The 62,561-nt window shown below is 33.7% G+C and overlaps 10 protein-coding genes across 10 annotated transcripts; 8 read left to right on the plus strand and 2 right to left on the minus strand.

The window, feature by feature from the left end:
• Window positions 1-1,654: 1,654 nt before the first annotated feature.
• BDCG_17864 (uncharacterized protein) lies at window positions 1,655-1,894 on the plus strand (the record flags this gene model as incomplete). Its single annotated transcript, XM_045426910.1, has 1 exon — window positions 1,655-1,894. The coding sequence occupies one exon, from the start codon at window positions 1,655-1,657 to the stop codon at window positions 1,892-1,894; it is 240 nt and encodes a 79-aa protein (XP_045282696.1).
• A 12,265-nt stretch (window positions 1,895-14,159) lies between these two features.
• Window positions 14,160-14,803, plus strand: BDCG_08833 (uncharacterized protein). The gene has a single exon (XM_045424614.1). The coding sequence runs from the start codon at window positions 14,189-14,191 to the stop codon at window positions 14,723-14,725; it is 537 nt and encodes a 178-aa protein (XP_045273290.1). The 5' UTR covers window positions 14,160-14,188; the 3' UTR covers window positions 14,726-14,803.
• A 66-nt stretch (window positions 14,804-14,869) lies between these two features.
• Window positions 14,870-15,749, plus strand: BDCG_08834 (uncharacterized protein). The gene has a single exon (XM_045424615.1). The coding sequence runs from the start codon at window positions 15,096-15,098 to the stop codon at window positions 15,291-15,293; it is 198 nt and encodes a 65-aa protein (XP_045273291.1). The 5' UTR covers window positions 14,870-15,095; the 3' UTR covers window positions 15,294-15,749.
• A 21,116-nt stretch (window positions 15,750-36,865) lies between these two features.
• Window positions 36,866-38,058, plus strand: BDCG_08836 (uncharacterized protein; the record flags this gene model as incomplete). Its single annotated transcript, XM_045424616.1, has 1 exon — window positions 36,866-38,058. The coding sequence occupies one exon, from the start codon at window positions 36,866-36,868 to the stop codon at window positions 37,253-37,255; it is 390 nt and encodes a 129-aa protein (XP_045273292.1). The 3' UTR covers window positions 37,256-38,058.
• Window positions 38,059-38,165: 107 nt separating this feature from the next.
• BDCG_08837 (uncharacterized protein) lies at window positions 38,166-41,182 on the minus strand. Its single transcript, XM_045424617.1, has 2 exons — window positions 38,744-41,182; window positions 38,166-38,648 (listed from the first exon to the last, which is right to left on the minus strand). The coding sequence occupies exons 1-2, from the start codon at window positions 38,886-38,888 to the stop codon at window positions 38,239-38,241; spliced, it is 555 nt and encodes a 184-aa protein (XP_045273293.1). The 5' UTR covers window positions 38,889-41,182; the 3' UTR covers window positions 38,166-38,238.
• BDCG_17865 (uncharacterized protein) lies at window positions 39,708-39,893 on the plus strand (the record flags this gene model as incomplete). The annotated part of the gene is made up of 1 exon (XM_045426911.1): window positions 39,708-39,893. The coding sequence occupies one exon, from the start codon at window positions 39,708-39,710 to the stop codon at window positions 39,891-39,893; it is 186 nt and encodes a 61-aa protein (XP_045282697.1).
• Window positions 39,968-40,150, plus strand: BDCG_17866 (uncharacterized protein; the record flags this gene model as incomplete). Its single annotated transcript, XM_045426912.1, has 1 exon — window positions 39,968-40,150. One exon carries the CDS (start codon window positions 39,968-39,970, stop codon window positions 40,148-40,150), a length of 183 nt encoding a protein of 60 aa, XP_045282698.1.
• BDCG_08839 (uncharacterized protein) lies at window positions 40,295-41,240 on the plus strand. Its single transcript, XM_045424618.1, has 2 exons — window positions 40,295-40,752; window positions 40,812-41,240. Exons 1-2 carry the CDS (start codon window positions 40,663-40,665, stop codon window positions 41,154-41,156), a joined length of 435 nt encoding a protein of 144 aa, XP_045273294.1. The 5' UTR covers window positions 40,295-40,662; the 3' UTR covers window positions 41,157-41,240.
• A 1,584-nt stretch (window positions 41,241-42,824) lies between these two features.
• On the minus strand, window positions 42,825-43,211 carry BDCG_08840 (uncharacterized protein; the record flags this gene model as incomplete). Its single annotated transcript, XM_045424619.1, has 2 exons — window positions 42,825-42,923; window positions 43,017-43,211. The coding sequence occupies 2 exons, from the start codon at window positions 43,209-43,211 to the stop codon at window positions 42,825-42,827; spliced, it is 294 nt and encodes a 97-aa protein (XP_045273295.1).
• A 425-nt stretch (window positions 43,212-43,636) lies between these two features.
• Window positions 43,637-45,158, plus strand: BDCG_08841 (zinc knuckle domain-containing protein; the record flags this gene model as incomplete). The annotated part of the gene is made up of 1 exon (XM_045424620.1): window positions 43,637-45,158. The coding sequence occupies exon 1, from the start codon at window positions 43,734-43,736 to the stop codon at window positions 45,156-45,158; it is 1,425 nt and encodes a 474-aa protein (XP_045273296.1). The 5' UTR covers window positions 43,637-43,733.
• Window positions 45,159-62,561: the final 17,403 nt, after the last annotated feature.

Consider the following 62,561-nt stretch of genomic DNA (forward strand, 5'->3'; position numbering starts at 1 on the left):
TTTAGAAAATATACACTTAAAAAGTGTGATCAGGATGAACTCTGCTGTCACTTGAATAATATTAAAAACAGAATACTGAAATTGATAATTCTTCTCATTGATTTCATGAACAAGATGAGTGAAGATAATCTTGAGAAATATAAGATTCTCTGACTTCTAATAAAAATGAATCTCATAGAGAGACTCTATTTTCATAATATCAGAGACTTAGTATTATTAAAAAGTGTTACTTTTATACAATATATATATACTTACTGTGACAATTCACTCTCTGTGCATGTAACTGAGAGTTGTGACTTTCTTACACTGCACAGCTCTCTCTGAGATGCTGATACTGATTTGTAACTTATATAGTCTCTCAGTTCAATATACACTGCATGTATACAGTTCTGTGTACTAAGACTGTGTTGATCATTATAATCTGACATGATACTCACTTTTTACAGACTATATTTTGTTTAAAGAGAGAGAGAAGAAAAGACATAACTGTAATTTTATTAAGAGAGAATGAATAATTAGTAATATTAAATATAATTTAATTCTTCTGTATTTAAAATTTGATTAGTCTATACTCTTCAATTTGAGAATTTCTAAGAGTGTTTTAATAGTTTTCATACTGGCTTGAACTTAGTGATGAATTGAAGAAGAAGAGAAAAGAGAGAAGAAAGAAATGAGAATAACTTATCTTTATAATATGAAAACAGAGAATTGCTGTAATCATTCTCTCTAATAATAAAGATCTGTTTTCTACATGTATCTCTGATATAGATTATATAATAACTGTATATAAAGAATATCAACACTGTATGTATTGAATGAAGATGATATTGCTATATAATACTGTAGCTGTTTTCATATATCTCTGAAAGCTGTTAATATTTTCTTTATCTCTTTATATTTGATAAGTCAGTAATATATTTCAATGTACTCTCTCTTTCATCATTATCATCATCATCATTATCATTATTATTATTATTATCATTACTATCATTATCATCATTAATATTATTACTATCATTACTATCATTATCATTATTATTATCATTATTATTATTACTATTATCATATCATTTCTGACTGTCTCTTCTGCCTTCATCTCTCTTCAACACTCACTGAAATATTATGTTATTCTTCTTCAAATATTCTACAGTTCTGCGGATCATCAAGGCGCGTGAGCACTGTCACAGATTAAAGAAAGAGAAGAAGAAGATGTTTAAGTAAGAGAAGACAGATTGTAAGACATATTATAATGCCTTGAAGAGACTCTGTAAGAGAGTAGAATGATAATGATTTTAAGTAACACTTCTGATAGATTTAGACTAAACTAAGTATAGAAATAATACAGATAATACTGTCTGTGAGAGATTGAAGAAGAAGATAGTGAAGAGTCTCATACAGTAGTGATAAAATCAGAAGAAGTTCTAAGAATAATTTAAGTTCAAGATGAAGAGAGAGAGAGAGAAGAAGAGTATTACTATAAATAAGTAACAGTAGAAGAAGATTAAAAGAGTATTGAAGTAAGAGATAAAGATGTTAAAACTGATAAGTTTTTTATTTATTAAGAGATAATAATTTTTAATAATACTTCTGTTCTCTAATTAATTAGCAGAAGCTGATAGAGAAGAAGAAGATTAAGATCTTATTCAGATCTTAAATGCACTTCATAATTCAGAACATTGAGAAGACAGCTCTACTCTCTGAGTATATCAATCTGCTTACTGCTGAGATGAAACCTGAGACAGCAGATCAGAAAATGCAGGATTTTGAGATACAGATTAATCTGACTGAGAGAAAGCAGCAGAAACCCTTCTCTGAGAAGATAGTGAAGAGAGATTTTGAGATGATTATCATCTCAGATAAGAAGAAGAAGAAGAAGAAGAAGAATAAGAAGTAAATTATAAAAAATGATAAGAAGAATGAGAAAGAGAAGAAGTAGATTTTTTTCTTTTTATATTAGTTAGTTATAAGTTTAAGTTTTTAATTATTAATAATTAAAATTGATTTTAAGTTTTCAAAAATTATTGTACAAGTTGTAATCAAGTCAGGAATGATATATATATATATATATATTTAACTATCATGATTCATAAATCACTATAATGTATAAGTATCAACATTTTTTCAACATTGATATTCACAATATTAATATATTTTTAATGATATTATCTGATAACATAATTTAATAACACTCTCTTTTACAATATTAATATATTTCAAGAAATATAACAGAGATTAATCAAGATTATTTATTTATTTTTATACATTAATGATATTCAATCTGAGTTAGTACTAAAATTATAACTAAGTTAAGAAATAAGATTATTTTCTCTTATATTAATTCTTCTTACACACATCAGTGATCAGTTATTGAAAATAAATTATTATCTTTCTTAAATTATTATTATATCTTCTGAATTCACTTCTTTCACTTCTTTTACTTCTATTGAAGATTCATAAACTCTTTAAGAAATCACTGTGAATCACAAAGTCTATATTATTTATAATTCAATACAGAATGCTCTCTTTCAATTATAATAAATAATCACTTCATTCTTCACATCTGATTTCAGGTCATGAAATTTATGAAAAACTCAATACAAACATTGAGATAAACTATAAAATAATTATTAACAGATTGTATTGCAGATTACTGAAGAGTTATCTCTCTACTATAATTACTACAACTTTATTCAAAAATATTCATTATAAACTGATTATAACTCTGAAGAAATTTTCTAACATCTGAAATCATCAGAATACAGATAATAAAAGAAAAATAATCAGAAAATTACTACTGAGCTGATAAGTTACTCTATCAGATAATAATTTTTGATAACACTAACTTTCTAATTTAAAGAAAATCATGTAAAAATAATCATATATCAGTACTCTGATTTTATAACTCTTATCTGATAACTTCTGTGAATAATTACTTTGTATATGTATATCTCTGAATCTTTCTCTTTAATTAATTGAAAATTCTGAATTCTGAATACTTCTTCAAATACTTAATTCAAATCTTCATATTTCACATCAATTCTGTCTTCAGTTCAATCTTGAGACACACTACAAAGTTAATATATAATATCTAGAATCAGAGTTGAAGAATCATCAAAAAGTATCTCTTACAGTGAATGCATGAACTAGTATAAATAATCTTACATTTATAAGAGTTACATGTTATTACATTGATGAGAACTGAACTTATTAAGAGACATTAATTGAATTTAAATCATTGATCAGTAGTCATACTAAGAATTATATAACAGAGATATTAATGACTGTGATTAAAAATAACTATTGAGATATTAGTCTCAGTCTTCTTATAATTACAACTGATAATGCTGTGAATAACTACACTATGATGAAGAGCTTGAAGCAAAAATTGACTTTGCATTTCTGAAATAATAAATAAGATTATATTTTCTACATTGCTCATGTGATTCAACTTGTGATACAAACACTAATAAAGAATCTTAACATTAAGATAAAGAATAATGAGATGACTGATTCTTGAGATGAGAATGAGATGAAAGTGATTACTTAAGTAACTTTTACATTTACTTTAAAAGATAATGTTTTTTGATAACACTTTTTAATATTACTTTTTGATAACACTTTTTAATAATACTACTGTTAATTTTGAATAGATTGACTAATAATTTAAATATCACAGATTTGAAACATTGTTAATGTGATTTGTATCTTCTCTAAACAATAATAACAATTTCATGATATTGTAAGAAATCCCGCTCCTCGCGGATTCTTTACCTCTATTCCTATCTCTCATGTAATCAATAGGGCTAGCGGCCCTTGGCTACACACAACTATATAGACTGAAGTTCATGAATACTATTTATAACTCAGCTTGAATGCTATTATACATTTAACTTCTACATTTTATCTTTCTATTGTGAATACTTCTAGTAGTTAACAGTACATATCACATCAAGCTGCAAACACCTGAATAATCACCTGTGAGTACTTATTCTTACATTTCAAGCTCAGTCAGTCAGCAATCACTTATTATGACTGAAAGAACTAGAAACTCATATACTTTCATTCCTGTGAACTCTACTGCAGATACTCAGAAGCAGCTATCTGAATCATGAATAATCTCTGTGAAAGAAGTCTCAGAGAACTTATCAATCACTCACAGAACATTATTCTCTACATCTCAGACAGAGAAACTCTCTGAACTCATAAACAAATCAATCTCAGTAAAGAACATTCTTGAGCATCTTCTGCAGAATCAAGCTATTTTTCTATAAGAAATACTTACTGTCTGTAAACACTCTTGAACTGAGTCTCAAGACATGATCTTCAGAGATATCTATGAACTGAAAAGAAACTTTCTTAAGCTGTGATCACTTAAGGTCATCTATTGAATCACAATCTATAAAAGCTTTTATAAGTTTGTATTTGAAATTGACTCACAAGCCCAGCTGTGTGATATGAAAGATGAAGAAGCTGTCATCTATATAATAACAGACCTCTATTACACTGAAGTCAAGAACTGGTTGAATTATCTAGAGAATAATTATGAGAGATTCTGCTGATCTGTTCTCAAGATCTATCTAGAGAATAAGTTGAAAGACTCTGTGAGCTGAACAGAGAACACCTGAGCCATAATTATTAATATTAGAAAAAGAGATGAGAAATCTGATGAAGACTACTCACAGCACTTTATAAAATTATGATGTGAATTGAGATCTGTGAAAACAGGGCTCTGAAATAAGATCTGAATGATAATATTCATGAAGAGACTGAATAAAGATATGTAGAACAAGCTCATTGAGCAAGACTCTAAGCTCTTGACTCTGAAGAAACTGATAACTCTTATTCATCACTTACAGATCACTGTTAGAGTTACAGATCTGTGAAGAGCAGATCATCAACTGACTCTGTGAGAGCTAGAATAATAGAGAACAGATTTGTCAGAAAAAGATGATAAGATACAGAGAGATTTATGTCTGACTGCTGAGTAAAGAGAGAGAGCTTTACAAGCTTCTGTAAACAGAGTATATAACAGAGAGATTAAGAAAAAGAGACTCTGCTTTATCTGTTCTAAATCAGAACATCTTCATATAAACTGTCTAAACAAATTAAAATAGAAATTTGAGAAGTCACAGACAGAGTCAGCAACAGCCTTCTTAAGAATCTTGAAGCTGATATCTGAATCTGTTACTTCTCTGATGAAAATACTTACTCATAGAGAGAGACTACACTGCAGTACTGCTGTCTTATAAGTATGAAAAGCATTGATAAACTCAGAATCTCAGGTCACTGTAATATCTCTAAAGCTCATGAAGTGAATAAGCTGAAAGATGAAAACTGAGAATCTGCTCTTGTAATAAGCAGAGTATGAGAACTCAGACCTGAGAGCTGAGAAACTTGTAAGAATTATCTTTGAATTACAAGATCTCTCTGAAATCTGAAGAAGATTTACAGAAACTGTGATTATTACAGACATTATAGATGATATATACTTAAGACTTATATGACTTTAAAGACATAATTCACACATAGCTGTCTGTGAGTCAGATTTATACTTTCAATCAGTGTTAACAGACTCACTCACAGAGATAGAATCAGTTGATGCTGCAGAGTTGATTAGAGAAGACAAGCTTATCTATGTAATGACTTTATAAGTGTCTGAGAACCTCATAGTCATGAAAACTGAGCTTCAGATATCAGAGAAATATCAAGATCTTGCAGAGATATTCAGCTCAGCTAAGGCAGCTGAGCTTTCTTCTCACTGTGAGAAGAATCTGATAATAGATTTGATAGCAGAATAGAAACTCTTCTGAGAATCAATCTATAAGCTCTCTCATTATGAGACAGAGGTCTTGCAGATCTATGTAAAGAAGAATCTGAAGAATAACTTTATTTAATCTTCATAGGCCTCTGTGAGAGCCTCTGTGATATTCATAAAGAAGAAGAATGAAGGTCTCAGATTGTGTGTAGATTATCATAATCTGAACTCTAAGATAATAAAGAGCTGCTATTCTCTGTCTCTGATTAAGAATGTGATCAATCATCTCACAGAAGCTGTCATATTTATATAACTGAATATAATCAATGCATATATATGACTGTGAATACAGTCTGAAGCTATAGAAGACCTGATACAAGAAGAAACAGAGTACAAGTCTTTATAAGATCTTCTATTCAGATTGTTTGAACTACAACTGAAGAATGAATATACTCAGTATATTCAGAAACTGCTCACAGCAGAGATCAATCCTGCAGAAACAAAGAATTGAAGAAACTTAAATAATCTCTTACAAAGAGAGAGCTGGATTTATGTGTCTGTAAATGAGTTTCTACATGTAGAACTCATTAAAAGATATCATGACTCTTCTCTAGCAGATCATTTTGCAGATACTAGAACTCATGAGTTACTTATAAGAAAATACTTCTGACTAAAGATGCAAGAACTTGTGAAGAAGATAGTGAATTCTTATACTGTTTATCAGAGTTCACAGATAGTATGATTCAGATTATATGAAGAACTTACTTCTCTACTTATCTTACAGAAATCTTGAGAATAGCTAGAAATGAATGCTCTTATGAGTCTCTCTGAAAGTAAGAACATATATGATGCCTGCTTTGACAGTGTACTGATGATAGTAAATTACTTTATTAAAATAGCACACTTTATACTCATCTGCAAGAACTTGAAGTCAAAGAATTTAACTCACATCTTTGTCTGTGATGTGATCTGATTGTATGAGTTGTCTGTGAACATTATCTCAGACAGAGAATTAATCTTTACAGAAGAGTTCTGATCTGACCTGATAACTATACTGAAGATCTCATGAGATCTAAGTATAGCTTTTTATCAACAGACAGATGATTAGATAGAACACTTGATAAGTATATTGAAACAGTATCTGCAGTGCTTTGTCAATTATAATTAGAATAACTGAGTGTATTGATTATCACTCACAGAGTTCATGTATAACAACTCAAAGTATGTCAGCACAGATAAAACTCTTTTTAAGATGCTCACTGAGACTCATCTGTGAATAATCTTGATAAATCTGTGAGAGTACACTATAGAGTGTGATGATGTCTGTGAACAGGCTGAGAGAATTCAGAAGATCTGAGAGAAAGCTTACAAATTCTTGAGAAAGATCTAAGAGTATCAGAAGAGATACTATGACTTTAAGTATATTATAAAGAGTTTCAAGAAAGATAATAGAGTCTGACTGAGTCTAGAAAATATCATTATATAAAGATCTAGTAAGAAGCTGAATCTCTTGTGAATAGAATCTTATAAGATTGTGAAGAAAGTTAGCTCACAGTTCTACAGATTAAAACTGTCATCTGAGTTATAGATATATAATATTTTTCATGTCTCTTTACTCTATGAATATAAGAAATTCTTAGAAGAGAATTCTGTGACTCATCACTCTATTCATGAAGCACTAGAGAGTGAAAGAGAATATCAGATCAAAGAAATTATTAACTCAGAGAAGTGAGACTGTGAGCTCTGATTCAAGATTCAGTGATAAGAATATTCTGACAAGATAAATGAGTTCACTTAAGAATTATTCAGGCAGATAAGATATCTGCAGAAGCTGAGACATGACTTTTATACTGTAAATTCTGATAAGTCAGAATAATATAATCTTCACTAAGAATCTGATTATAACAAAGATATTAACACTATTATTTATAAATTCTAGTCTATAAGATAATGAGTTTCTACTGATATGAACAGTCTGCAGTGTATATAAGAAAAGAAGAAATCATATTCTTATTAAAGCTAAAAAATAGAAAATAAACAGAGTCATGAACACAATTTAAAAACTAATAAAGAAAAAATAAAGAAAATTTATATCTGTATTCTCAATATTCACAACACTCAATTTCTTCATAACTATCAATTTCTCTCTTCAAAGAAGCAGAGAGTATCATACTCACAGTATAGATAATTGTTACATTTGACATGAAAATTATCAGAAATGCACAGACTTCAGAGAAGCTGAACATCAGAGTATATACAGTTATAACAGAGTCTTGAAGACTGACTGTCTGTGTATGTGATTAGATATTTCTTACAAAGCTGTGTTCACTCTCTCAGTTGTGCTGAAGTATTCAGTCTGAAAATAATTGAGATATAAAGAGAGAGCTCATCTGCTCAGATTAACTTCTGTTATAAATTCATAACATTCATATTATCTTGATTACTCAGATTTTGCAGATACTCAGAGACTTATCTTTTATTGACAATGAGATTGCAGAAATGCACTGTGACATGAGAATCATTGATAGAGAACCTAGACATATTTATATATATCTGGTCAGAGATTGTGCAGGCAGAAAGAGAATGATTATAGGCCTGCAGAGTCACAGAAGACACTGATAACACTGAGAGCTTTGTAAGAACTGTTAGCTAGAATCTATAAGAAATTACTTATGAGAAGACTTACAGCAAAGAGAAGAACTGCACTGCTTGAAGTCAGAGACTGGTCTGAGAAAGAGATGAAGTGAGCTGCTGATCTGAAGATCAGATGCAGTGACAGAGCTGAGAGAAGTGAAGATACAGTTGTGAGCAGCAGCATCCCTGCTTCATCAGCTGATAAAAAGTGATTAGAGAAGTCACAGAAACACTTATAAGAAGCTCAGCAGCAGTCAGACATTGTTTATAAAGATATTAAAATTGAAAAAATTTTTATTCTTGAGAAGTTCTTGAATCAATATATGAACATTGTCAGAAACACTCTCTCTCTGTTATCTGAGTGAAAACACTTTATGAATGAATAAGAATACTCACAGTTTATAAGAATGAGAGCTGTTATGAAAAAAGAGAAAAGAAGATGAGATTTTATAAACAGATCTGAGATATTTATACTACTCTAGAGAGGTTTACTTATACTATGAGTAATTTCACAGAACAGTCAGATCACTCTAGTAAATAAGAGTGATTATGAATCACAGATCTGAATCTTTCTATGTGACTATAAAGAGTGATTGCAGACTGTGAATATCTTGATTCTACAATTCTACAGAGTTGATGAAAGAATGAAAAATTCCTCACAATTCTACAGTATCAAAGAACAATGATTTATGAGAATGAGTGAAAGATTAACTCACAAATATTTCTCTTTAATAAGAATGATCTCATAAAGAGTGATTCATCTGTAAGATGAATCTGTGTAATAATCACACAAGAATCTCATGAAAATAATTAAGAGTCAACTGAAACTCTTCTATATAAAAGATGTGAGATGAATCTGTGTGATAGTCAGAGAAGAATCTGTAGATTATAAAGAATCTTGTGAAATAAGAAACTGAGTAATAGACTCTTTTCTCTTCACAGTGATAAGGGATTTTTCCTCACTGAGATTTTTTATAGATGTGAAGAGTTTTTAGTGAGTATCACTGCAGTGCTGAGCTGACTATGAAGTCACTCAGTGAAAGGCTTCACAGATGAAGTCTTAGAGAGAGAGAGATATGTAAGAAATCTCACTTCTCACAGATTCTTTATCTCTATTTCTATCTCTCATGTAATTAATAGAGCTAGCAGCTCTTGACTATATATAACTATATAGACTGGAGTTTGTGAATACTATTTATAACTCAGCTTGAATGCTATTATACATTTGATCTCTACATTTTATCTTTCTACTGTGAATACTTCTAGTAGTTAACAGTATATATCACGCCAAGCTGCAAACATCTGAATAATCGCCTGCGAGCACTTATTCTTACAGATATTCAATAAATAAATAAATCAGTCACATCACTGAATATAATACAGAATATTAGAACACAGTGAAGTTCAATATATAAGATAACTATTCAGACTCTTCAATTGTATTAGATGATTAATCATTGAGTGCAATACTCTGATCAGAAAAAGATTCAGATATTGAAACTTTTTAATATGAAGTGAACTCAGTTGAAATATATAATTAATTTACTGTTTCAGTTTTATAAGATAATAAAGACAGTCTCAATCACTCATATATTAATACTGCAGTCAGTCTGATGAGTGTATAACAGTTTATTTACTTATCTTAAGAAGCAGTTGAATCACTTAAAAAGAAATTCAGTCTGAGATGATGTTATAGTGCAGACTATTATTACTGTAAGAAATAAACTGATATATTATTACAGTAAAACTGAACAATCTTTTACAGAGTACTATACTATAGCAGCTCTACTAGATCTCTCTTATTAAGTTAATATCTACACTTCTCAAGATTGAACAGAGAAGAAATAAGACTCATATATTAAATTAGTCTGAGACTATTATAATATCAACTATCAGAGATTTGAACAAGCAGATATTTGAGATGTGAAGACAGTGAAATACAATTCTCTAGTAAGTAATGATCTTTGATAACACTTTATATCTTATAGAACTATAACACTAACTTTGAAACAGAACTTGCATATATTGATTGCAATCAAAAATCAGGCAAAACTACATGCTTATAAAACTGAATTTGACTGCTATCTTCAAGATGATTCAATAAATTTACATGCTAAATCAATTCTAGAGTTATGAAAAATTGTTGAAAGTATATATTCAACTGTTGCACTGATGATGTGTGATATTCTAGTAATTTCATTGACAGAGATGAGAATAAAGTGAAAGTTCAACTCAAGTTGAGATATTTATCACTATTATCAGAGACAATTACAAGAAGAAACAATCAAGAAACTCATGATTATAAAACATAGAATTATCAGACAGTTTAATACCTCTGATCACAGTATATCAGAGAAGTATAGTTTTCATGAGAAAGTGAAGAATAAACTTACACAAGAATGTATTTAGTTATTTCATGAGTATTATCAATAATTGTTACCAAATTCTGATTATATAAGTAATCACTGAATGAATCAAATGAGACTGATTTTGATCTTCAGTCTCAGTCTCATTCTGATTTTAAAAGAATGATCATCTTTCACAGTTTATTCTGAGAAATTACTCTCATTTCACTGTTCTTGAATTAAATCTGGTCATTTTTCACATTATTTCTCTCAGAAATGGTTCATTTTCAGATTTTTTTAAGGCTTGATTCTGATGGGACTCACGTCAAGAAATGTATGAGACCAGACTAAATGAGATTAAATGTGAAATTCATGGTCCCGCCGGCCAGTCTAAGTAACAGCAGCTGAAAGAGCTGTAGAGATCTCAGTGAAGATTTTATTAAGTTACTATACTCTTTTTACTGTGTATTAAGCAGGCATTCAGATCAGATTATTGTCTTTTATATATCATACAGCTGTGAGCTGCTGAGCTGCTGTTATTTTACTGATTGAATTACTACTTAATATTTCAGTAGATACTGCTATCTCTGCTACTCTCTTCCTGTTTCTGATTATCTGACATTGATGTCTTTCTATGAGAATAGCTTTATATGCTTTATTTACAGCTGTAATTTGACTTGACAGAAAGCTATGAAGCTGATCTTTAAATTCATCTTGATAGCTTCAAATCTGAAGAAGATTGACAGTATTATATAATTCATTTCAATTAAATTCAAAGATAGATATCTTCTGATGAAAAAGAGCAGCTATCTGTTACTAATATTAAGTAGACATAAATTATAAAGCTGACACTGAAAAGTCTTAATCATGATAATACTGTTTCTTTATATATTTAATACATCAGTTCTTAAGTTCTGACAGTAGAATGACACTGTGACTATTATCTTAAGATATCTTGATAATGTTTGTAGTGAGTGACTATTTAAATACAGATATATAGCTTGAATTATATCTGCTACAGTATTTCTTCACAGAAGTATTCATTCTATTCATATCAAATAAAAGTTGATTCTTCTTAAAATAGATCAGAAGAGCTTTTCAGTGATATAAATTATTAATAATTTTCTTTCAGTCAGTGAAGAGATTGACTTATTTTTATATTTCATTCTCTATTCATGTCTTCACAGTAATTATTCTATATTGACTTTAACTCTGACTTATTATATTTAATGTAATACTTTCAGTATCAGATATATTCTTTAAGTTTATAAACTGTAATAACTGACTAATCTGATATTGAGTTCTTTACTGAGATCTTTGTTTTACTGATAGTTAAGAAGATTGAATAGCTTTCTTTTTATAATCTTCAGAGTCAAATACTTAGTAGAGAAGAAGAATTAAGATATAGTTTTTTTAATCTGATCTATAATCTTCTCACTTATATTATTATTAAATATTCACAATATCATCTCTCTTAATAGAAAATTCTTATACAATAGTACACTTAATATCTGAAATATTTATACTTATACTCAGTGAGATTATTATTATCATGATTTATATTTTCAATATTGATTTTATAAACTTCTCAAAGTGAATATTCTGATTCATCTCAGATACTTGAGATATAAAATACTGAATAATGTTATTAATAAAAGAGATATGAGTATTATTAATATTCTGTCTGTTATTTTAACAGATCTGAAGAAGTATTAATTAGAAATATTACACTACTTATTAAATCTTGATATAACTATTAATAAAGATAATAATCTTTAAAATATATTAAAATATAATCTTTTTATCTGTATCAATGATCTTGTTTAATAAAAAATATAATATATTATAGAATATAAGTTTACTACATGAAATTGAATATATACTGATAAAGATATTAGAATAATTAATACAAGTTTGAATAATCTGAATCTGCTGTGAATTTATATTAATAGAATAAAATTCAGTCTTTTAAAGAATGATATTCTCAGCTTTACTACTGAGAATTGTAGAACAGTTAAATCAGATAATATTCTTATAAAGAAGCAATCTCAGATACTTCAGTTTAATAAACTGATTATAGAATTAACTTCACTGTGTAATAAGATAATACTTATTAATAGCTATAAGCTCAATCTTTTCTTACAAAGTAGAGTCTTAAAGAATATACTGAAATTACTTATAAAGAGCTTACTCTGAACTGAGTAGTATATATATATACTTACTCTGTTAAATATATTTGAGTAAGTCTTCTTATCTCTGAAGATTATCAGTATTGATTAGATAAGAATTAATACTGAGAAATTATACTATATCTCTTATTTACTGATTATTAAGCTTGTTTAGAGAAATCAGTTAAATGATTATCTTTTCTATCAGAATTATATAGAATTAAAGAATAAGACTCTTTTCATAGCTAGTTCTAATAATAAATAAAGTATTACTATATTTATATATTATATACTAAAGTATACAGACTTATTCTATATATAACTGAAGAGTACACTCAGAATCTGAATATAAGTCTTGAAGTATTTATTAAAGATAATACTAAATAATATTCTATTATTTATTAATATTATCTGATTTAGTATAGCTTATAATAAGTTATAGTATATCTTTAATATTTATTGAAAGTATTTACTTTAATAATAACTTTTAAAGTTATTATTATAGCTAACTTATATATTTTCTTTAATCTCTCTTAATTATATTTAATACAGTTGATAAGATATTATTTAACTCAGCTGTTAAAAAGTGACTCAGCTGTTAAAAAGAAGTATTATATAATTGATTCAGAAGTTATTAAATAATCTCAGAAATTATCAGAAGTTATTATAAATTAATATATTATATAAGATTATTAAGAGATCAGAAGTTATCAGAAGTTGTTAAAAGTCACTGAAAAATATACTTAATACTTTAACTATAGTTTCTAATAACTGAATAGATGTTTTAATAGCAAGATCAAGATATTGAATGACTAGATATAATCATGATTGAAAAATTAGTAAATTATTCTTATATTTAAAATCATAGTAGTAGTTTTCAATGTAATACTTCATACTCAGAATATATATATTTTTAGATAAAAATTATATCAATTAACAGAAAATTGAAAAATTAATTCTTTAAGATAATAGAGAAATAATCTATAAGTGATATTATATAGTAATTCTATTTTAAATATTATAATTAAAGCAAATTATTTCTGTGTTACTAATAAATAGAAATCATTTTTTCTCAGATACTCTGTGAAGAGTTTACTGAGAATGTCTCATTTAGGTTTAGTATAAGCTCTGTGACAGTTGATTAACTCAGATATTAGCAGAACTTGACAGAAAGTAGCAGTAGTTCAGATTGAGTTAGCTCGGAGTGGAGTGGCTGAGTTTACTGAGATAAGTTTTAGTCGTAATATGACCATATTAGCCCACGTGACCCGAATATTGAGCAGCCGATGCCTTTCAGAAATTACCCCCAAAGTACGTCGCAAGGAAAATCTACAGCCAACGAACCGTATCAAAATGTATACATTCAATCAGGCAATACAGTTACGCGAAGTATATTGCCTCGAAGCATCGTATTTCAGCCAGTGAATTCGGCGCCGGTAGCACGACCGAACATTACTGGAAGCGAGCAGGGGTGTCAGCGGCAGCTTGGAGAGCGCAGGAATCCGTTACCCCCGACATCCCCGCCCTCTCCAAATCCTATGTCTGATGGCTTCGGTTCGAATAACGCTAGACAAGAATTTGTACCTCAGGCTGCCCCTGACAATTTAGACTGCTTTGATAGTGCAATGGAAGCCTTCGCCTGTCGGGCCGTCCCCCAAGGTTCGGACTTCAACGACCTTGGCAATGTAAACGACGAAATGCAGCTGTTCGCATCTCAGGACGCAGTCGCTCTCGGCTTTGAAAATTTTGGCAGTGCAAACTATGAAATGCAGCAGTTCGCATCTCAAGGCGCCAATCTCTATGCTTCGGAGAGTACAGCGTAATCCAAAGTTTATATTTGGTTTAATAATAAAAAATTTATAACTTAATACAATGCCTACAATGATCCACTGCGGAAGTCTGGCCAACTCAACGCGTTCTTGCGTCTCAGTTTTATGCTTTGTAACGGAATGTTATAGAACGATCGACAAGCACAGAGCTGTTAACGGATTACGAAGTTTCCTATTTATTTATTTTTGGTTTCTTGGTTGCATGACCAGGCCATGGCTTCTCTAAAGAATAGGGGATATAGTGGGCATGGACAGGCCATGGCTACTCTGAAGAATAGGGGAATTTTTTCCCCTGGGGACGACATTGGGCATGACCAGGCCATGGCTTCTCTAAAGAATAGGGGATAGTGGGCATGAACAGGCCATGGCTACTCTAAAGAATAGGGGAATTTTTTCCCCTGGGGACGACATTGGGCATGGCCAGGCCATGGCTTCTCCAAAGAATAGGGGATATAGTGGGCATGGACAGGCCATGGCTACTCTGAAGAATAGGGGAATTTTTTCCCCTGGGGACGACATTGGGCATGACCAGGCCATGGCTTCTCTAAAGAATAGGGGATAGTGGGCATATACTGGGCATGAACAGGCCATGGCTACTCTGAAGAATAGGGGAATATTTTCACCTGGGGACGACATTGGGCATGACCAGGCCATGAATATTCTATTATGCCTTCCGGTTTAAACCAGTTCATTTCGGTTGGTTACCAGTACTCTGCTGAGCCTTACTAGAACCCCACAAGAGAGACGGGTATTATGGGTCATGTAAATAATTCCATCTAATTGAACAATAGCCAATGGTGCATCTCCCGAGTTCCCATAGTGCGGGTCAATTTGTTCAAATGGTTCTCCCTGAAAGGGACTGTAGCCATCACCCTTCGGGAAAACATTGAAGCATGGGGGATGAAAGTATACGGCGACTAGAGATGGATTACTAAAGGTAGGTGCAGAGTCTTAACTAGTTCCAAGGTCAACGGCGAAAGTGATTAAAACTAAATCAAAATAGACCACAAAATGGTTAACCTCAATGGGCTTGCCGTCTGGCGGTTTCCCCCCCCCTTTGCAGAAGAGTGACCAGTTAGACACCATTATCTAAACCCTTAAAGCTATTGGTGTTTAGCAAAGAAAACGAAACAACAAATAAAGATCAGAAAATTGCAAGTTTATATAAAATTTAATTGATGCCCTGAGACATACAAATATTGGTATCTATAATCATAATTTTAACATATAGATATAAAACAAGCATTTGCTTCTAAAATATATTCAGAAGCGATAGTATTAAACAACCGAAAACATGACACTTAAATTTCTCCCCAAAGTACTGGCATTTACAACTAAATCTTTCACTGGGGCATTTTCTTTCCGTGCTCCACAGCAATAAATTTACGTATCCCCAGGGTTTTTCGCCTTCTTACGGCATTCTTCTTCTGCTGACTGTGTTCGATTGGCCACGACTTTGGTGTAGCTCTCAGGGACATATGATTTCCCAGGGATTGAGCTGCCACAAGCTCAGAAATCAGTGTTCTTGCGGCATGACAGAATTTCAAGGTATCTTTAGTTCTCAGAATGCCCCTTAAGCTTGAGGGAGACCACACTTTAAATCAGATATCATGGTTTTTGAGACGTTCTATAATCTCAAGGCATTTTTAGTTCTCAGAATACTACTCTTTGAACCTGAGAGAGATCACATTCTCAGAACGCTCTTCAATTCTGAGGAGAACCACACTTTAAATCTGTAATGTCATGATTCTGAAAGCTACTTGAGGCCCAACACTGGGCATTAAGCCTCAAGCTATCTGCGGAATCATGACATTATAGGTTTAACGCGTGGTTCTCCTTAGGGTTGAGAAGTGTAATAGGAATAAGCCCTCTCTTAGGTTTAAAAAACATTTCAGGAATCAAAAATGCCCATAAAATGTTCAAGAATTGGTGACATGCTTGGCCTTTGCCAGAAGGCAAAAGTATTTACCGACCGCAATTGCGAATTATTCCATTATTACTGAATTGTTACTCAATTATTACTAGTTATCCAACATTCTAGAAGATGATGTTGAGTTATCAATGATAACACATGGTATCAAGAGCTTCTTTGAGCTCATTCTCAGATTTTATCATTTTCTCCACCGGATACTCCGCAAGTGGCTTAATAAGATCTGGCCTTTAGAAGTTGCAACTGTAGGGCGACCGATAGCTGGTCTTCCAGCGGATTCCAGCACGTGACGGCTCTTGGTTTTTCTTAGCTTTACCTTATCTCAGCGGGCTCAGACCTCTGGCTCGGTTTGAACGGGTTGCAGCATTATTATTAACTAGTTAATCCAGCATGACACTAACCTACTTTTGATACAAGTCATGTGCTCAGAGCAATCCTCACCAGAGAATCTGAGAAGAAATAGTTTCATCTTCAATGAAGATTTCTGAGATTTACAAGGATTTTTCAGATTCTTTAACTTTGACTTTCTATTACTATATATTCACATATCTTGGAGATTTGAAAATCACCTTAGCTTATAGCTAAAGAGAAGAAGAATAGAAATATTTCTTTAATATTTTAAAAAAATCTATATTTAAGATAGATATATACTCTTGAAAATGATCATATTTTTTAATCTCAGAATTTCTAAGAGCTTTTTTTTGTATGAGAAATTGAATCAAAATTCCTGTGTTCAAAAACACACTGATCAACTTTGAGATAATACTTCTATTCTAAGAACTTGAGATATGAATATAAAAATCAGATACATCACAAGAACATTATTATTCTAAGGTTTTAAGATAATATAGAAATGATGAATCTATGAAGTTGAGTTGAAATTCTCTTTCATACTCAGAGTACTGAGTAAATTCTTTTCATGTTACTAATAATCAGAAATCATTTCTTCTCAGATGCTTTGTAAGATATTATCACTTATATAATCTGATTTTACTATTTAAATTAGCTTATTGCTTATTTAAGATTAGCTCATGACATAATCATCAATTCAGTGTTAAAACAGTAATGATATCTGAAGAAGTATCTGAGCTTGCTGAGATAAGCTTTACTGACATTTATCTCAGCAAGCTCAGATGCTTCTTCAGATATCTATTCATTGCTGTTTTAACACTGAATTAATGATTATGTCATGAGCTAATCTCAAATAAGCAATAAGCTAACTCAAATAGTAAAATCAGATTATATAAGTGATGATATCTTGTAAAGCATCTGAGAAGAAACAGTTTCTGATTGTTAGTAACACTAGACTGATCACTGAGATTATGAATTTCACATTTGATCTCATTTGATCTGATCTCATACATTTCTTAGTGTGAATTCTGCTGAGACTGACTATCAAAAAAACATGTAAAGTGACTATATATCAGATCTTAAAATGAGACTATGACTTGAAAAAAATAAGAAAGTAATCTTATTTAATCTCATTTAGTCTCATTCTTAGTATAAAGTTACTATTTTTAGATATTTTAAGATTTTTTTTAGACTATTTTTAATTTTTTAAAAAGTAATGCTTTTTGATAATACTTAAATGAGATTTAAAGTCATTTAAAGTAATAAAAATAATTTAAATTAAGAAGTGAAAATTATAATCTTATTTGAAAAATATAATAAGAGTAGACTGATCATATAACTGTGTCTGAGATCAGAATCAAACTTTATAGTTATTATATTATCTAAAAGTATTACTTCTGATCATGATTTATATTCATTATATTGATTTCAAATCATGTTATTTTAAATATTAAAGATCTCAGATTTACTTTTCAAATAAAAATCTAGTTCTAAATAAAGAATATATTTAAATTCTTAGTCATATTTTCATTCTGATCTCATTATTGAGAATAGCACTAAATGAGATTATAAAATCACTTCTCACTTACATAATATTATAACATAGTGCTTATTTGTTGAAAATTCAATAGAGAGTATTATTAAATATCATTACTTTTCTAAACACAGATTATAATTTATATAATTTTAATTATGAAAAAAATATAAAATATATAAAAAAAACAAAAAACAAAAAATAAAATAAAAACAAGAAAAAATCAGAATGAATAAAAAAAAAAAAAGAAAAAGAAAAAAAAAAGAAAAGAAAAATAAAAAAATAAAAAATAAAAATAAAAAAAATCAAGATTGCAGAGTTACAGTACTTTTAAAATACTCACTTCTCAGAGTCTTCACAATATTTATTATTAATTATATATCTCTCATAGTAAGAATAACACAGTCATGATAAGTTATTATCTTAATATCATCTAATAAATAATCAGTATATATCTGTATAAATGTGAATATTTAGAAAATATATACTTAAAAAGTGTGATCAGAGTGAACTCTGCTATCACTTGAATAATATCAAGAACAGAACACTGAAATTGATAATTTCTCTTATTAATTTCACAGATAAGATAGATAAAGATAATCTTAAAAAATATAAGATTCTCTGACTTCTGATAAAAACAGATCTCACAGAGAGACTCTATTTTTATAATATCAGAGACTGAGTATTATTAAAAAGCATTACTTTCATATAATATATATATACTTACTGTAACAATTCACTCTCTATATATATAATCAAGAGTTGCAGCTTTCTCACACTGTACAGCTCTTTCTGAGATACTGACACTGATTTATAACTCACACAGTCTCTCAGTTCAGTATACACTGTGTGTATACAGCTCTACATGCTGAGACTGTGTTAATTATTATAATCTGATATGATACTCACTTTTCACAGATCATGTTTCATTTAAGAGAGAGAGAAAGAAAAGACATAACTGTGATTTTATTAAGAGAGAATGAATAATTAATAATATTGAATATAATTTAATTCTTCTATATTTAAAATTTAATTAGTCTATACTCTTCAATTTGAGAGTTTCTAAGAGTGTTTTAATAGTTTTCATACTAGCTTGAACTTAGTAATGAATTGAAGAAGAAGAGAAAAGAGAGAAGAAAGAAATAAGAATAACTTATCTTTATAATATAAAAACAGAGAATTACTACAATCATTCTCTCTAGTAATAAAGATCTGTTTTCTACATATATCATTATTTATTATTATTATTCTTTCATTATACTCATATGCAAGCGGAGCTTATGATGAGTCCTTGCGTGATGTTAAATACAGGTCAAGTGTTGGTTATACAGGAGGAAATACAGGTGTTGAGACCACGCCAAGATAACAAGAACATAGAAAATACAAAGAAGTGACAATTAGATACATGCGATAATAACTTCCCAGCCCAGGAACATAGAGCGATTTATTGGAGCGATTTGTACACCTCTGTATTTATTAGAAATCTGAGGTGCTTGAGTTCTGGATTTAATGTATCCCCTGCGGGTTTCGAACCCACGCGCCTTGGTTTCCCACGCCAAGGCGCTACCAGGTGGCCGCATTAACTATTCAGCCACCGGGGCTCTTCATATATCTCTGATATAGATTATATAATAACTGTATACAAAGAATATCAATACTGTATACATTGAATGAAGATGATATTACTATGCAACACTGTAGCTGTTTTCATATATCTCTGAAAGCTGTTAATATTTTCTTTATCTCTTTATATTTGATAAGTTAGTAATATATTTCAATGCACTTCTTCTTTCATTATTATTATCATCATCATTATTATTATCATCATCACTATTATCATTATTACTATTATTATTATCATTATTATTATCATTATTATTATATCATTTCTGACTGCCTCTTCTTCCTTCACTTCTCTTCAAAACTTACTGAAACATCATGTCATCTCTCTTCAAATATTCTGCGGTTCTGTGAATCATCAAGGCGCGTGAGCGCTGTCACAGATTGAAGAAAGAGAAGAAGAAGATGTTCAAGTAAGAGAAGACAGATTGTAAGACATATTATAATATCTTGAAGAGACTTTATAAGAGAGTAGAATGATAACAATTTTAAGTAATACTTCTGATAGATTTAGACTGAACTAAGTATAGAAATAATACAGATAGTATTACTTATAAGAGATTAAAGAAGAAGACAGTAAAGAGTCTTATACAGTAGTAGTGAGATCAGAAGAAGTTCTGAGAATAATTTGAGTTTAAGATAAAGAGAGAGAGAGAAAAGAAGAGTATTACTATAAATAAATAGCAGTAGAAGAAGATTGAGAGAGTATTAAAGTAGAAGATAAAGAAGTCAAAACTGATAAGTTTTTTATTTATTAAAAGATAATAATTTTTGATAACACTTCTATTCTCTAATTGATTAGCAGAAGCTGATAGAGAAGAAGAGAATTGAGATCTTATTCAGATCTTAAATGCACTTCATAATTCATAATATTAAGAAGACAGCTCTGCTCTCTGAGTATATCAATCTGCTTACTACTGAGATGAAATCTGAGACAGCAGATCAGAAAATGCAGGATTTTGAGACATAGATTAATCTAACTGAGAGAAAGCAGCAGAAACTCTTCTCTGAGAAGACAGTAAAGAGAGATTTTAAGATGATTATTATCTCAGATAAGAAGAAGAAGAAGAAGAAGAAGAATGAGAAGTAAATTATAAAAAATAATAAGAAGAATGAGAAAGAGAAGAAGTAGATTTTTTTCTTTTTATATTAGTTAGTTATAAGTTTAAGTTTTTAATTATTAATAATTAAAATTGATTTTGAGTTTTTAAAAATTATTGTACAAGTTGTAATCAAGTCAGGAATAATATATATATATATCTATATTTAACTATCATGATTCACAAATCACTATAATGTATAAGTATCAACATTTTTTCAATATTGATATTCATAATATTAATATATTTTTAATGATATTCTCTGATAATGTAATTTAATAACACTCTCTTTTACAATATTAATATATTTCAAGAAATATGATAGAGATTAATCAAGATTGTTTATTTACTTTTATATATCAATGATATTCAATCTGAGTTAGTTCTAAAATTATAACTAAGCTAAGAAACAAGATTATTTTCTCTTATATTAATTCTTCTTACACACATTAGTGATCAGTTATTGAAAATAAATTATTATCTTTCTTAAATTATTATCATATCTTCTGAATTCACTTCTTTCACTTCTTTTACTTCTATTGAAGATTCATAAACTCTTTAAGAAATCACTATAAATCATAAAGTCTACATTATTTATAATTCAACACAGAATACTCTCTTTCAATCATGATAAATGATCACTTCATTCTTCACATCTGATTTCAGATTACAAAATTTATGAAAAACTCAACATAAATATTAAGATGAACTATGAAATAATTATCAACAGATTGTATTATAGATTACTGAAGAGTTATCTCTCTACTACAATCACTATAACTTTATTCAGAAATATTCATTATAAACTGATTATAACTCTGAAGAAATTTTCTGACATCTGAAGTCATCAGAATACAGATAATAAAAGAAAAATAATCAGAAAATTACTACTAAGCTGATAAGTTACTCTATCAGATAATAATTTTTAATAACACTAACTTTCTAATTTGAAGAAAATCATGTGAAAATGACTATATATCAGTACTCTGATTTCATAACTCTTATTTAATAACTTTTATAAGTAATTACTTTACATGTGTATATCTCTGAATCTTTCTCTTCAATTAATTGAAAACTCTGAATTCTGAACACTTCTTCAAATACTTAATTCAAATTTTCATATTTCACATCAATTCTGTCTTCAGTTCAATCTTGAGACACACTATAAAGTTGTGATTCAAAGGTTGCTTAAGCCAGCGTACGATTACAGGCGTACGCCGGCTTCTTATATTGTAATCTCATACACTAAATTAATTAGTGTATGCTATGGCCTCTTTACATGCATACACTAGTAGTTCAGAAGCAGCTGTATTATTATTCAACAGTTGTACATTCTTTCAAATCACATCCTCCCTCATCAGATTCAGTCACACTCATGTGATCATGTTGTACACTCTAGCTTCATGTGAATTAGCTTGTCACTAGTGTTTCATGATTATGTGGCCTATCTCTGATTCAGCTAGCATCCTGCGTACATTCTCACAAAGAAACTTTCACTATATTATATCACTCATTCACTAACTTTTTCCATTCTTTAATCATCATCTTCATCATTGTCATCATTGAATGCTATCATCTCATTCAAGATTTCTACTTCTTCTTCTGTTCAACTCTTTTTATCTGTCCATCTATCACATTGTACGTGTTTCTGGCAATGGCTCTCATCCCACAGCAGTGTCATTGTAGTGCTCATATCAGGCAGTTCATTAGCAGTAAGTGTAATGTGTTGTGAAATGTGATCAGGACTTGTTTATCTTCTAATGATCATCAGAATAACATATTATCATGAATAATAACACATCTTCTTTATCTTCTCATACACTCTTGACTGTTTCTTCTTCTCAGTGGGTTTCTGATTGTGTTTTCTGACACAATTTTGCATGAACATAGATGCTGATATGTTTGTTTTTATTCACATAGAATCTTCACACTTTGACAGATCTGTGTCTGCTGATGATAGTGAATCTGATATTACATTCTTGATTGAGAACTTGAAGAATGTGATAATGAAGGAATTGTCTGTGTTATGTGTGACTGAGTCTTCTATATCTCTTCTTGCCTCTTCTGCTGCTTCTTTCTCTGCTGCTCTCTTCTCTGTTCCTTTCTCTGCTACTTCTCAATCTTCTACACTTGCTTCTGTGTCTGGTTCTCTCACTTCTGCTACCTCTGTTTCTGTGATCCCTGGTTTTGCTGCCTCTGCTTTCATTACTAGCTCTCCCTGTTTCAAGGAGATGTTGTGTAGACTTAATGAATCATGTCTCTCAGTGTGTACACTCCCGCCCTTCTTATCAACTCTCAGAACAATTTATTGTATGAAGACTGTGTATAATATGACTATCTGAAGCTCAGTCATAGACACTGATTATTATATTCATTTTAAATATTCATGATGAGATAATTGTCTATTCATCTCAGAGAATCACTTCTCTTCTCAACAGTATTGAAATTATAAGTCTTTTTCTTTTTCATCTTTTCTTTCTAACACTGATTTTCCTGTTCTTAGAAGAAATCATTATGGATTTTACTGTATATAAAGTTATGATATTCACAGATATCAAGAAACTTTTTACAACTGTAAAGTTCAATATTATGAGAACATTCACTCTGATGAATTTCTTTGAGATGATTGATCTGTATCAGCCTATTCTCTGGCATCTGTCATCTGACTTTATGATGCAGATGAAAGATATTTATGTTTTCAGAAACAGGAATGTGAATGTTGTACTCTTTTACACCCGCAGGCGTGAGGCTCATACACCTTGTCTGAAATATTGTTGTGAGAATGAGCTGTTTGCATACTATGTTCTGCTTCCTGCATTCTCTTATGTCTCTCTCTCTCTTTCTGAGGAGCCTCATGCATGTTGTAATTGTGTGTACAATTCTAAGATCAGTGAGTGTTTATTTAGTAATTGTTATCTCTGTTTTTGCAGTTTCATACACTAATAATAGTTCTTAGTTGCTTCAGTGCCAGAGGTCATTTTAATTGAAGATGACAACATCACTGAGACTACTCTCTTCTGCTTCTAAGCTTCTTCTATCACTTTCTCTTCCTTTCCCTTCTCTGCAGAGAAGGTTGTGTGCACACCAGATTATAAGTGTTCAGCTTCAGATGACTTTCACTGTTGTTCATTCAGTTCTGCACCTTCTTCTTCTATTTCTTCTGTCTTCATTCTCTCTGTCCTGGCTTCTGATTCTGCAGGTCTCATACTCTTCTTCAATTTCTCTACACATACACATATGCATTTCTATATTGGCATTCCAGTCAATCTTGTGATAAATGACATTAATGTTGTATACAGAGCAGTAGAGGAATCAGAGATGTGTACAGTGTTGTTGCAAGAGTGACTTACAGCTCTCAAATCTCTTACAGATCTCAAGTTTTGAGATTTCCTTTGTTTTTGACATTTTTCAGATGGCGTGGTGTTGGAAATAGATTAAATGTATGATATATAAAAATGAATGAGATATGTATGATAACATTTGTCTTTTACAGCTGACTCTTACAGTTGATGATCAATTCATCATCTCTTTTCTTACACTTTTCCTCTATCTGCTAGCTACTACTCTTACACAACCTCTATATAGTACAGCATTCAGTGACTAGGTTTAGCAGCTTTCAACTTTTTGTGATTCTGTCTCACATATTATACTGTCTCTCTTCACTCACTCAGATCACTACAGTGAACAGTTCATTGAAACTAATCTCACTCAATCTCTGAGTGTTCTCAGAGGTTGAGATGGCTTAGTCTCATGTGTTCACAGATGTTTCAGATAGTTTATTCTCTGTGATCTCTGCAATTGAACTGATGTAAACAGTTGAATTCAACTCTGAATTCCTTTTTCTTCTGTAATCTGACTCATGTGTAAGTCTGTCACTTTGAGACTGTTCTTTACTATGTTGTGTCTGCTGTCTGCAGTGTGTTATCATATGATCAGCTACAGTCTCATCACTTATTAAAGTGTGATGTTCACCTGATTTCTTCATTTCTTCTCATTCTTTTCTTATAATCATGAAAAGGTTGGAATAAGTGAGATTATCTGATTTGTAAGCATCTATGATTTCTCTTACTTCATGAGGCTTTTCAATTATAAGTCTCTTCTTTTTCAATGCTGATGATAGTGCTGTAGATAATTATAATCTACTCAGGTCTTGCATCTTTGCTTTCATAAGTCATGAATCATTGATTAAGTTGTGTAAGATTCATTCCTCTGATTCTTTCAATGTGTACATTCTCAGAGAATGTGATTTGAGTATCTTATATGACTCAAACCATCTAGGTTGGAACTTCTCAGAACTCTCATTGTGTATGAGAACTCACATTCTTATCTTGAGACTCAATTTCTTAACAAGTGAGTCTCATATTCTTTTCAATTGAATTGCTCAGTTCAGGAGTAACTCATTAGCTTTTGTGTGTGCATGACTGATCTCTTTCAATCTTGATTCTGCATCTGTGACTGTTGCATCTGCAACTGCTACTGTTACATTCATAACTGCTCTCTTCTTCACCTTTTCCAAAGCATTCTCCGGGATGCGCGGGTGCAATTCATACAACAGGTAGAATGATGAATGCTTGAAGACTGCATGCTGTTAAATCTGCATGGCTAATAGTGCCTGCCTGAGATATTCATCTCATAGTCTCATAGGCTTACTCACTAGATATTTCATCAGCATGTTGCTCAAGATTTTATTCAAGCATTTCATCTTCCTGTTCATCTGTGAATGATATGATGTTGTTCTACAATGTCTTGTCTGTAACTGGCTCACAAAATGCCTCACTGCTCCTTCTATGAGGTTTGCACTGTTATCAGTTAGAATCTCACATAGCATTCCATAGTTGACATAGATCTCATTATATAGGAACTTCATCATCACCTTCTCTATCACCTCTGGAACTGCTTTTGCAACTGATCAGTCAGTAGTGTAATCAATAGCAGTGATTATTCATTGATTTTCATTTGATATTCACAGCAATATGTCTATAAGGTTCATCTCTCATTATTTGAACAGTTGTATTATACACTTCATCTGATATTGTGCTTCTTTATATTCTAACTCTTTCTTAGATTCTTTTGCAACCTGATAATTCAGGCACTCATAAGCATATGTCTGAATGTCCTCAGCCATGCTTGGTCAGTACACTCTTGGTTTGAGTACACTCATGAGTTCAGAGCTTTCTAAGTAATCAAATTCCTTGTGTATATGAGTCATCAAGTCGCGTCTAAATGAAGATTCTAGATAGGAAGCTTCTGCATATTCTAGATCACAGTAAAGCATAACATTGTTTTTCAATTTCCTCAGCTTGAAGTTCAGAAGCATCTCTTCTACTACTTTCATAAGATGCTTATCATTTGATATCTTGTCATTCTTCAAGTGAGAGATTATAGCATTCACTCATTCTGATTCCTTGCATTCTCTCAGTGTGTTTAACATGAACATTTCTTATACCTGGTTTGCAGAATCCTCATTCATGAAATCAGGTCTGTGACTGATTACATCAGACATCACTGCATCTGATCTCTTTCAGTATTTGATATGAAGATTATATGCTTGAAACTCTGAGATTCAACATGCTAAGTGTTTGAAAGGTTTTATTATTAATTATAGATAGACAAGGCTTTTATGATTCATAATCACTGTTGTTGTATGCCTGTTATTAATATATCTATCTCACAATGCCAGTGTGTGCTTGATTGCTAGCAATTCCTTTTCATGCACTGAGTAATTAAGCTCAGTGTCTGATAGTTTTCTACTATTATATGTCACTGAGTGCAGCTTGCTGTTCTTACTCATCTGTAGAAGAGTATCTCTGATAGCTTATTCAGATACATCTGTCTTGATGTAGAAAGATTTATCATGATCTGATTGAATAAGCACTGAGAATGTTATTATACATTCTCTCAGTGTGAGAAAAGCCTCTTCACATGCAGTATTTCAGATGATTGAACAAAACTTCTTCTTTCACAGATTTGCATTCATTTCTCTTAAGAGATCTGAGAGTGATGCAGATATTCATGCAAAATCCTTGATGAACCTGTGATAGTATGAGATCAACTCAAGAAACTGTTGTATGTGGTGTATATTTCTCAGCTGCGGCCAATTCACTATGACATTCAATTTCTTCAGAATGAGGTGTATACAGTCATCACTTACTACATGTTCTATGAACTTCAACTCTTTCATTTCAAACACACACTTGATTGATTTGATGTAGAGCTTATGCTCTGCCAGTGTTGTAAGCACTTTATCAAGATACTTCAGATGTTTGTTGTATGAGTTTGAAAAGACTAGAATGTTATTGAGATATATAAGACATGAGATTTCATTTTGTTTATGAAGAATTGTATTCATCATTGTTTGAAAGATGACAGACACATTTGTCAGACTGAATGACATTGCCAGGAATTTGAACTTTCTTCATTGTATATTAAATGTGGTTCATGAGACTGACAGTTCATCTACACAGATCTGCCAGTATTCTGAGAGAAGATTGATCTTTGATAGATATTGAGTGTTTCTGACTGTATTCAACTGTTGTTGAATCTGTGGCAGTGAATATTCATTCTTAATTGTTAGCTTGTTAAGTGCTCAATAATTGATACACATCTGTCACTCTTCACCCACCTTTTTCATGAATAGAACTGAAAAGCCTCATACACTTGATGAGAATTGTATGAGATCACATTCTAGAAGATCTGTGATCTGATGCTTCTGTTCTTCAAGGTGCATTTGTGACAGAGAGTACACATTCTGGTTGACTGGTTTTGCATTCTCTGTGTCAATCTCATGTACAAATCCTTGTTTCAGCAGTAATTCTGATGAAAGATCTATTCAGAAGATCTTCTCATGCTTCTTCAGAAGCTTCTTCATACACTTATTCTTCTGCATATCTTTTATCTTGGTTTTCTCTGCTTCTGGGTCCTGTATAACATACAGAATGCTTTTGAATGAGGTCTTGTGAATCATTCTCTTTGCTTATTGATGTGTAAGCAGATTTAATTCTTTTATATCAGAGATGTGAAATGTTCTTCTCATATCAGTTAGTAGAATTATATGAATCATTTTCTTCCTATCAGTCAACTGCATATGATATGTACATCATTGAATCTGCAGATTGAACCTTTGAAATCAATCAAGTCTGAGAATAAGGTTATATTTCATGTTCTGCAGCTCTCACACTCAAATATAGCAAGATCATTCTTCAAAGTGTAAGAAAACTCTTACTTTTGCAGGTAATATTAAATATCAGTTATCAGATAATCTTATATATCAGAGATTCTTCACTTAACAGACCTCTTTCAATCTTTAAATTATATAATCACTAATATATTGCATCAAAGCTCCTGTATCTGCTAACACTTTTGCAGCCATCTCTCAATTCTTACTCAAGTGCTTCTTATACATTAACATTTCAGGTCTCAAGGCATTGAGATGAGTATTCACTTCATCATTCTTATCTGCATCTCATTCAGAAGCCTGCTTCTTCTTTGCATTCACAGAATTCAGAGGATCATCTAACACAGGCATCTCTTTCACTTTGAAGACTTTTTATAGAATATCAGCAAGTGTCTCTGAGCTCACTGATTCTGCTAGTTTTTTGACTGTGTATACTGAATACAATCTTTTGCATCATGATTTTAGCATTCACAGTTGAAACAAGCTCAATACTCATAACATCAAGATTTTCACTCAGAGAATCTCTTTTTCAGAGAATTCAGTGCTTTAGCAATGACATTCAGATCTAGATTCATCACATTCAGATGTATGACTTATGTTATAAGAGTCTGATTATCTGTTCTCTGCTGAGATATACTCAATTGCAGTATTTTCTGTTATAATTGACTTGCTTATTTCTGTACAATGAGAATGTTGTATGCTTTCTTCACTGTGTCTGACTGTGAGATTAAGTATTTTCATTCTGCTCTCAACTCAGATGTAAGATCATGAATGAAGATCTGTAAATAGAAAGATGTTGAAAGCTCTTCATTCAATATGAGATAGTATAAGCTGAAGTGTGTGAAGTATAATGTAAGATTACTCACTTGTCTACACTCAGTGAAGTGTTTATAACACTTGTCTCACACATTCACTTTCTCAAAGTTGTGTAAGATTCACTTGAAAAACTCATTTCATGTTTATGAGAATGAATATCACTTCAGATCTGTGAGATTTATCTTTTCATCAGTTATTCATAATAACTTCACTTTTTCATATAGAAATGCAGCAGATCTTAAGACTTGTTGAAATTCTGTTAACTGTCTGTCTGTGAGTTCATATTCAATCTGATAATATGATCACATCTGACTTAGTCAGCTGATTGCAGCATTATTTTTTCAGTTGTTATTGAAGCTTAATGACTCTGACAGATCTTCTGACTTGATATATTTCATGCTCAGATTCTTATTCTGTGCAGTGATCTCTGATAATATGTACACTTCTGAAGAGATTGTAAATAATCATGATGAGATCTTCAGGTTCAGTGTAGTTATCTGTCTGTATAAACATTCAATCTTCTGCTGCAGGTCTAAGATCTGGTTTTCTCTATTCTTATTAATGATGATGATTGTGTCAGCAAAGCTCTTCATAGTGAATACTTGATTCACAGTGAATGTCAATTGTTGTTTGATCTCTGTCTCAGCCTGTCACTGTGTACACAAGACCTTAATCTCATTTAGAATCCTTGTACATGTATGAAGCTTCAATTCTGATTTGACAGTCTCAGCTGCTTTTCTTACTGCTTTGAGTAAACTCTCTGAGAGGTTCTGCATATCTTTCAGTTCAGGTAGCAGAGAAGAGTGTTGTTTGTATCAGCTAGAGAAGGTATTCATTTCAGTGATTTCTCATTGATTGTATGATGTCTATTATTATCACTGTATTGTTATATCACTATATCACTGTATCATTATATCACTATATCATTATATCACTATATCATTATATCGCTATATCACTCTGTTATCATCGTACGACTCCGGTGGTGGCCACCCCCTCTTTTATCCTTCTTTTGAGTAGGGAGTGAACTTCTTTGAATCTGGTTCACTGCTCCCATTCTCTTTCTCACATCTCATCTGTTCGTGTCTCATACATGGTATTCACCTGGGCATGAAGTTTTCCCTTAACAAGTGAAGCAGCATCAATCAGATGCTCTTCCACTCATCACTCTTCATACACTATCTTTTGAGACATTCTAGAACCACACTGACATGATAACTACAAATCACTTCATAGACAGAATTATCACGCCCTGGAGGAGTCTGCACTTCTCACCAGTTTTTAGACATGCTATCAGATATGATTCAAAGGTTGCTTAAGCCAGCATACAATTACAGACATACACCGGCTTCTTATATTGTAATCTTGTATGCTAAATTAATTAGCATACACTATGGCCCCTTTACACGCGTATGCTAGTAGTTCGGAAGCGGCCGCGTTATTATCCGACAGTCGTACGTTCTTCCGAACCACAAAGTCAATATACAATATCTAGAATCAGAGTTGAAGAATCATTAAAGAGTGTCTCTTACAGTGAATGTATGAACTAGTATAAACAATCTTACATTTATAAGAGTTACATGTTATTATATTGATGAGAACTGAACTTATCAAGAGACAGTAATTGAATTTAAATCATTGATTAGTAGTCATACTGAGAATTATATAGCAGAGATATTAATAACTGTGATTAAAAATGACTATTAAGATATTAGTCTCAGTCTTCTTATAATTATAACTGATAATACTGTGAATAACTACACTATAGTGAAGAGCTTGAAGCAAAAATTAACTTTATATTTCTGAAATAATAAATAAGATCATATTCTCTGCATTATTCATATGATTTAACTTGTGATATAAACACTGATAAAGAATCTTAACATTGAGACAAAGAATAATAAGATAGCTGATTCTTGAGATGAGAATGAGATGAAAGTGATTACTCAAGTAACTTTTACATTTACTTTACAAAAGATAATGTTTTTTAATAACACTTTTTAATATTGTTTTTTAGTAATGCTTTTTAATAATACTACTGTTAATTTTGAATAGATTGACTAATAATTTAAATATCACAGATTCAAAACATTGCTAATATGATTTGTATCTTCTCTAAATAATAATAACAATTTCATGATATTTAATAAATAAACAAATCAGTCACATCACTGAATATGATACAGAATATTAGAACACAGTGAAGTTTAATATATAAGATAACTGTTCAGACTCTTTAATTATATCAGATAATTGATTATTGAGTGCAACACTCTGATCAGGAAAAGATTCAGATATTGAAACTTTCTAATATAAAGTGCACTCAGTTGAAATATGTGATTAATTTACTGTTTCAGTTTTATAAGATAATAAAGACAGTCTTAATCACTTATATATTAATACTGCAGTCAGTCTGATAAGTGTATAACAGTTTATTTACTTATCTTGAAAAGCAGTTGAATCACTTAAAAAGAAATTCAGTCTGAGATGATGCTATAGCGCAGGCTATTATTACTGTAAGAAATAAACTGACATATTACTACAGCAAAACTGAACAATCTTTTGCAGAGTACTATGCTATAGCAGCTAGACTGGCCGCCGGGACTATGAATTTCATGTTTAATCTCATTTGATCTGGTCTCATACATTTCTTGGCGTGAATCCCGCTGGGACTGGCTATCAAAAAAACATGCAAAGTGACTATATATCAGATTTTAAAATGAGATCATGACTTGAAAAAAATGAGAAAGTGATCTCATTTAATCTCATTTAGTTTCATTCTTGATATAAAGTTACTATTTTTAGACATTTTAAGGTTTTTTTAGACTATTTTTAATTTTTTAAAAAGTAACACTTTTTGATAACACTTAAATGAGATTTAAAGTCATTTAAAGCAATAAAAATAATTTAAATTGAGAAGTTGAAATCATGATCTCATTTGAAAAATGTGACAAGAGTAGACAGTAAGTTTCATTGTAACAGTATGAGACTACTATCTAATGTTAAAACCATGTAATGGGATCAGTTAAATTGATAATGAGACTATCAAAAAATCTGATTCTGGTCTCAGACACGGTTATATGATCAGTCTAGTAGCAGCTCTACTAGATTTCTTTCATTGAGTTAACATCTACACTTCTCAAGATTGAACAGAGAAGAAACAAGACTCATATGTTAAATTAGCCTGAGACTACTACAATTAGACTGGCTGTCAGAATCATGAATTTCACATTTGATTTCATTTGATCTGATCTCATACATTTCTTGACATGAATCCCGCTGGGACTGGCTATCAAAAAAACAGGTAAAGTGACTATATATCAGATCTTAAAATGAAACCATGACTTGAAAAAAATGAGAAAGTGATCTCATTTGGTTCCATTTAGTCCCATTCTTGACATAAAGTTACTATTTTTAGACATTTTAAGGTTTTTTTTAGACTATTTTTAATTTTTTGAAAAGTAACACTTTTTGATAACACTCAAATGAGATTTAAAGTCATTTAAAGCAATAAAAATAATTTAAATTGAGAAGTGAAAATCATGATCTCATTTGAAAAATGTGATAAGAGTAGACAGTAAGTCTCACTGAGACAGTATGAAACTACTATCTAATGTTAAAACTGTGTAATGAGATCAGTCAAATTGATAATGAGACTATTAAAAAATCTGATTCTGATTTCAGACACGGTCACATGGTCAGTCTAACTACAATGCCAACTATCAGAGATTTAAATGAGTAGATATTCAAGATGTGAATAGACTGACCGTGTGACCGTGTCTGAGACCAGAACCAGAATTTTTGATAGTCTCATTGTCAATTCAACAGATTTCATTACACAGTTCTAATATTAGATAGTAGTCTCATACTGTTTCAGTGAAACTTACTGTCTACTCTTGTCACATTTTTCAAATGAGATCATGATTTTCACTTCTCAATTTAAATTATTTTTATTGCTTTAAATGACTTTAAATCTCATTTGAGTGTTATCAAAAAGTGTTACTTTTTAAAAAATTAAAAATAGTCTAAAAAAACCTTAAAATGTCTAAAAATAGTAACTTTATATCAAGAATGAGACTAAATGAGATCAAATGAAACCACTTTCTCATTTTTTTCAAGTCATGATTTCATTTTGAGATCTGATATATAGTCACTTTGCATGTTTATTTAATGATTAGTCTCAGTAGAATTCACGTCAAGAAATGTATGAGATCAGATTAAATGAGATTAAATGTGAAATTCATGATTTCGGTGATCAGTCTAGATGTGAAGACAGTGAAATACAATTCTCTAGTAAGTAATAATCTTTGATAACACTTCATATCTCATAGAACTATAATACTAACTTTGAAACAGAACTTATATACATTGATTGCAACTGAAAATCAGGCAAAACTACATGCTTGTAAAACTGAATTTGACTGCTATCTTCAAGATAATCTGATAAATTTACATGCTAAATCAATTCTAGAGTTATGAAAAATTGTTAAGAGTACATATTCAACTGTTACACTGATAACATGTGATATTCTGACAATTTCATTGACAGGGGTGGGAATGAAGTGAAAGTTCAACTCAAGTCAAGATATTTATCACTATCATCAGAGACAATTACAAGAAGAAACAATCAAGAAACTCATGATTGTAAAACATAGAATTATCAGACAGTTTAATACCTCTGATCACAGTATATCAGAGAAGTGTAGTTTTTATGAGAAAGTGAAAAATAAACTTGTATAAGAATGTATTTAGTTATTTCATGAGCATTATCAATAATCATTATCAAATTCTGATTATATAAGCAATCACTGAATGAACTGAATAAGACTGATTTTAATTTTCAGTCTCAGTCTCATTCTGATTTTAGAAGAATGATTATCTTTCACAGTTTATTCTGAGAAATTACTCTTATTTCACTGTTCTTGAATTAAATCTGATCATTTTTCATGCCATTTCTCTTAGAAATGATTCATTTTCAGATTTTTTTGAGGCTTGGTTCTGGTGAGACTCACATCAAGAAATGTATGAGATCAGATTAAATGAGATTAAATGTGAAATTTATGATTCTGCTGACCAGTCTAGATAAGAGTAGACAGTAAGTCTCACTGAAACAGTATAAGACTACTATCTAATATTAAAACTGTATAATGAGATCAGTTAAATTTAGACTGACTGTGTAACTGTATCTGAAATCAGAATCAGAATTTTTGATAGTTTCATTGTCAATTTGACAGATTTCATTACACAGTTCTAATATTAGATAGTAGTCTCATACTGTCTCAGTGAGACTTACTGTCTACTCTTATTATATTTTTCAAATGAGATCATGATTTTCACTTCTCAATTTAAATTATTTTTATTACTTTAAATGACTTTAAATCTCATTTGAGTATTATCAAAAAGTGTTACTTTTTAAAAAATTAAAAATAGTCTAAAAAAAACCTTAAAATGTCTAAAAATAGTAACTTTATACTAAGAATGAGACTAAATGAGACTAAATGAGATCACTTTCTCATTTTTTTCAAGTCATGATTTCATTTTAAGATCTGATATATAGTCACTTTGCATGTTTATTTAATAATTAGTCTCAGTGAAATTCATATCAAGAAATATATAAGATCAGATCAAATGAAACTAAACATGAAATTCATAATCTCAGCAGTCAGTCTAGTTAAATTGATAATGAAACTATTAAAAAATCTGGTTCTAGTCTCAGACACGGTCACATAATCAGTCTAAGTAACACAGAAAGAATTTACTCAGTACTCTGAGTATGAAAGAGAATTTCAACTCAACTTCATAGATTCATCATTTCTGTATTATCTTGAAATCTTAGAATAATAATATTCTTATGATGTATCTGATTTTTATATTCATATCTCAAGTTCTTAGAATAGAAGTATCATCTCAAAGTTAACTAGTATGTTTTTGAACACAGGAATTTTAATTCAATTCCTTATATAAAAAAAAGCTCTTAGAAATTCTGAGATTAAAAAATATGATTATTTTCAAGAGTATACATCTATCTTAAATATAGATTTTTTTGAAATATTAAAGAAATATTTCTATTCTTCTTCTCTTTAGCTATAAGCTAAGGTGATTTTCAAATCTCAAAGATATGTGAATATATAGTAATAGAAAGTCAAAGTTAAAGAATCTGAAAAATCCTTGTAAATCTCAGGAATCTCCATTGAAGATGGAATCATTTCTTCTCAGACCCTCTGGCGAGGATTGCTCTGAGCACATGACTTGTATCAAAAGTAGGTTAGTGTCATGCCGGATTAACTAGTTAATAATAATGCTGCAACCCGTTCAAACCGAGCCAGAGGTCTGAGCCCGCTGAGATAAACCGACATGGTATCTGCCATTTCCTCCAGCCAATGGATTTGGGACACATGCATTGTTTTATACAGAACAGATAAGATTATCGGTAGAGAAATGTCTGAGCTCTGGCGGAAAGGAAGCGATTCGGCCCACGAAAAGCTTGGTCTTTGAAACAAAGAGCGGAAACACCTGTATTTATAGTCGTACGCTGCATAACTGCCTGCGTGACAAAAAGAGGCTTGCAACAAAATCAGCAGTGCGACAGAAATGTCCTGGGACAAAAGAAGGCTTGCAACAAAAGCAGCAGTGCGACAGAAATGTTCTGGTGACAAAAAGAGGCTTGCAACAAAAGCAGCAGTGCGACAGAAATGTCCTGTGCGATGGAAATGTCCTAGAATAAAAGCTGACTTACAGCAAAGAAAGTACTGACTAGTAAAAGAAATAAGAAGATAAAAGATCAAAAATGTAGAAAAGATTTTCAAAAGTTCAAAAAGTCAAATCAAAAATAAATTCAACAGTTTCTGAAATCAACAGGGCGCCTGAAATAGCCGCTGGAGACCCACCAATTACAGTGCTAAAAGCAACTAGCGTGAGTAGCAGCTCGAGAAGCCGCCCAGGGTACCTTGGAGTGGAACTGGTGAGAATTCTCCACTAGTCACCCTTTTGCGCATGATTGCCGTATTCCACGCATATCGTGCAATGCGACGACACGGGAAGAAAATATTTGACATGGTGACAGACTGATGAGAGAAAGCGGTAAAGTACGCACTATGGAGCCACGGTTTCTTAATCACTAAACGCGTCTCTAAATGATGTCATTCCTGCAATTTCGACTTTTTACATTTGTGGGCATTTTATTCATTCCCAATTCTGTAGACTTCTTCTGGTCCAAGCACAATATCTGCTCTAGTGCAAAGTGTGGCTATGAATTCAGATGGCGTGGCCGAGTAGAAAATCGAGTCAAAATGGTGAGGGCCACGGTTTTGGATCGCAGATCATGGCCATGAATTCGGATCGCGTGAGTCGCGAGTCAAAATGGCGAGGGCCACGGTTTCGGATCGCAGATCGTGGCCCAAGCATGCAATCGTCGCGGCAAAACGACTGATCGTTCGAAAAGACGTTCGACAGAAGTACACTTTTAAAAAGCGCCATTTGGCTCAATGAACGCCACCCTATTTCTAGACAACACTCACTCGTGGCTATAAATTGAGATCTCTTCCCATTGTGCCAAGAGATAACTATCAAGTCCCAGATCTTTATCTTCATTGGAATCAAATGCTACATTATGCAACCATCAAACTCAAAGCATGTCAAGAAGCCATGGACTGCGCACAGTAGACTTGTACAGATGCGTTATCAACAGAAAGGCACACTCCAATGTATGCTGCGCAGCTACTTCGATGACTGCCACTGCAAAGGTGTCTACCTTCTCATCCATGAAGACAATCAGTACTTTACAATTAATTTTAACAAGTCTGATTCCCTGAGCAGCCACTTTCCATCACCAGATGAAGACATAGTGAGTGCCATGTCTGATACAGCCCAGAAAAGACACACTCTTACAGAGACAGGAGAAGCATTATCCCTCTCCATCCCAAACAACGTGCGAGAACTACATGAAATATCTGAAGTCCAGAGAGGGGAAGAGGGGAAAACAAGGAAAACTCGAGAATAAGCATGAATAGATGAAAATTTGTTTGTTGTAAATTACAATGAAGTAGAGAAAATTACTAAGCAGAGCCTTTGCCTGTTTTGGAAAGTTAAATTTTATATTGATTGCACACTCAATAAGAAGTTCCAAGTATTCTGGTTTCTCGGCAAAAGCTGGTGGCGCCCCTTGAGAATCGTTATTTTTTGTTGCCTTTCACTCAAAATATATGGTATCCGTCAGGGGCCTCATTTCTGTGGTTTTCGTTCAGCATCGTGAGTGCAAAATGTCATCCTTGGGGATTAGTAGATTATCGTCGCTTTGAGCAGAAATCATGGCTACCCCTGAGAATCAATTAGAAGTTCTAAGTATTCTGGTCTTTCAGTGGCGTCCCTCTAGGATCGTCATTCTTTGTGGCCTTTCACTCAAAAATTATGGCATCCCAAGGGCCTTTATTTTTATGGCCTTTCGCTCAAGTCATGGCCCTCCCAAAGAATTCTATCTTTGTGGCCTTTTCGCTCAAAATTGTGGCATCTCCCAAGGGATCACCTTCCCCAAGGAGTTCACTTCCTTAAGGCTGCTGACACCACATGGGACTCTATCTCTGGAAGCCGGGAGGGATTCCCCCAGGGTGTTCAGTTCCGCAGGAATAATTAGCACCCAAAGAAGGCCGCGATTTCAATGAGAGAAGCCATCATTTTACGGCTCTTCAGGGTGGTGAGTACCCGAGGACATGAAACCCACGAAGAAAACAACATTTTCTTATCAAATGACCACAATTATAACAGTTCCCCGAGACAATATAGTCTCTGAGGGAACTGACTTCGGGCACCACTCACTGATCCCACGAGGGAAATTGGCTTTGGGTGGTAGCCCACCACTCTGTCGACTCTTATATTCTAATTTTATGCAAGGGCGAGCAGGTGGATAAATGATTGGGTATTATAATATCAAATAAACAAATGAGTGTTTTGGTTGGCATAATTGACAAGCGAACATCCCATCTTCCATTAATTGCGTGTTGATGGTCGAGGACGTAATGTGCTCAGACGTTTCTTTCGTTGTATCTTCTCTTTCTTTCTTTGTTGCTTCTCCTCCTGCTTCCGCAGCTTGAGCCTGGCATTGCCCGGGAGCCAATTGTCCGGGAGATACGTTTCCACCACATAGCGCACATTGCGAACATAATTACCGTCTCGCAATACCTTTTCTCCGACATGACAGATCTTAGGACTCCTCTCAACCTCCCCCGCCTCATACCGATAGTGAAGATTCTCCAACACGCCATCAGCCAAAGGTTCTGTTGTAGCCCCAGAATCTGAGATATTGTCTTTATCTTCGGGTTCGATGTCGCCAGAATGTTGAGACAGGTTATTTGAGGTCCTGTCAACAGACAGCCGCTTGTTTGGGACGTTAAAAGAGGCTGCAGTCTGACATGAGAAATAGAAATAGAAGAGGGCATTATATAGAGCAAAACAGAGGAGAAGGGGAGGAGGCAATATGTCATTGAATTCTTACCCGAGGCATGGGTTTGGGATGGCACCTTCTGGAGAAAGTCACCCAACGCATCGCGATAAGTTGGGATGGTAGAATTTTGCTGCGCATCGGGCGACAGATGCTGACTGGGTAATGGAGGAGGGTTCTCGGTTCCTTGTCTATCCATGTTGAGGACGTGCAGCAAGACGAGCAAATATCTTGAAGAGGGAAGAAGATTTTGAAGGAGACTGAAGGCTGTATTCAGATGAGAGGGGAAGTGCCTTTTATAGCCTTTTAGACCATGTTCATTTGACTGGCAGCATCACCTGTCAGCATTACCTTCCACCTGGTCCATTCTAACTGGCGGGGAGTCTGCTTCTCCTACACCTACCTCACTGCGCCTCTGACAAAAGCAGCACAGGGGGAAGTCAGGGGTGTTGTCGCACTGTTTCCAGGACAGATGATTGGCTGTGGGTCAGGTTCTGCCTTTTCATTACATGCCTGCCCCTTATCCCTCGCCTTATTGACTGGAGGAAAGGGTCCAGCACCCTGTGGACAGAAACCAGCGGGAATTATAGGAGCAGAGCACAAGCTGCATTTTGTATTTTGCTTCATCTTGCTCTCGCGTATAAAGCCATCATGGGATTGCCAAGCCGTACCCGTGGGTATGTGTATTGCAAAATGATAAGCCTCAATGATTGGGATTGGGTGCAGCTCGGCCTCCATTACGTGCCAGCCCCTTGCCTCTTGCCCCGGTCCTACTGACCGTAGGAAAGGTCTGGAAGTTGGTCGGTTAACTTTCCTGGCGCATCAGGAGGGTTTGGGGCAGATTTGACTGGTTCAAGTGCTCATTTGGTGTGGGATTGTCCTTCCACCTGATCAATATTGACTGGATGAGAGCTCAAGTTCGTTGATCTGGCGCCCATCTCGCTGCGCCCTCTGGCAAGAAGCGCTGACATGCAGTTGTGCCTCGAATCTCGCTACGTGTTGGGTGATTGGAAACGAGATGTCCATGGGCTCGATATGGCATGAGGGTGAAGCCAGGAGTATGTCTGCGATGGTCCTCCCCTTCAATGCATCATCCCCCGGTTCGGCAGCTGCTTCAGTGTGGATGATTGGCGACCCACGCAAGGCACATCTCAGCTACCATTTTGCCTATCCTCGACCTATTCTGTTCGCAGGGGGGCGTTGAACGTGGGACATATAGAGACGTCAAGTGCCGCCTGGATCGGGGCAGAACAGCATCTCATCATCTCATCTCACAACATGGCTACCTCCACGTACGATGTTACCTCCCAGACCTGCCGACGGTTCTCCCTCACCGGAAAGGAATCGAAGAGGGAAAGCACGCCTAACGACCCCAGTTCACTGGCTACGAAGGTTGTTCTCCCCATCTCACTCCGAGCCCATCCGGTTCTAGGGCTTTTCCCTAGGGTCTCAGGGTGTTGACTGCCAGTGAAAATTTGCGACGCTATTCCCCTGCACATGTTCAGTGAGGCTTATTGGCTCCCAACAGATGAGACAGCACAGCCTGAACTCGCGTGACTGCTTCCCCGGCCCTGGGTATATATATGGGCTCCCTCCCGCCTTTGAATCCATCTTTCTTTCAATTCCTTTCCACTTCCCATCCTACACCGCTGAAACCCGCCCGGAGGCCCTTGTGTACTCGAAGGCGACCGAGCGAACATAAAAGAATCTATTTTCCCCCACTGGTGCTCTTCATCATTCTTCTTTGTTTACCCACAGCCTCGCATCTGGAGTCACCTCCTTGCAGCATGAGCTGTTCCTAGTGAGCTGCATTTCCAGGGCACAACCATCCTTTAATCATGGCGTCAGCTGATAGTCCTCGCGACGGGCTTCATAACACTATCATCATCAGTTCAGATGCGGAGATGGATGAACACCAGCCCCCAGTGTGAAAGCTGTGAAGAAAGAGGCCCCGCACAGACTACAGCTATCCGATGTATGAGGCTCTATTTGATGGCCCAGCACCCTCCGAAATGTGGCAGCCACCGAAAAAATGTAAAATACCCAACTTGGGCACTGTTTTGGTAAGACTCTTCCCCGTGTGGCTCATGGTGGGGCCGTTTCTTTGCTGATATTGAGATAGGAAACCACAAACCAGGGAATTCATGACATTTTCAAGGCGGAGCATGCGAAGAGAAAAGCGCTGGAAGAAGAAGTGCAGCATCTGTGTGCAGAAATGACTAGAAAGGACAGGCTGGTCGGCAAGCTTGAGACTGAAATCTGTGAGCTTGAGACTGAAGTCTGTGGGCTTGAGACTGAAGTCCGTGAGCTGAAGCATCAATGTCAATGTCAGATCTGTTATATCATTCCATCAGGGTGGAGGACCCTTCTGTGTGGACATCGGTATTGCCCAAAATGCCTTCCCCCCATTGGCGCAACCTGCGGAACATGTCGTCAGGTTATCACTGGTGTTGTCAAGAGCTACTAGGTAGAAATTTTTATGGCCAACCTCGCATCTAATATTGAAATCATGGGTGGTGGAAAGAGGCGGAAGAGTTGGAGGTCTACATGGTGATTGCTTAGTCTAAGCCAAGCCAAGCCAAGCCAAGCCAAGCCGGTGTTCTTTTGGCGCTCCATATCGCCCGCCCCTTTTTCGGCTAACTCTTCTCTTCACCTGATCCCTTTTCAGCTCGCATTCCTTTTCGGCTCGCACTCCTTTCGGCTCGCAACCCATTTGACTCTTCTACACAGCTCTCCGGCTTCAAAGAAGCCGCGAAATGTTGCCACGCGCGATTTCTTTCAAAAAAATTCAAATGACTAAGCTTCCTTGAACTGCTGGTTTCCAGCAACTCTTGAGATATCAACTGGTAGCGCACTGCAGCGCTTCCTGTTGTTGTTCCCCACTCAATATCTCTCTAGTTTCCTCCTTCACTATTCCTTACCTGATTGAGATCTACCGTACGATTCAGTACGTACAGTTCCTTACACACCATCATTTCACCCGCAATCCATTTCGCTCGCCATCCTATTCGCTCGCAATCCATTTCAACCACAACCCATTTGGCTCTCCTACGCATCTCTCTGGCCAAAGAAGCCGCGAATGTTGCCGCGCGCGATTTCTTTCAAAAAAAATTCAAATGACTAAGCTTTCTTGAACTGTTGGTTTCCAGCAACTCTTGAGAAATCTGGTACTATAGTGCACTGCCATGCTTTCTGTTGTTGTTTCTCGCATATCTCTCTGTTCTCACTGAAAATATTTATACTGAGGAGTAAAAATACAGAAGTATTCCATGTATAGCATTGAAATGAGAACAACTACTCTGTCATGAGAACTGAAGTGGGTGATCATTCCAAAATTTATAGAATTGTAGAGACGAAAACATATTCAAGTTTTAGAGAAGACTTGGGAGACTGTTGGCTTGGGGAAGGTTCTGGCCTCAAGCCAGCCGTCTTTCCCAGAACATTTCTGTCGCACTGCTGCTTTTGTTGCAAGCCTTCTTAGGTCAACAGTCTCCCCAAGTCAGCAGTCTCCCCAAGTCAGCAGTCTCCCCAAGTCAGCCGTCTTCCCCAAGTCAGCAGTCTCCCCAAGTCAGCCGTTTTCCCCAGGCCAACAGTCTCCCCAAGTCAGCCGTCTTCCCCAGGCCAGCAGTCTCCCCAAGTCAGCCGTTTTCCCCAGGTCAACAGTCTCCCCAAGTCAGCCGTTCCAAGACAGGGAAAATTGATCATAAAATTTAATGTAATATGCAGACTGAGGTATGCTGATAGACTCGAGCCCGTAAGCGCAATGAGTAGAGACTCTCAAGAGTGATGTAGTCTTGTTCTGGCATAGCTGCTGTGCCACCCAGCCTGTGACACAATAAATCATTAGATAGCAGACTCAAGACAAAATACAACATATGCTAATAAGAATATGAGTCTACTACCAAGAGACTAGGCATGTGATATTTCACTCGTGAAGAATGGTCTAGGAGGATTCTCTTAGGTCTGCCACTGTCTTGTGTACATTGTCTCAAGACAAAATCCGTCATGAGGCCTTTGATTGATTGGTGTACAACTATAAATACAGACACTTCTGCTCTTGTTTCAAAGATCAAGCTATTCATTGACTGAATTGCTACCTTCTACAAGAGCTCAGATACTCCTCTGCTTCTGTTTACTAATAATCACTTGGAGTACTGTGGATGGAACTGCCTGGAATTGTCCCAGGAGCCCAGTCCTCAGAATCATCTTTGCTGCTTGTACCGCCATTGACGAGCTACAGAGAATGCGTTTTATGTCCACACATGCCTCCCCACATTCGGTTTCGTTCTTCCATCCAGTTTCGGCATTCCAGAAGGATGTGGCGTACCGTTTGTGGTCCCCAACCACATTGGCATTTGTTGGTGTCAGCTTTGTTGATGGCGTGGAGGTATGCTCGCAGTCCAATCTTTCCTGTCCGCATCTGTGTGATCGCTGAGCTGATAAAGGCGAGAGTCGTTTTATCATGAGGCCTTTGATTCATGATGTAATCAGTCCCAGTAGCATTCTTCTGAGATAGAATCATAGCTTTGACGTTCCGCCGCCTCCTTTTCACATTCGTGGCTCGGGCCGCGAAAAGGTACGAAGCTGGAAGATGCAGGTCTGCGGCTAATGTCTCTCCATGATTTTTTGTGTTTGTTGAATATCCCCATGTCGGCGATGTCGGCTGTTCCTGCAGCAAGTGATTGGTCAGGAGCCATGCGTTAAACTGCGTGTAACATTACGGGCATTTAGGAATGAATCTATGACATTAAACAACTACTCAAGAATAGATTTATGAAAATATTAGATGCATCTTGAAAATGTTTCTGTGTACCATGACTGATGTCGAGTGTCGGACTGCAGAAAGCTCGGTTGAGAATATCTAATTCAACAGTGTCTGAGCATTTATCTATCTCATTCTTGAATGAACTGAATAGGGATCCACATCTTTTGACTATTAGCTTCATGCAGAACACCAATCAACTATCAAGGCCATCTCAAAGTCGCGCCTTGGCGTTCTTCTGGTCCGGACCGTCAAGGACTGACTAAATAAAGCAAACCAATCATGGCCATAGTTGTCACGCCTTGGCGTCCTCCTGGTCCGGACCGTCAAGGTCGCGAAGAAGGACTACAAGGTTGCGATACAAGGAAGAAAATGCTAGAAAACATCGAAAGCGAGATAGACCAGTTACCGGAGGCTGCGGTGACCCGGTCGATGTCGAGAAGTGTGGTAAACGACGGGGAACAGCCGAATGTGGAGCCTGGAACCAGGGATGCAACGTGGATCAACTTTAATTCGACGACGCGCCAGTATGCGACCCAACCAAAAACGCAGAAACCAACACGCAAGCGAAAGAAAACCGACGCCTTCACGGCTGTCCAACTAAATGGCACCCCAAACATTGAATTTACAGGCAACAGCGATGGACACCCGAACAAACTTGACGAAATTGCATGGCTTATAACCGAGCTGAAAGGAATCATCGCACAACAAGGCCAGGCGGTGGAGACTCTCAAAACATGCTGTGAAGAGTTAAAAGCAGACCAGAAAGAGTTAATCAGGCAAAACTCGAGCCTTAAAGATGAGATAACTGCTCTGAGAACCCAGGTGACACATAGACCGGATCAACGATCTTGGGCATCAATTGCCTCCAACGGCGGAACGAATGGCGAATCATCAACCCCTCCACCGGCCCCAACGTCCGCATCTACAAAAGCTGACAGGAAAGACCCCCCGCTCTGCGTCCGTATCAGTGCGGTACAGGCTTCCGACCCAATGGAATATGGAGGGTCCCTCACAAGATATCTCCCCGTGGAAGAGGTCAAAGCGAGGGTCACAGACGCCCTACAAAAGAATACGCCAACCGAAGGAGTCGAGATCATCGGGGTAGGAACCACAAAAACAGGGTACATCATCCGCTTCCGGGATGAAGCCTCCAAAGACACTGCCAGCGTGAACGGGGGGTGGCTCCGGAACCTGGGAAGCCAAACAAAGCTGGTCAGACCCAGATTTGGTGTGGTAGTACACCGAACACCCACACATGAAGTCGACACCGAGGACAAACCACAAAGCATGAAGAAGATAACAGAGGAAAATGAGCTCGCCCAAAAGGGATACAAGGTAGAAGAAATCGCATGGCTCAAGAAGAGGGAATCCACGCTAGGCGCGTCGGCATCACTTGGGATATGGTTCGATAGTGCGGAAGCTGCCGAATGGGCGGTAAACAATGGAATGGTGTTTGGACATCGATATATAGGCAGCATTGAGGCATATCAGATCAAGAAGAAACGATGCCACAGATGCCTGGCCTTCGGCCACCTGGCCTGGAACTGCAAAGAGAGACTACGATGTGGTTTCTGTACGCGAGAGCACAACACAGCTAACTGCCCTCGAGAGTCGACTCCTAAATGCGCAGACTGCGCAGAACGCCACCCGACAGGAGCAACAGAGTGCAAATCGAGAGCCAATGTTACCAGCCTTCAATGTTAACACAGAAACTGCGGATTTTACAACTGAACGCCAACAAAAAACGTTCGACCATAGAAGCACTCCTCAATGACCGCAAAATTGGAGATTTGGAGGTGCTACTCGTACAAGAACCCCCTTTCACATATTATACAACACCAATACAACACCCACATTGGAGGGTGTTTCAAACATCATGCACCGAAACACACGCCACGGGGCGCAGTCTAATATATGTCAACAAGCGCATATCAACCTCGGCATACCGGCAAAGGCGGTGCCACAGCCCAGATGTAACAGCAATCGAGCTCCAGATAGGAGAAAGCCAGATCTTAATTTTCTCCACATACATCCCGCCATTCGACCCGGCAGACAACCCGATACGCCAGACCTTAAACGAAATCAGCCGGACAATCCGGCTCTCGCCTGCAACCACATTGATCATCGCAGGGGACTTCAACCGACATCATCAGATGTGGGGTGGAATCCAGGTGAACTGAAGATGAGCCCGAGACACCGGGGGCCTCCTGGACTTCATACAGGCTCAAGAACTCCATAGCTGTCTCCCACCTGGCACCACCACCTTCTGGTCAGCGAGCCACCCAGGCACATACTTCACACTCGACCTCACACTCAGTAACATCCCACATCAATTACTCAAATGCCACCCCTACTGAGACAACTACGGCTCCGACCACCTAGTGATCTACTCAGAATGAGATCTGCAACTGAAACAGAAAGATTCAAGCCAGTCACACAGACTTTTCAATCAAGCGAACTGGGAAGAGATTGGCAAAGCTGTAGAGAAGGCAATCTCTACACCACGGATTGAATCAACAACTCAGCTGGATGGAATAGTTGGCAGATTAATCACAACAATAATAGCAGAAATAGACAAGCACACCCTGCACGCAAGACCATCTCCTTACACCAAACACTGGTTCAGCCGAGACCTGAAAACACAGCAGTCCGAGTGCAACAGAAGCTGAAGGAGGTGGCAGGTCAGTTGCGTTGAGTGGGGAAGCAACCACTCAATCACTCAAGCCCTACACATGGACGCGCTGCGGAAGCGCAGGGAATGGACTTGAATAATAGAGAAAGTCAAGTGAGAGCACTGGAAAGAATTTCTTGACAAAGTGAGTGTGGGCAATCATCTTTGAAAAGCAGCAGGATACATCTGCTTCTCAGATAATTACATCAACATTCCGGCCCTGGTAGTTGAGAACACTGAATATGCTGACAACAAAGACAAAGCTCAAATACTACTGAACAGTTTCTTTTCTTCAGCTATATTCTCACTGAGAGAATCTCTCATCTCAACCCGGGAGGAACTGCTCTGAGAGTCAATCACAGAGGAAGAGATTCTGGCAACACTGGCGAGAATCAAAAGCAAATCAGCCTCTGGAAATGATGGTCTTTCAGCATTAGTGTGAAAGAGTCTATGAAAATACCTGTTAAAACTCATACATCAGATCTTCAAAGCATCAATCAGACTGAGACACTACTTAACAAGTTGAAAGACTGCAGTGATTGTAGTACTACAGAAACCTGAGAAACTGAACTACACAGCTTCTGAAGTATACTGCTCAATCTCACTTCTTAATATACTGAGAAAGATTCTGAAGAGAGTGATTATGAAATGTCTTATATACTATACAGAGAAATATAATCTTCTCTTAAATATACAATTCAGAGTCAGATTAAGCAGAACTATGAAATAAACACTTCTAATTCTAATTAGTATTATTAATTAAATCTGAAAATACAGTAGAGTTCTAACTCTAGTCTTCTTTAATATTAAAGAGATCTTCAATGAGATAAATAAATACACACTGAAGATCAGACTCAGAGAGATGAGAATTTCTCAGATAGTATATAGATAAGTTCAGAACTTTATGAAAAATAAATCTATTAATATTAAATTTAATAATTTCAGTATTAAAATAATCTTATTTTCTAATACTAATCTTACTTAAGAATCTTCTCTCTCTTTAATTCTTTTCATTATCTTCTTCAACTCAGATCTGATTAATTAATTAGTAAATTATAATAAAGATATATCTATTTTTATAAATAATTATTTCTACTGAAGAATCAGATTAAATGTAGAAAGTAATCTGTAAAAGATTCAATAAATAGATATCTCTAGAATTAAAGAATGAATAAGATGAATAGACTTATAATTCTCAGTTAAGAAGATAAAGTTAATTTATTTCACTGAAAGAAAAAGAGATTAAATAACAGAATTTATTATAATAAATAAATATATTATTTTATTATTATCAGATATCAAGCTTCTAAGAGTATATTTTAATCAGAAACTAAAATAGAAAACATATATATAATATATAGTTAAGAGAGTTATTAATATATATATTATTATCAGATATCTATTTTATCTATAATCAGAATAGATGAGACATGTAGTGTACGCTGCTATGTAGAGTCAGATATAAGAGTAAAAACTTGTCTTATTCTCTAAAAGATGAGAGATGAGCGTACGCTCTTATATATTCAGTGATTGTTTTATAGAGATTAACTCTTGTAGAAGAAGTAATCATCTATGAAGAAAAGAACAGAGACTCTGTAAGAATAAGTGCTCGCAGGCGATTATTTGAGTGTTTGCAGCTTGGCGTGATATGTACTGTTAACTACTAGAAGTGTTCACAGTAGAAAGATAAAATATAGAAGTCAAATGTATAATAGCATTCAAGCTGAGTTGTAAATAGTATTCACAAACTTCAGTCTATATAGTTATGTGTAGTCAAGGGCCACTAGCTCTATTAATTACATGAGAGATAGAAATAGAGATAAAGAATCTATGAGAAGTAAGATTTCTTATATATTTTCTTCTCTCTAAGACTTCATCTGTGAAGCCTTTCACTGAGTGACTTCATAGAATCAGCTCAGCACTGTAGTAATACTCACTAAAAATTCTTCATATCTATAAAAAACCTCAGTGAGGAAAAATCCCTTGTTATTATAAAGAGAAAAGAGTCTGTCACTCAGTTTCTTATTCTGTAAGATTCTTTATAATCTACAGATTCTTCTCTGACTATTACACAGATTCATCTCACATCTTTCATACAGAAGAATTTCAGTTAACTCTTAATCATTTTCATAAGATTCTTATATGATTATTATATAGATTTATCTCACAGATGAATCACTCTCTGTAAGATTATCTCTATCAAAGAGAAATATTTATGAGTTGATCTTTCACTCATTCTTATAAATTATTATTCTTTGATATTGTAGAATTGTGAGGAATTTTTCATTCTTTCACTAACTTTATAGAATTGTAGAATCAAGATATTCACAGTCTGCAATTACTCTTTATAGTTATATAGAAAGATTCAAGTCTGCAATTCATAATTACTCTTATTTACTAGAGTGATCTGACTGTTTCATAGAATCACTCACAGTGTAAGCAAATCTCTCTAGAGTAGTATAAATATCTCAGATCTATTCATGAAATCTCATCTTCTTTTCTCTTTTTTCATAACAGCTTTTATTCTTATAAACTGTGAGTATTCTTATTCATCTGCAAAGTGTTTTCACTCAGATAATAGAGAGAGAGTGTTTCTAACAATGTTCACATATTGATTCAAGAACTTCTCAAGAATAAAAATTTTTTAATTTCAATATCTTTATAAATAATATCTGACTGCTGCTGAGCTTCTCATGAGTGTTTCTGCAACTTCTCTAATTACTTTTTACTAGCTGATGAAGCAGAGACATTACTACTTATAATTTTATCTTCATCTTTCTCAGCTCTATCACTGCATCTGATCTTCAGATCAGCAGCTCATCTTATTTCTTTCTCAGATCAGTCTCTGACTTTAAGTAATACAGTCTCTCTCTTTGCTGTAAGTCTTCTTATAAGTAATTTCTTACAGATTCTAGCTAACAGTTCTTACAAAGCTCTCAGTGTTGTCAGTATCTTCTGCAGCTCTGCAGATCTATAATCACTCTCTCTCTACTCACACAATCTCTGATCAGACATATGTAAATATGCTTAGATTCTCTATCAATGATTCTCATACTGCAGTGCATTTCTGCAATCTTATTATTAATAGAAGATGAGTCTCTGAGTACTCATAAAATCTGAGTAATTAAGGCAATGCAAATGCTATAAATTTATAATAAGAGTTAATCTGAGTAGATGAGCTCTCTCTTCATATATTAATTATTTTCAGACTGAATACTTCAGTATAACTGAGAGAGTGAACACAGTTTTATAAGAGATATCTGATTACATATATAGACAGTCAGTCTTCAAGACTCTGCTACAACTGTACACACTCTGATATTCAGCTTCTCTGAAGTCTGTGCATTTCTGATAATCTTTATATCAAATGTAATAATTGTCTGTATCACAGATATAATACTCTCTGCTTCTTTGAAGAGAGAAATTGATAGTTGTAAGAGATTTAAGTGTCACAGATATTAATAATATAAGTGTAAGTTTTCTTTATTTTTTCTTTATTAATCTCTAAATTGTATTCACAGTTCTGTTTATTTTCTTATTTTTTAGCTTTAATAAGAATATAATTTCTTCTTTTCTTACATACATCATGAACTGTTCATCTCAGTAGAAACTCATTATCTTATAGACTAGAATTTACAAATAACAGTGTTAATATCTTTATCACAATCAGGTTCTTAGCAAAGATTATACTATTCTAACTTATCAGAATTCATAGTATGAAAGTTATGTCTTAGCTTCTGCAGATATCTTATCTACTCAGATAATTCTTAAGTGAACTTATTTATCTTATTAGAATATTCTTATCACTGAATCTTAAATCAGAGCTTACAATCTTACTTCTCTGAGTTAACAATCTCTTTGATCTGATATTCTCTTTTACTCTCTAGTACTTCATAGATAGAGTGATGAGTCATAGAGTTCTCTTCTAAGAATTTCTTATATTTACAGAGTAAAGAGATATAAAAAATATTATATATCTATAACTCAGATAATAGTTTCAATCTGTAGAACTGTAAACTAACTTTCTCTATAATCTTATAAGACTCTATTTATAAGAGATTCAGCTTCTTACTAGATCTCTGCATGATAATGTTTTCTAAACTTAGTCAGACTCTATTATCTTTCTTGAAACTTTTTATAATATACTTGAAGTCATAGTATCTCTTCTAATACTCTTGAGTCTTTCTCAAGAATTCATAGACTTTCTTCTGAATCTTCTGAATTCTCTCAGCTTATTCACAGACATTATCACACTCTATAGTATACTCTCACAGATTCATTAAGATTATTCATGAATAAGTCTCAGTGAGCATCTTAAAGAGAGTTTTATCTGTACTGATATACTTTGAGTTATTATATATAAACTCTGTGAGTGATAATCAATGTACTCAGTCATTCTGATTGTAATTGACAAAGTATTACAGATACTGTTTTAATATACTCATCAGGTGTTCTATCTGATCATCTGTCTATTGATAAAAAGCTGTGCTTAGATCTTGTGAGATCTTCAGTATAATTATCAGATCAGATCAGAACTCTTCTGTAAAGATTAATTCTCTATCTGAGATAATATTCACAGATAATTCATACAATCAGATCACATTATAAATGAAGATATGAGTCAAATTCTTTGACTTCAAGTTCTTGTGAGTGAGTATAAAGTGTGTTATCTTGATAAAGTGATTCACTATCATCAGCACACTGTCAAAGCAGGCATTATATATATTCTTACTTTCAGAGAGACTTATAAGAGTATTCATTTCTAGCTATTCTCAAGGTTTCTATGAGATAAATAGAGAAGTAAGTTCTTCATATAATCTGAATCACACTATCTGCAAACTCTGATAAATAGTATAAGAATTCACTATCTTCTTCATAAGTTCTTGCATCTTCAGTCAGAAGTATTTTCTTATAAGTAACTCATGAGTTCTAGTATCTGTAAAATAACTTACTAGAGAAGAGTCATGATATCTTTTAATAAGTTCTACACATAGAAACTCATTCACAGGCATATAAATTCAGTCCTCTCTTTGCAAGAGACTATTTAAGTCTCTTTAATTCTTTATTTCTACAGAGTTAATCTCTGCTGTGAGCAGTTTCTGAATATACTGAGTATATTCATTCTTCAGTTGCAGTTCAGATAATCTGAATAGAAGATCTTATAAAGACTTATACTCTGTTTTCTCTTATATCAGATCTTCTACAGTGCTTCTTAAAGTCTGCAAACTCTTCAGATTATAGATACTCTCTTCAAGAATTCTTACAGAGATTCTCAGAGTGTTGACTCTCAGTGTTATAGAGAGTAGTTGTGCAGACTTCTCTTCTTTCTTCTCTCTCTTCTCTTACAGAGAATTAAAAGACTCTTCAGTCAATCTCTTTATAATACTCAGTCTGAGTATCTTACAAAGCTTTTCTGTCTTCTCTAGCTTCTCTATATCTGTCACTCTGATCTTCTTAATATAGTCTGATCTGTGAGAGAATTCATCTGCTGAGTTCTTAGTTTTCTTAATATATTCTATCTTGAATCAGAACTTACTTAGTCTCTGAGCTCAGTAAATCTGCTACTGTAAGAGTTTCTTGATTGAAGTAAACTGTTGTAAGCTATTATAATCAGTTCTAACAGTAATCACTGTTACAAGGTTCTCAAAGTAGTGATATCAGTAACAGAAGAATTTCACTATCATGAGAAGCTTCTGATTATAAATGTCATAGTTGATCTCTGCAGATTGTATCTTCTATGAGAAAAAGATCACTGAAACTCAGTTCTCATTTAACTGTAGTTATAAGACTATTTCTGAAATTATAAAGAAGAAGACATCTATCTTCAATCTGATTAAGAGTAAGAGAATCAAAGTGAAACAGTATCACTGTATTTATAAATATCTATTTCAATCTTATAAAGATCTTATAAACTTCTGAGATAAGAAAGTTCTCACAGTTCTTTCTTCTCAATAATTCTTTCATTCTCTATTCACAGAATGACTTCTTCTTATTTTCACTCTTCAGCATGTCTGTAAGAGTCAAAGAGATTCTTGTAAATATAAAGATAAATCATCTATAGAAATTCATAAAGCTCAGAAAGATCTGAATCTCATAAATACTAATTAACTCTGATTATGATAGAATAGTCTTAACTTATGAAGATTTCATCTGAATATCATCTGCAGTGATTACATATTCTAGGAAATTAATTCAGCAGACACTGAAGTTATACTTTATAAGCTTAATATACAGTTCTGTCTCATCTAAGATCTTCAACACACTTTGTACATGCTCAGTGTGTTCTTTCTTCTTCACAGAGTACATCATCACATCATTCAGATATATTATTATGAAGACATTCAGATATGTATGAAGTATTTTATTAATAAAAGACTGAAATACTGTAGAGATATTAGTCAGATCAAAAGATATTACTAGATATTTAAACAATTTCAGTGCAGTTCTAAAGACAGTCTTTCATTCATTCTCAGATTATATTTACAGTTATATATATATATTAATTATATTCAGTTGTGTGAATATGACAGCTTCTGTAAGACAGTTGATCACATTCTCAATCAGAGACAGAGAGTAGCAGCTCTTTATTATCTTGAAGTTCAGATTATGATAGTTTATACATAATCTGAGATCTTTATTCTTCTTCTTTCTAAACATCACAGAGACTCTTACAGAGGTCTGTGAAGATCAGATAAAGTCATTCTTCAGATTCTTCTTTATATAGGTTCATAAGATCTCTGTCTTGTGATGAAAGAGCTTATAGATTGATTCTCAGAAGGATTTCTACTCTTCTATCAAATCTATTATCAGATTCTTCTTACAGTGAGAAGAAAGCTCAGCTGCCTTAGCTGAGCTGAATATCTCTGCAAGATCTCAATATTTCTCTGATATCTGAAGCTCAGTTTTCATAACTGTGAGATTCTCAGACACTTACAAAGTCATTATATAGATGAGCTTGTCTTCTCTAACTAACTCTACAGTATCAACTGCTTCTATCTCTATAAGTGAGTCTGTCAACACTGATTAGAAGTATAAACCTGACTCACAGACAGCTATGTGTGAATTATGTCTCTGAAGTTATATAAGTCTTAAATACATGTTATCTGTAATATCTGTAATAATCACAGTTTTCATAAATCTTCTTCAGATTTCAGAGAGATCTTATAATTCAAAGATGATTCTTATGAGTCTCTCAGCTCTCAGATCTGAGTTCTCATACTCTGCTTATTATAAGAGTAGATTCTCAGTCTTCATCTTTCAGCTTATTCACTCTGTAAGCTTTAGAAACATCACAGTAATCTGAGATTCTGAGTTTATCAATACTTTTCATACTTACAGAGCAGCAGTACTGCAGCATAGTCTCTCTTCATAAGTAAGCATTTTCATCAGAGAAGTAACAGATTCAGATGTCAGCTTCAAGACTCTTAAGAAGGCTGTTGCTGACTCTGTCTGTAACTTCTCAAATTTCTATTTTAATTTATCTGAACAGTTTACACAGAGATGTTCTGATTTAGAACAGATGAAGTAAAGTCTCTTTTTCTTAATCTCTCTGTTATACACTCTATTCATAGAAGCTTATGAAGCTCTCTCTCTCTGCTTAGCAGTCAGACATGAATCTCTCTATATCTTATTATCTTTTTTCAGCAAATCTGTTCTCTGTTGTTCTGATTCTTACAGAGTCAGTCAGTGATCTGCTCTCTGCAGATCTGTGACTCTCACAGTGATCTGTAAGTGATGAATGAGAGTCATCAGTTTCTTCAGAGTTAAGAACTTAGAGTCTTACTCAATGAGCTTGTTCTACATATCTTTATTCAGCTTCTTTATAAATATCATCATTCAGGTCTTGTTTCAGAGCCCTGTTTTCACAGATCTCAATTCATATCATAATTTCATGAAGTACTGTAAATAGTCTTTATCAGATTTCTCATCTCTTTTTCTAATATTGATAATTACAGCTCAGATATTCTCTGTTCAGCTCACAGAGTCTTCTAACTTATTCTCTAGATAGGTCTTGAGAACAGATCATTGAAATCTCTCATGATTATTCTCTAGATAATTCAGCCAGTTCTTGACTTCAGTGTAATAGAGATCTGTCATTATACAGATAACAGCTTCTTCATCTTTCATATCACACAGTCAGACTTATAAGTCAATTTCAAATGCAAACTTATAAAAGCTTTTATAGATTGTGATTCAATAAGTGACCTTAAGTGATCACAGCTTAAGAAAGTTTCTTTTCAGTTCACAGATGTCTCTGAAGATCATGTCTAGAGACTTAGTTCAAGAATGTTTACAGACAGTAAGTATTTCTTGTAGAAAAATAGCTTAGTTCTGTGAGAGATGCTCAAGAATGTTCTTCACTGAGATTGATTCATTTATAAGTTCAGAGAGTTTCTCTGTCTGAGATGCAGAGAATGATGTTCTGTGAGTGATTGATAAGTTCTCTGAGACTTCTTTCATGAGAGTTATTTATGATTCAGGTGGCTGCTTCTGAGTATCTGCAGTAGAGTTCATAGAGATAAGAGTATATGAGTTTCTAGTTCTTTCAGTTATAACAGGTGATTGCTGACTGACTGAGCTTGAAATGTAAGAATAAGTGCTCACAGGCAATTATTTGAGTGTTTGCAGCTTGACATGATATATACTGTTAACTACTAGAAGTGTTCACAGTAGAAAGATAAAATGTAGAGATCAAATGTATAATAGTATTCAAGCTGAGTTATAAATAGTATTCGCGAACTCCAGTCTATATAGTTGTATGTAGCCAAGGGCCGCTAGCCCTATTGATTACGCGAGAGATAGGAATAGGGGTAAAGGATCCGCGAGGAGCGGGATTTCTTACAGACTCTGTAGAGAAGAAGTAAACACTCTCATAGAAGAAGTGATTATATATGAAGAAAAGAATGAAGGCTCTGTAGAGAAGAAGTGAAAGCTCTCATAGAAGAAGTGATCACATATGAAGAAAAGAACAGAGAGAGAAGATAGAAGCAGAAGCTTCAGAAAACAGTAAGAAATGAAACAGAAGCTAGAGCTGAATAGAGAATTGACTTGAATAGAAGATGAAAGCACATCACAGTCTCTCTATTCAAAAGAATGTGTTCATAGAGAAGAAAAAATGATGTTGAAAAAAGATGATGAGTATCACAGATGCTAGGCTCAAAGAGATAGATATTATTCAGAAGTGCTAGTCTGTTTATATATACTGTAGATATTATAGAAAAGAGAAGACTGAGTGATAGAATCACTTATTCATACAAAGAGTAATCAGCTGTAAGAATTGTTTGTCTCTATAAAGAATGAAAGATATAAGAATAGCTTGAAAAGAAATGATAAGAAAGAGACAGAAGTTCTTTAATCTAAAAACAGCTATAAGAAAAGAAAGAGATTGTAAAGAAATTATAAGAAGCTTGAATGAGAAAGAGTTCTTTGATGAGATAGATGAGAATGAAAGTTTCATTGTGATGAAAAGAAGGTTCTGTGAGTGATAGAAGTTAGTGTAGATGAATGATTATATTAATATATATATTATAATCACTTTCTTCTTATTCTTCTCTTATTTCTCACACATCTTGCTAAAATTTAACATAGTGAAATTAACAAAAATCACAACATATGAAAGATTAAATCACAGAAATGATGAGTCTCAAGAAGAAGTCAACAGCTGTGAAGACAGGCACAGTGAGTATGATAAAAAAGACCTTGATCTTAGAGAAATTATTTCAGTTGTTAAGTCAGAAGAAGTGTGATACTCTTCTTCATATGAGTGATAGAGAAGAGAAGACAGGTGAGAATGAGATGAAAGAAAATGATAAAGATGAAGAGTTAGAATTCTGAACAGATGAGCTTCTAACACTATCAACTTATCTTTTCACATACAAAGTGATCAAAGATTAAGATAAGAGAAAGACAGTGATATCTTATCATTGCTCAGCTAGGCTGTATGATATCACTGCAGAAGAGTCAATAGATGAATCATATAATAGAAGCTTAAAGAGTTAAGAAGAGTCTAAGACTGTGATGTGAAAGCTTATAACACTGTTTACTCATTTGAAAAAGTCATAACTGTTCACACACTGGTTTTCAGAAGAAGATATTAAGATAAATGAGAAAGAAGAGAGTCAGAAGACTGCTGTGAAAGTGATCAGTGATGAAGAGCTGTAAGTAGAACTGAAAGCAGAAGCTGAACAGATAGATATAAATACTGAAGAACTATCACTGATGAAAGAGAATAAGAAGCACTGAAGAGCTAGTCAGAAGCAGTATAAGACTCTGAGTGATGATGTTTTGAGAAAGTTGAAGTGAAAGAAGAATGTTAAGAATGATCAGATATCTTGACTGTATGATATAATATGTATAAGATATCTGCATTATAATGATAAGACTGACTTACACTTCTAATAGAATAACAAGCTCACTCATCTGAGTATGTCAATCATGTGAGATCTGACTGTGAAGAGGCTTGCAGATGGCATCTCAATCATTGAAAGACTTACAGAATGTAGTGAGAAGATGTCATTTATCAATTGTGAATTTTTCATTTTATTCAGTCAGTGATTAATTAAAGATTTAAGATAGTTATCTGTTAAGTGAAAGTTGCACTGATGAATGAATAATAATGAGCTAATCACTTCATGAACTATCAATTCTAAGAATTCTACTAATCAGAATATTGTTATTCTGCAGATCTGCAGAGAAATAGCTTCTATGTTATATCAGTCTTATATAAAGAGTCAGAGATGATTCAAGGAATATATGATTATCTCTGTAGATGACAAACAGACACAGCAAGAGTATGACACTTATATCAACTATCAGTAAGAAAATAAGAGATTTCACTGCTCTTTAAATCACTGTAGCTGGTATGAACTCAGACAAAACACAGATAACTTACTGTTTAAAGAGAGTGTACCTGGATTTGAAAAGACTGCAGTCAAGAAGATGAATGTTGATAATATTATTGAGATCAGTGATATGAGAGAGAAGAACAATTTGACTATAGTTTTAATGAAGAAAACATCTATATCTTTCAAGTACAAGATATTGAGTCTGATTGTGCTGAAACTCTCAAAATGTGTTTAAATCAGTGAGTAAAGCATCTTGACATCTGTGAAGACAGACAGTGAGATGAAGACAAGCTGTTTAATCTCTGCTAAGATAATTAATAAGATCAAGATAAGCAGTGTATGATAATCATTAATTCTGTCTTCTGAAGACTGTATAATCAATTGTAGAGCTCAAGATTTGAAGATGCTGAGACAGCTGTCTAATCTTGACAAGTATAATCTGAACATTATTCAGACTGTGTGAAAGAAACTGAATAAGATAGCTGAGTTTATTAACATGATTTCAGCTGTAGAAGATACTATGATCAATAATCATTTCTTTAAATAACTCAGCAGAGTGTGTTTCAGTGATCTTATGAATGAGAGATTATCAGTAGATGTTGTATTTTAAGACACATATCTCACTGAGCAGAAGGTCAAGCTGCAGGAAGAGCTTGAAGATGATTGATAAGAAGAGACAGAATGAAATGATGAAAAGAGTAAAAGATGATGATTTTCTTGTTTTCTTTATCTTCTTATTTAATAGCTAAAATTAGGTTGCAATACATTTTCTTTCTTTCTTTCACTCTGTCTCTATTTTACTTTTCTTTCTATCATTTACTCAGCTGACTGCAAGACTTCTTAATCATGAAGATCTTGATCAGGTGCAGAGTGTCTTATGTGATAACTTTAAGAGACTCTCAGATCAGATCTTCATATCTCTTTCACTTAATCTGAAGATAAGTCTTATCATTCTCTGTACACTTTCTTATAATGTTTTCAACTTCAAATTACAACTGATCATCAACAAGTACTGATTCTGATAATAAGTGCTTCATATTTACTTCTATTAACACAGTCTTTTTCAGATGAATAATGAAGATTACTGAGTATATTCATTAACTGACTGACAGTTTCAATTGAAATGCAGCATCTGATATCTTCTGAAGAATATGAAATGAGTCTATTTATAAGAGTGATAGCTTGAACATCTCTTTTAATGTATAGCTCTTTTGAGCTTTTTGAGTGAGGTTCAAGAAGACTCAATCATCAATCTGAATAGTTAATTGAGAATAGAATCAGTTGAAGAACTCAGTCATTCTAGCTTTTATCAGAACATATGAGTCAAGAATATCTTACTGTACTGCATCTCACACAGTGATAAACTCAGATATATCTAGCAGAGCTTTCTCATTATTCAATTACAGTCATCTAGACTTTACACTCATGAGTAATTCAAAGAGAGAGATTATTACTGACTGTGCAGCTACTGAGTTCAACACTCTTTTCACTTATTCAAGAAGAGCAGTTCAATTTGCTTTATATTCATCTATAAGAAGTGTTCACAATGTGACTTTAACTGTGAGATTGATTCACTTACTTTGACTGTTTAAGTGAGAATTGTAGACAGTTATCATTCATATCTTAATTCTCATGAGTTGAAGAACTGACTTTCAAAATTGTAATGTAAATTTGAGATCTCTATCTAAAATAATCATCAGTGAAGGCTGTCAGCAGCAGATCATCTTCTTATAGAAGTCTTTCACTTATTATAAAGTATTTCATTATTTCTATTCTGTAATTAGAATTACTGCTTTTGAAAATTTGTCTGTGACTGTCAATATAGTATTACAATTGTCACTCACAGATAATTCTGTAATAAAATCAATCAAAAGAACTTCAAATAACTGTTTTGAGAATGAGATAAGATATAATTTGTCCTTTGATAAGTGATTTGACAGTTTGACTAGTTAATAATTAAGACATTGTGATAGATGATTCAGGATTCTCTTTCAGATATGAGAAAGAAAGAAGAACTGATGAATAAGATTTTTCATTCAATGAAGACCAGAGTGATCTGCTGTATCATGACACATACAGATAATGTCTCATGCCAGTGATTTGAGAATACAGAGATGTGATTCTTTGAAGAATAATAGTCTGTCTCACACTGTAAACAACTGATATCACTCTTTCTGACTGATCTTATAAAAGACCTTTCTCAATGCTGAGTTGTGAGAAATATCTCAGTGTAGTTGTTTTTTAAATTCATCAGTGAGCTCTATCACTGTAGTTGAAATCATATATATCTTCACTGAAGATATATCTATTATCAGTTCATCTGTCTGATTGATGATAATCTGATGAATTTTTTTCTACTCTTCAGAGAGAATCTCTTCTGAATTATTATCTAGACAGTGTAACCTGAATAGAGTGTCAGTATTAGTATGTATGATACTCTTGTAATAACAGATTGTCATCTGCAGAAGATATGAGCTTAGAACTAAGACTTAATTTATCAGTCAGTTACTATAATAATCTATTATCAGTGACTGAAAAGCAGATATAAGAGTAATATAATCTGTAACAACTGTAAACTCACTATCTAAATACTACAGTAATTTTCACAGAGCTCATATAAGTTCAAGACACTTCAATTCAGTTGTTCAGTAGCACTTTTCAGCTGCACTCAATCAGTGAGAGAGAAATAGAACAGATCTTTCAATGTTATTTATTTCAACTTAGTGTAGAACTACTCTGATATCTCTTTGCTTACTGATGTCTATGTACAATATGAAGAGATGTTTAAAGTTGAGATATGCTCAGATAAGAGTATTCATCAAGACTTGCTTTATCATGTTAAATAAATATCTGTCTTCTGTGAGCAGAGTGTGAAACTGCAGTAAGTTTTCAAATCTCATCAACTTAATCTTAGTTATGTATGATGCTCTTTTCTGATCTATTTTTGAACTGTTATACAGTAACTTAATCCTGAGAGTCTCTAATGCTTTCATCTGATCTGTATAAAAACTGATAAAATTACAATAATAATTGAAGAGACTGATGATTTCTTCTAGTTCTCTGAGTATTATAGAGAAGACTAGATTAATAATAGCAGCTACTTTCTCTTCTTAAGTAGATATGTCTAGTCAGCTGATATGATGACCCAGCAAACACACTGAGAGATATATAAAATGACATTTAGTTAATAACATTGTTATTTCAGATATCTTGAGAGCTGTGAAGACTTACTGCATATGATGAAGATGTTTATTCAGTGAGTAAGAGAAGATGATGATATCATCTATATAGACTAATACAAATCACTATAGAAATTTTGCTAGAATCTTCTTCATACACTGTTGAAAGAACTCAGATGAGGTTATCAATCTCATTATAATAACTATAAAAGGTTCAAGACCTCAGTGCAGAGTTATAAACATGATTTTGAAATAATCACTCTGTTCAATCACTTATTAAAAGAAGTCTTGATAAATATTCATGAATGAGAATACTGTAGAACTGCTGAGTGATTGCAACACATCTTGTTATATCAGTAGAGAGTATACATTGAGAAGTAAGCATGCATTTACTTTTCACAAATCAATCATCACTCTCAGCTTCTCTCTAAGTCAGATCACAAAGATGAGTGAAGTAATGAGATTTCTGTCTCTGAGAGAAACACATTTAATTCTTCTATCTTACAGAAGTGAGTTCAGAATCTGATCAGTGACTTCATAATCTCTTCAAGATAGAGAATAGAGTCTCTGTTTCAGACTGAAAAAGTTGCTCTCATCAATGAATCACAGTGACATCTTAACATCATTCAAAAATAGGCCTAGGCTGAAGCTAAATAGTTTGTGATATCAGTCAATGATTACTTGAATAACTGCTCAGTCTTCTGCTGCTCAGTGATCTGATATGTCTGCTTGAACTCACTCAGCAAGAGTGTCTGCTGTGAGAATTTGAAGTGAATTATCCTGATCTTTCACATTCATCAAATGTAATTTAATATACAAGGTAGAAAATAGAGAATCTTCTCAGTCAGAATGATGAATAATGTCAGCATTGACAGTATAAATAACAATCTTCTTTCACTGTCAGAGCAGCTGTGAGTTTGATAAGTGTCTACTTACACAGATAGTGTCTCTGATGATCTTGATATTTATAAAATATCTTCTATGAAATGTAATAAGCTCACTATGAACATTGATAGTTACTTTTATTAATAATAATATATCATTAGCTATGATTATATTGCATCTGAGATATCATACTAAGTGAAATTCACTTTCAACAATGAAAAGAGAATCATCATTCACTCTCAAGATAAGATCTGTTATTATAAATAGATTTGATTTATCAGCTTCTGAGTCAACTTCTCAAATGCTCACACATTGATTATGCAGTATAGAGGTCAGTTAACAATGAGAAAAGAATAGGTTTGCTATTATTATATTAATAAGTGATATATTCATATCTGTATTCATACAAACAGAGAGATTATCTTGTGATGTAATGATAGAAATGATGAGAAAGATGTAAGATAAATACTGTAGTTCACTAACATATTCTCAATCACTTATAGAAATATCACACACTGTAATTACATATATATCAGCATTAAAGATGTTCTGATAATTATCTGAGAAAATATCTGTAGATAAGATAAGTCTCTCAGTATCTATCTCACTAATTATTTTTTCAACTCACTATCAGAATCTAGACTGAGATCTAGATTCAGCAGCTTATTATCATCTTCTCTGATACTCTTCAGTTTAACTTGATTTACTGAATGATTACTGTTCTTCTCTTTTTTAAGACAGTGATTAATGTAATGAGAGTCTTCACAGATGTAGCACTCTGCTGCAGATGTCAGCAGTCTTTCTTCTTCTATTATACACTGAATTGACAACTTACTCATTGTGAGAATACTTGTGAGAATCACTGCCATCTCTGCAGTAGATATAGACAGCTTTGTAGCTTCTATCTGCTTGAACAGAGAGATATGATACAGACAGTGATTATTATTCTGTTCAAAACATCTGAAACTATGCATGTAGTCAGTGAATTGAGTCTTTCAATCAGTTCAGATGTATCAGACAGCTGACTCATTATCTCTAATTTATTATCAGAAGTCATTCAATCATTCAGCAAAAATAAATGATGTAATTAAGAAAAGATTAAACTCTAAATTCTCTCATAAGAGTCTCTTTATCATAACAGAGTCAGAGATTGCAGTGACTCACAGTAAGTTAATCTTTTATAAGATGTATAATATCAGAAACAGTTTGTTCAACTTCTCAAAGAAAAAATACAGAGTCTGAGCTTTCATTCAAGCTTTCTCTTCTGATAACTGAAACTCATGTTTTAACTCATCAACAGTGATAGAGAGAGAGATGTTCATATTCTTTCTCATTTCAATAGACAGACTGTTATATCATTTCAACACCTGACTCTTCAGATATAGAGAAAATATATGAAGAACTGTGTTGTCTCTCTTCTGTATAATAATGAATTTCAAGTGACTGATAAATATCATTATATTCATTTTCACTGAGTTGAATAGCATGATGTTATCAGCCTATAATCTCACTGATATATCATCACTTC

Source organism: Blastomyces dermatitidis, assembly GCF_000003525.1.
Source record: "Blastomyces dermatitidis ER-3 genomic scaffold supercont1.12, whole genome shotgun sequence".
Taxonomy (NCBI): Eukaryota; Fungi; Ascomycota; class Eurotiomycetes; order Onygenales; family Ajellomycetaceae; genus Blastomyces; species Blastomyces dermatitidis.

Coding starts and splice junctions, on each gene's coding strand:
- BDCG_08833 (XM_045424614.1), top strand. CDS start 14,189: ATGCCTTTCAGAAATTACCCCCAAAGTACGTCGCAAGGAAAATCTACA.
- BDCG_08834 (XM_045424615.1), top strand. CDS start 15,096: ATGGCTACTCTAAAGAATAGGGGAATTTTTTCCCCTGGGGACGACATT.
- BDCG_08837 (XM_045424617.1), bottom strand. CDS start 38,888: ATGGATAGACAAGGAACCGAGAACCCTCCTCCATTACCCAGTCAGCAT. Junction 38,649..38,743: donor ATCCCAAACCCATGCCTCGG/GTAAGAATTCAA, acceptor GTCAGACTGCAG/CCTCTTTTAACGTCCCAAAC.
- BDCG_08839 (XM_045424618.1), top strand. CDS start 40,663: ATGTATGAGGCTCTATTTGATGGCCCAGCACCCTCCGAAATGTGGCAG. Junction 40,753..40,811: donor CCAACTTGGGCACTGTTTTG/GTAAGACTCTTC, acceptor ATATTGAGATAG/GAAACCACAAACCAGGGAAT.